General features: G+C 46.0%; 1 protein-coding gene across 4 annotated transcripts; it reads right to left on the bottom strand.

Moving 5' to 3' along the window:
- Positions 1-255: 255 nt before the first annotated feature.
- MTDH (metadherin) lies at positions 256-26,150 on the bottom strand. 4 transcript variants are annotated; one of them, XR_014474805.1, is made up of 14 exons: positions 25,566-26,138; positions 18,034-18,138; positions 15,534-15,618; positions 14,888-15,040; positions 14,440-14,658; positions 12,871-12,960; positions 12,308-12,406; positions 12,134-12,190; positions 9,689-9,813; positions 8,469-8,588; positions 7,539-7,649; positions 4,540-4,693; positions 552-2,174; positions 256-513 (listed from the first exon to the last, which is right to left on the bottom strand). XR_014474805.1 is itself a non-coding variant. In XM_083187010.1 (13 exons), exons 1-13 carry the CDS (start codon positions 25,923-25,925, stop codon positions 2,104-2,106), a joined length of 1,749 nt encoding a protein of 582 aa, XP_083043136.1. In that variant the 5' UTR covers positions 25,926-26,138; the 3' UTR covers positions 256-2,103. The 4 variants fall into 4 exon arrangements, 1 of the variants encoding a protein (XP_083043136.1); XR_014474807.1 differs by lacking the exon at positions 7,539-7,649 and having other exon boundaries at positions 25,566-26,150; XR_014474806.1 differs by lacking the exon at positions 12,134-12,190 and having other exon boundaries at positions 25,566-26,137.
- Positions 26,151-60,948: the final 34,798 nt, after the last annotated feature.

Genomic DNA, 60,948 nt, shown 5'->3' with positions numbered 1-60,948 from the left:
TGGCGAGCGCAGCGAGCCCCGCGAGGGGATGCGGTCTCATAAGAAAAACGGGAGCCCAGATATTACATAAGTACCGCTTCTTTTTGCGGGGCGCTGCGCCCTGCCCGTTGCATCAGACAACTTGAACATGTGTATGGCCACCTTAACACGTGAAATCATTTCATCCAGATATAAACCAATAGAAACAAAACAAGTGTATTTGTACTTTTTTTAAACTATAAAACCCACATGTGCGGCATAAACAAGGACGCTTGCTGAATTTGCAAGATTTATTTAAACAAAATCAACTTAGAAATATCACTGAATTAAACAAAAGGTTTTCAACATGTAAACTTAACACATGTTTCTGAAACTGGGTTTTTAGCTCAATTGCATTTTTTTTTAAATACATCTGTGTAAAAAATAAAAAAACCTGCTAATAGTTTATCATAATCATCCCCAGCCAACAAAAAGAAAAAAAACTTTACGTTGTCAACACTGAATGTAGATGGGCTATTCAATTCCCCACTGAGCCTGTAAGCTGCATTCTAATGAATGCTGGGTCACTGAGCCTGTAAGCTGCATTCTAATGAATGCTGGGTCATTAGTCAAAGTGGCCTCCTGTGTGTGTCAGTACTAGGTCCGCCTTAGAAAACGCCCTTTCTTGCACACTCCATGTTTGAGCGTATAAGCCATTCAGAAAACCAACCATTATATTAAAACAGCCCCTCTCATAAGTGATGCAGGTTTACTTTTAAATTAGGCCGACCAAGCTGTTGAATCGGTACCAATGGAAACTGTTCTAAAGTTTTTACTTCTACAATGTATTCCCAGGTCTTAAAAGGAACGTTCAATTACAGTTCAGTTATTGAACAGTTTTCTAGTTTACCTTGTCCGAGAACATTTGGTAAGGCTATTTACAAAGTCCAACTTACCATGCACAATGTATAGATACAAAGTTAGCTGTATAAGTTTAATAAAATGTCATAACATTGCCTGTAAAATGTTGATAAAACCCACACATCTTCTGAAAATCAATATTATGAAGCTGGCAAAATTTTTGTTTTAATTTTTTTTTTTTTTTTTTTTAGAGCTACAGATGTATTTGTTTGTTTAATTTTTATTACTTTTTATTATAAAAACACTAATTCCGCTCATGAAATCTAAACACTACAGGTTAAGGCAGTAAAAAACATTCCTGATTACTGGAGGTCTTGACAACGTCAATTAAAGCTGTCTGGAGCCACCATGCCCACCCAAATAATCCAGAAGAGTTCACGTTGGCAGATCTAAAAAAAAAAAAAGTCTGCCTTGCTTACTAATGGTCGATCTGAACAGAGGCCATTTTGTTTCCCACAGCCACATCGCGAATCATGATTGTTAACCAGACTGGTTAGAGTGCAAGAATTATGTGTTTTTTTTTTAGGACATGATAGAATAGCGAACGTTAACAAATTTACACATTAAAATACTACCACTAATGGGGGGGAGGGAATGAAGAGGACAAGGCTAGTTAAGCAAAACAAAAATATATAGGGTAGATAACAATGGTTCATACATTCATCAGATCACAATTCAGTCTCCAAGTCAGTGCATAAAGGCTAACACTCATCGATTTATACTTTTTGCACTTTTCATGACACTGGGGGGGGGGGGGGGGGGGGGGGGGGGAATAGGACGATTTTACCATATAACAATAGCCATGGATTCTAAAAAGGACAGTAAGATAGGAGGCATCAATGAGATGGCAGAACTATTGTTTCACAGAATCACCCTTGCATGTTCCATTCTCTCGTCGCTCAGGTAGGGCACAATATGAATGTAAACAGGTTACCATTTTTTTTTGTAAAATCAGGAATTAGTCTTTTCTATAGCAAATTACAGTTCTCAGTTGGCAAACACATGTTGTTCAGCTTCTTCTCCGCCGCTGCATCTTCTACTCTATGAATCTCGAGTTCCTATTTGTTTCTCCCTCCGGTTTTGGGGGGGGGGGGTCATGTTGGCAGCAGTTGTATTAAAAACGCAGACTTCTCTTTATAAAATTCTGTACATGTTCACAAATTATTGCATAAACAGCATAATCTTAAAGAGTGCCTGAACATGTGTTCCAGTGATGAAAGGAAATCACGTTTCCCGTCTGGCCTTTTTCTTCTTTTTGACTTGTTTTGGGGATTCCCAGCTCTCTTCGGACTTAGCTGAAAGACAATTTAGCTTTGTTAAAAGAAGTACTTTTAGAAAGTAAAGAGGATATCAATTTATGACAAATAGAATAAATCAACCGGACCTCCACAACACGGTTGCAAATCTCTATGAGAGGTGACTATCACACTTCAAAGACCAATATTGAACAAAAAAGTATAGAGAAAACTGCGCCATAAATCTTCTCACAAATAAACCTGTGAATCAGTCCCAAAAAATGTCCTTTACATGTAGGATTATGGATGGTGATTTCTGTACGCTTATTTTCTCAGTCTCTCTCTCTCCATACATGAAAAGAAAAACAGCGAGAAGGAAAAAATATGGAGATAAAGGTACATGAAAATATAAAAAACACTTGGGGTATAAGGCGACTCCCAAAAATCCAAATGGAATGGCTTACATGAATACGTGTGGGTAAACTCCTAGCTGGGTATCTTTTAAAGGGTCACCACCGTGCTCCAAAAGTGATGGGATATTGGGGCAGATGTATGATGTGTCGTTATGGGGGAGAAGGGGTATCAGCGCACGTTATGTGCACTGATACCGCTTCTCCCCCATGTATGACGGCGCCAGGATGCGGTAATGGACAGGGGCGCTATGCGCCCCTGTCCATATCGGCGCTGCTATCAAAATGATAGCAGGCCGAATGTATGAACGGTCAGCATCGCTGACCGTTCCGCACGAAGCCTGCTTTGGCTTCGCCAGCATCAGGCTGGCGAAGCCCTATCTAAACAGCAGGGACAGCGCTGTCCCTGCTGTCAGCTGTGGGCTGCGCTGGGGATCTCGCGTGAGCAGCAAGATCCCGCGCATGCCCAGTGCGGCCGGCCGGGGGACAGGAGATAGCGCATCATGCGCTATCTCCAGAAAGGGACATCGCCGGAGGGGGGAGTTAACGCTCCCCCGCTTCGGCAGACAAGATGTTAATACATCTTGTCGATGTCCCTTCCTGCTTCGCCTCGCTATTGAGGCGAAGCAGGAAGTATCATAGCGGCGCTTATCGCGCAGCTATGATACATCTGCCCCATTGGCCCTTATATCAAAAGACTCAAGATAAAACTTGTAGCAGTTACTTTAGTAATGCTCACACTGGCTGACTTGAACTGTGTAGAAACAAGCCCATAAAAGGTATCTTTTCAGGAATCAAAATGGTGTACCATAAAAAATGATAAGAAAACTCCTCATGGTGCAAGTAAGCAATGACATGTCTTTAATGAAATACAAAAACACAAAACAAGGGCAGCCTCGTACCATAAATCAGGGATGTACCAAATGGCCCAACGCGTTTCGCTGCCCCTGCAGCTTTTTCAAGGCCAAAAAAAGCTGCAGCTTGAAAAAACTGCAGGGGCAGCAAAACGCGTTGACCATTTGGTACACCCATCCAGCTGCTTTTCTACATTTACCATCCTCCTCAGTTTGTGCTTGCAAGCAGTGCTTCCAAAACCGAATTTCCCATTGGGACCACATACACCCTCTGGAGTGCGGGACCCTAATACGGGCAATACCATCTTTGTGGAGGAACGCCGCCTCTGTAATACTGCCGAACCAGGACCCCACATCCACAACCATCTTTGGGGTGACTCCGACATAAAATAACAACGGAGGTAACACAGTGGTACATCCATCCCATTCCACTGTTCACCCATTACCAGGGAGCATTTTCCTTTTGGGCCCAAAAGAGGACAGGACACAGCTGAACTGAGGTGACCTTTTTGGGACTATTATCCCCCACATACAGAATGCTGCAGCACTCATTTCTTGTATACCTACATTGTATATATTATTTTATTATCAATTCTCTTTTTTCTTAAAGCCATAGGGCTTAAAATGTGCACTGATATTATCTTTTGAATATTTTTAATCAAAATAAATATCCATGTTTTAATCCATGTATGATTGAGTAGCACTGTATAGCGCAACCAACCCATTTTGCTTTTTTTATTTGTGAGAAGATTTATGGCGCAGTTTTCTCTATAAGGGTGGGATGTATTAATATACATCGCCGCCTAGCCGCCGCGCTGCTACAGCATATGTACTAAGATATGCGGCTAGCACCATGTGCTTATATCCATACCACAGAAGTATACCGGCATATATAGTACCAGCAAATATAGTCTAATGGTCTGAACCATACGGGGTGAGCCGTAAGTTAAAAGAAACAAATAATCAGGGTCCTACAATGACGTTCACACCAACAGATTTTGGACATTTGCAGCAATACTCTATGTACCCATATTATTACCAACTGAACTTGGTTTTAAATTCAGTTTTTCAACTCTTAACAACCCAGTTTAATCCAATCAAAAACCATTGCCGCCATTAAAAATGTCCAACTGTACACACACAAAGATAAGAGCACATTACCTTGCGATGGTGGAGGCACGCTGTTCTGCTTGGGGACAGAAGTACTGGCCTCCTTTGGCTGCTGCACTTGGGAAGGTCCCTTCTCAGAGATGTTATGCATCACAGATACCGGGGACTCGATAAATACAGTATGTTGAGGCGTTTCCTGCACAGCCTGTATCCAGGAGAGGAGAAGAGAGACTGTCAGTCCCCTGCTAAGCTGCCAGAACACAATGCTATGGATTTAAAGTCAAAACAAATGCAAGCTAGAGAATGGAGAACATCTATAATATTCAGAGAGTATATATATATATATTAGTGCAGCATCTGGGTGACCAAGTTTCCACTTTTGTATAAAGCATATGAACACAATTGTATTAGGTATGTAACATGCATACAGGCACACCTACCATCCTACCATTTCATACATCAGAAATTGGCTGAGGAATCTAATTCAGGGCTATCACCTACATTTACATGGCCCGGCAGTGCTATAGGATAACTGCCTCTATTCACATGTTAGTATTTTTTTGGTTTTAAAAAAGGTGTCATATTAGAAGTCCAATAGTTTCCTTGAGGAGAATTGAAACCCTTCCAAAAAGGACCAATACCATGCCAAAAAGGGTACATTTGCATAGGTCTTGTATTTATTTTTCCCTGTACCCATATATTAAGGAATGAAAGCACTGAAGGCAGAGTTACACCACCACTGGTACACACACACACACACACACACACACACACACACACACACACACACACACACACACCAAAGCCAGCAACTTTCATACCACTTTCACACTGCCTAAACGTTTTAAAAAAACGGTATTTAAGACGGGTCTGAGCCTTCACATTGCAGTAGATTACCATTTTAAATACCGTTTAAGTACCATTCACATCAGTCAACCCGTTTAATCCCCTGAACACGTTTCAAGGCAGAATGCAGGGGACAGCCTATCGCAGGTCTGTAATCTGTTGTTTTTACTTAATACCGTTTCAGAGCCATTCTCACTGCATAAAAACCGTCTCTGAAACGTGTAGGACTCTGGCGCTTTCCCACTGCAGCCTTAAACGTTTTAAAAATGAAAAAAAAAAAAGGGCAATATACAGTTTAACAAGTGCGGGGTGAAAGGGGTATCCGTTATACACCAACCAACAATATACTGCATTTTTCTTCTACAAAGCTAGTAAAATGACAAATAGCCACATGCAAGGTGTGTGATTTTATTTACAGACAATCACTGAGAAACGCCTTTTGTTTTCTGAAAACAGCCTGTAATCTTTAACTATCATACAGTGCAATGGAAAATATCCAAACTATTGTTGGGAGGAAAAATACTTGTTGATTTTCCCGGACGGCTGCTGGCGATGATGTGGAAGTGCACATCAGCACTCATCGCTGCCTCGCACACGCTGGGCGGCTTTTGAGCTGAAAACGGAGCTGCTTCCAGCTCAAAATGGCACAGTGTGCCTGGGCCTTAAGTGATGTTTGTGAATAGCTATAAAAAAAAGCAGCCAGCGTTCATACAGGTGTTCTCTATAGGATACCGTACCTACCCCACAACTCAGCTCTGTAATTCACAATCTACACTATGCAAATAAAACCAAAATGTAATAAAGTGGTAAGGAATAGGGATTGCTTTGATCCTGCGCACAGCAATGAAAACAATGAATTGCGCTCAAATACTACAACAAAATCACTTGTGTTGTGATTTCACTGGGCAATCACAGTTTAAGAGGGGGATAATAATAATAAAAGGCTTTTGCAGCCGCACTCTCCACCTTTAAACAAACCAGCATTCGATAGATAGCCCAGGTGGGAAAGCTCTTGTGATTCGCTCTCCAGGCTATACTCCACGTCCCCTTGGTGATTTGATTGGCTGGCGGTCATTTTGAAATGTACACACTAGGGAAACCAGTTTTTATTTACTTTAGATGTTGGACTTGTAAAACTGGACCAACAAAGAGTTTATGGGGCGAGATAAGGGACTGTTTCCATTATCTCTAGAGGTCCAGTCACAACTACTTTGTAAAGAAAATACGGTACTTGTGTACAATCACGGCTCCCATCGCATGCCATATGTAGTGGCATGCGATGCGATTTTACCGTGTTTTTATGCATTTTTGTTAAAAATCGCATGCGATCGCATCGCATGCAATCGCATCGCATGCAATGTCATTTTTCACTGAAATTATGGACGAGTTGAAATCATGTAAAATGCACCCCAAATGTCATTTTTCACACTGTACCACCCCCACTATCAACGCCAACCCGAAGCGTGGCGAGCGCAGCGAGCGGCGGCGGTACGCGTCCTACGACCTTTTCATACCCCCACTATCCACGTCGGCGTGGAGTTGAGAATAGAAAGTGTGGCGAGCGCAGCGAGCCACGCGAGGGGACGCAGATACCTTTACAGGTATCCGTGTCCCCTCGCGGGCTTCACAGGTATCCGGGTGCGCTCGCCACACTTCGGGCTCGGTGGCTCGCCACACTTTTTCTCAACTCCACGCCGACGTGGATAGTGGGGGTATTAAAAAGTAGTAGGACGCGTACTGCCGCCGCTCGCCACGCTTCGGGTTGGCATTGATAGTGGGGGTGGTACAGTGTGAAAAATGACATTTGGGGTGCATTTTACATGATTTCAACTCATGCCCATAATTTCAGTGAAAAATGACATCGTATCGCATGCGATGCGATTTTTCCGTATACGATGCCCATCGTGGGAGCCGTGATTGTACACAAGTACCAAAAATACTTAAGTAACTGTCCAGCGGGTGTCATTTACCCAATCAATTCGCTATTCTCTAGCCCTAAAAATGCCAGCCAGAACCTTAGGAAGCTCAATAGCTTACCCAAAAGCCAAGAAACATCTACCGCCAAGCATCTGCCTAGGACAGTCATTTTTTTACACTTCTGGTCAAAGTGGGAACTTTGCATTTATTCGGATACCAGTATAATTCACTGATGAAGAATGTAAACTCAATACAGATTATTGCTTTGGTCAGTAAAAGTAACATACCTCTTTCAATTCATTACTTTTTCCAAACACTTTGTTAATTACTGGAGGTGGAGGAGCTGCAGCAAAGTCCTCTTTATAATTATCCACAGCGTTCCTAGTGCCTTCTGCTTCCTGAGAGAGAAAAACCCAACTAATTGGCAATCATAATTGAAGTTTGCCCACAACATAATAGACTGATTAGGCCACTCATACAGAGCCATCGTTAGAACTCTCAAATACCACACTGATGAGCTAAACCTTCAACAAACAGATTGCACAGGCTCGGCTCATCATTTTTATTAATATATATATATATATATATATATATATATATATATATATATATATATATATATATATATATATATATATATATATATATATATATATATATATATATATATATACACACACACACACATATAGCTTAATAAAAAAATAAAAAAACAACAAAAAACACAACACACATCTAATTGAAAAGGAGGAAAAGTATGGAAAAAAAATAAATAAATAAAAATCTTGTATGTCCCATTAATGAACCACAGGAGCAGTGCGGCCAATATACAGGACACATTAACCACGGTGGTCCATAGCGAGACTACAAGAACTAGCGTAAGCATTAAATATTACAGTACGAGTACATTACCAAAGATTCCATTCAGTGTACAGATTTCATTACTACTTTAGACCACAGGTTCTCAAACTCGTTTCCTCAGAACCCCACACAGAGCAGGTTTTGCAGGTCTCCTCACAGACGCACAAGTGAAGTAATTAGCTCCACCTTTGGATCTTTTCAAATGTGTCAGTCAGTAATGAGTGCACCTGTCGGGTGACCTGGAAAATGTGAACCGTGTGGGGTCCCGAGCACAGAGTTTGAGAACCCCTGCTTTAGACCCAAATAAGCAGGGCCTGAAAGATGCAGAAAAGATAATGTAGCATGGTGGCACGTACCTGTGTGGGAGATCCAGATTCTTCTCCCTGCTTCTTCTTCTTTTTCTTCTTCTTCTTGGTTTTGCTGCCAGCGGAACCTTGCCCAGCACTTTCGTCCCTCTCTTTTTCATCGTCAGAGACCTGGAAAGCATTTAGAAAATGATGAGTGCTTTAGTTTAATAATAACTAAGGATCTCAAAATACTACAGCCATCCAAAAAGGAGTTTGCAATAGGTTTCTGGGTGGGCAGTGCATAGTGTAGCATTGACACTATGTGTCTGGCATAGAACTGAATATAAGCAGCATTGTACACTAGGAGTGAGGTGGATGACCGGTGACCTGCATCTCATCTGATTAATGCAACTTTGCATCGACTCCTCAAATAATGTTCACTCCGTTTGTAAATACAATACTATTTGTGACTCCAGAAACTTATTGCACATCCCTCGTATAATTAATAATTAAAAGTACATAAAGAAGTGATAAGGTGCAGTTGTGACAGAGGGCCCTGGAGGAAAGCCAACAATCAATACATTGTGTTTAGGGATTCCAATGTCGGGGCATTTTTTTCAATACCGCAATTGATATCCCAAATAAAAAGAAATGAAAATACACCCCCTCCTCCAAACTGGCCTCCCCGCACACTTACATGGTCATGCGGCCGGTAGCGGGCCAGCAGACAGAAGTAGTTTATTTATAAGGTGCCACAGAACTGTGCTGCCACCTGCCCGCTCCCAGGGACACCCTGGGAGCGAGCGGGCAGGTGGCAGCACAGTGGCCCACACGGTGTTGCAGCCCGCACAACAGGACCTCTGACCATCCTGCTGCGCAGTGCTGCACGCCGGGAACAGCCGGGCACGTGCTAAGACACTTCCCAGAGCATGTGAAGTCTAATCCCAAAATTGGATACTCCAACCCCAGGGATTGAAATCCCAGCAATTTGGGGGCAGAAACCTGAAACTCTGCCGATCCTGGGATTGCCCATCCAAATTGTATCTAACAGGTATCAAGAGAAGCATTAATATAAAACACTTTTGTATTGACACTATGGAAATAAACAATAGCATCAGTTGGTTGTGGGGAATATGTCGGTGTATAAAAAATAAAAGGCCATGAGAAAGTGTGTTTTGCTCGCCTGTAACAATAACGATGTGGAGAACTGAGGCCCTGATCATTTGCCTCGTTAAAGATTACTGTACAGGTTTTTCAACATAACCACCGGCAATGGCTTATCTGGTTACCTTTGGTACTTCTTGTTCAGGTTCCTCGATCTGTGGAGCAGACTCCAGTTCCTCTTCCCCATAGTTTCCCCACTCCTCTGCTGGTGCATTCCAGTCAGAACTGAGGTCACCTGTATTGAGGCCATCTGCAGACATAAAGGACACGTTAGTTATTCGAATCAATGGAAATATGAAGTTTAACCCCTAGTTATCCACACTCCCTTTCACACGTGTTTCATGTTAAAAATTATGAGATCTCTAATTAGATAGATAGAACAGGCCTATACCCAATTTCCATGATGGTGGTAAGGTGGTCTGTAATGCTCAACACTATTCTCCTTAATATGCTCATCCTGTCAGTGCTACAGATGAAGAATTCTACATTACCCCCAAGATTTGTAGGGAGGGGGCGCTACCACAGATTACTTATACTTGTAAGAAAGCAGCAGCAGAAGTTTGAAATGTTATATTTAAAAAACGGATCTAGTAACATAACTGTTTATACATTAAACTTAAAAAAAACAACAACAAAAAAAAACACCAAAATTATTTAAAATGAACATTGTGTTGCAGTGTCTATGTAGAAGTCTGTTCATGTTTTAGTTTAGTTCTTTGCAATTTACTTAATACAGAATGATACAACATTTAATGGCTTTAACAGGTTATTACTTGGATCTTGTTTCTGCACAATCTTTTCCGCTTTTTCTAAGAACATTTTTGTTTATGGGGGTGTCACACTCCAGACTTAACCCCTTCACTGGCAATCCTGAGAATTTTCCAGGCTGTGCCTTAATGCCCAGGCTGGCAAGCCTGGAAAATTCTTGGGATTGCCAGTAGTTAGCACCGGGCAGCGCTGCCTCCCCTCAGCCACGCCCCCGGTTCACCTCCCGCCCGTTACATTACAGCCTGCGGCGCTGGCTTATGACAAGCCGAGTCGCAGCGTAGAGACGGGGAGCAGGGCCGGGCAGCGGCTGATTGATGGTTCAGCGTCGCTGCCCGGACCCAGGGGAGACAGTGGTGTTTTTTTTATGGAGCTCTCCCCATAAAAACTCACCCAGTGGGGAGAGCTCCCTAAAAGAAAACCCACCACTGAAGGGGTTAATCCCATGAGGATTTAAGGGATTTACACAACAAGGTTACCTGAATGTGTTGGGTAAACCCATAACCCTGACCAAGATTATAAAAAAAAAAAGCCTCTTCATTATGAAATGTATTCCTATTCTAATTAGTTATGTTTGAATAGTGCGCCTGCACCTCTTTTCTCGTTCAGTGTGTCACTTAAGGTGCCCATACACGTTACAATTATTGTATACAAGATCGCATCTCGGTTTTGCCATGAGATGAGATCTGGTACAAAAATACTTTTTGTACCAGATCTCATCGCAAAACAGAGATGCAATATTGTATACAATAATTTTAACATGTATGGGCACATTTATTAGTCTATGTAGCCCTCCTTACATAGGGTGTACAAAGGAAAGGCCAGTAATAATTGATCATTTAGATCTTAAAATGTATTTTTCTCTAGTGTTATCACCATATTGCAGGGATTGCCAACTCTGCCTAAAAACTGACATTAGCGCCTCAGTCGGTTTGTTTTAACCATCTGTGATTAAACAGATGGTTAAAAAGACCACACACACACACTGGGCGATTTTGAGCTGAAAGCAACCCAGTTTTGTCATTTGAGCAGTTTTTAGCTCAAACGCCTCCCAGTGTCTATGGCCCATTGATTAGTGCTGATGCGCGCTCCGGCATCACCACCAGCCGCCGCTCGTCTGCTGGTATTACCAGGATGAGCGATGGTGTGGACTGCTTTCCATAGCTTCCGGCTACGGAATTCCATTCACCCCAGGGGTGAATAATACCAGCAGACGAGTGTCGGAGTGCCGGGATTGAAGACCCGTGAAGACCCTTTCACACCACCCAAAAACCCGGTTTATCCGGCAAATTACCGGTTTGAAAAGCTTTAACCTGGTAATTTGCTTTGTGGTGTGAAAGGGGTATTATAGGCAAAAGGCTTAGGCATGATAGTTTAATCAACCACCTCCCATTTTATACAATCTAACAGTATATATATACTTTTTGCATTACGGTCACCAATTCAGCCCCATCTGAAGTAGCTATGCAATTGATGAAACGCACCAACAATAACTGCAAGGAATTTGACTGTTGCTTGTAATGACCATGCTAGGATCATCGGGTTCCCGGTGACGTCACTGAACGATATTGGCGGCCGATATAGTTCAGTGTGTACGCACAATATCGGATTAACTATATCGGACGCAGCCAGGTCAGCTTGTGTATATGAGGCTTAAGTTTATGCTGTGCCTCTGTGCAGGCAAAAGTTCCCACAGACAATTAAGGAAGGTTTTGAAATTTGTCTATTCTGTTCTTAATCCACAGTTACAAACACATCCCTTGAGACAATTTGTTCTGGCGCTGATAAAAATGTTTAACACGTACTTCTGTTAGATTTATGCATATATTTGTCCTGGTTGGAGCCTGGAGTTTCTACATATACTAAATCAAAGAAAACAGAAAATCAGGTTCAGAGAAAAAGGAAGGTAGGGAAGACACAAAGAGAAACAAAAGTTTAATATTAGTTAAAATTAGGGTCAATAAAGTCAATGTACATACTTAGACCAGACCACTCATCATCAACGCTGGGCTCGGTCGGCGCTGCTTCCCACTGGCTATCCGACGCACTTGGCTGAGGAACGGGATCACTGGTGGCAGCTGGAGAAAAGAAAGGCGCATGTTACACAATAGCAGCCTATAAATTACGTGTTACATAGCCCGTTCTTTAAAACGGGCAACTGAGTAAATCTATCGTCACATAGGTGCATATAAAACTAAAAAAAGACTTAAAATTGGTTAAAAGCTGAAATTTTTTCCACAGCTACATTTTACGTGATTGGATCCAGCCATGACAGATCCACATTTCCTGAAGAACAGGGTACGGTTTTCAGGCTGCTGGATGTACCGATGGAGACATTCTCATTCATCCCAACAACGATCCGTTTATTCCTTTCTCGGTATGACAAGGATGCACGCAGAGCACGTCTCGCCAGAGCCCCGAGAAAGGAATACACAGCGCGCTGTCAGAATGAATGAGAATGGCTACATCATTACTGCGTATTGTTATAGATGTAACATGGTCTTTGCTAGAAGAAACCCAAGTACAAGATCATCACACCTACCAGACACAGCGTTGTTCAATCCAATGGTGGAGTAAGCTGGAGACCTCTGTTCTGATGCGTTTATCCTGGCTTCTACTGGTGACCATGGCGCTAAAATAGAAGACCATTCAGAATGATCATATACTCCCAATTGTAAAGTACAACAGAACATGCAGGTGCTAAATAACTTAAAAAAGGCATGTCCAAAGTCAGGCCCGGGGGCCAATTGCGGCCTGCGCTGTTGTTTCAAGTGGCCCGCAACCTCCAGCCGGAAGCAGGTGGAGCATCAGATGCGGGACACACAGCATCTAAAGGTGGGGCCCCGGCGTGCATGCCTTTACCTTGCTGTCTGCAGCAGTGAGGAGGTGCCGGCCGCCACAGTGAGATGTGTTTGGCGTCTTTGGGGTGAGTATGCGTCCAACCCCTGCTGCTACAATTGTATATCCCCCTTCTCCGCAATCAGTGACAGCAGTGTGTGGGGAGGGTGCAGCAAGGGGGAAGCTTGCTCCCGTAACATGCAGAGTGGTGGAGGGCGGCAGCGGGAGTCCAAGCATCTCCTGTCCTTGCAGTTCCTGCTTTGCCTCTCCTTCCTCTGGCTCACACAAGGGGCTGGGAAACATACAGAGAACGGAGGGGGCAGGCAGGGGGACATACAGTGAAGGAGGGTCAGGCTGTTGGACATACAGTGAATAGAAACAGTGATGGGCATTCAGAGAAGGGGGGGCTGGCTGTGGGACAGAGTGAATGGGGGCAGAGTAGGGGACATAGTGAATGGGAGTCATACAGTGAATGGGGGCAGATTGGGGGACATACAGTGAAGGAGGGTCAGGCTTCGGGACATACAGTGAATGGAGGGTCAGGCTTTGGGACATACAGTGAATGGAGGGTCAGGCTTTGGGACACAGTGAATGGACATTCAGAGAAGGGGGGACAGGCTGGGTGACAGAGTGAATGGGTGCAGAGTGGGGAACATACAGTGAATGGTGGACATACAGTGAAGGAGGAGCAGGCTGGGGGCCATACAGAGAAGGATGGTCAGGCAGGGGAATATACAGTGAATGGGGGCAAGCTGGAGGAAATACAGAGAATTGGGGGGCAGTCTAGGGAATATACAGTGAAGGGGCAGTCTGGGGGACATAAAGTGAATGGGGGCAGAGTGGGGGACCATTCTGATGTGATTAATGATTCAAAGAATGTCAGGCTGAATGGTCGGCCCCCCACATTTTCACCTCATCATAACTGGCCCTCGTCGCAAAAAAAATTTGGACATCCCTGACTTAAAACAACGTAAATAAGCGTAAGCAATGACATATCTGAGAAAACCAAAAGAGGAAATGGGTCAGAAAAGACACAGAGGCTGGTATATTACAGTTATTACAATTCTAGCTAAGGGTATAAGTATTCATGGGCTGATGCAATTCCATTGTCTGGCTGTGCACATATCTACCTATTACACCAGACTGACAGTCCTCTGCTACTCTACAGGGTACAAGGAAAAACTCGCAGTGTCGCTGGTCACTATGGGCTCCTCCCACTACACCTAATTCCACTTACAGACTTTGTTTTCTTTTCAGATTTGCAGTTTATTACCTATTCCAGGGAAGATAGAGCGCTCGCTCCACGGTGCGCTCCAGACCTTTCCATTGGTGTCCACAGAACCCTGATTCCAAGTGGATGGAGGTTCGGCTTTCTTCTTTCCTGCCGAGGAGGTAGCGGACCCCCACTTTTCTTCTATCAGCTGGGAAGAAACTGCTTTTGCAGGCTTCTCAATCCAACCACTTCCATTCACAGCAGAAACTTCACTTGGACCTGGAGAATTGACATCAGCAATAACAGATCAACCTCATTCTCTGCAACAATTGAAGACACAGATGTGCCAAATGTATTACACAACGGGCAGAGGAGAGCCAGCTCTGCAGACTCCTACTAATATATTGCACAAGTGTGCCGCTACAATCTCTTCCATCTGCCTGATAAAAGTTGCCGTAAACGACTTATTTTTTGACGTTTAATATAAAGTCGTTTTGGAGTAATATACCTTTCGATTTTCGGACATTTGCAGAATGGGATGACACCAGGGTGAATGCGTCACCCAGCGACAGGGTAGAGTCTGGGACGTCAGAGTCGTTTCCTTTGTCACGCCTGCGTTGTTGTCGCTTTTCCTTGTTACTGATTTTAGTTTCCCAATTTCCTGCCAAATAAAGCTGAATGTAAATGTCATGCTACTGTATACACATTTAAGTGGAGTACCTGAACTTGTACTATTATTATTATAATTTTATTTATAAGGCGCCACAAGTGTTTCGCAGCGCCGTACAAAGGAACAATACAGGGAGACAAAACTTGGCATAACATTGAATAAATAACAAAAATACAGTACAAATAAAGAGCACCACAGTTCAATACACATTACAGCTTAAATGTAAGTAGTGAGGACCCAATCAACATACAACTAGAGGCTTGAGGCCAATGATGGAGATGAGTATGAAGATGGTCGCTGAGTGTTGGAGTAAAGGAGAGCTGTGAGTGAAATGTGAAGAGAAGAGGGCTTTGACAACAGGAGGGAAGAGGGCCCTACTCGGAGGAGCTTACAATCTAGTAGGAAGGGGAGTACTAGTACTACAGTACTAGTAATCTAGTACTACAGTGCAATAGATAGAACATTCACGATCATTATGGCTTACCTTCTTCGGCTTCCTTCTTATCTTGGCTGGGTGACTGTTGTGTTTGTTTCCCATCAGACTTTGGTTTCTTTTTAGTCTTCTTTATCTTTATTAAAATAAAAAAACACACAACCTTTAGAAATTGCCACCAATCCTGGGAGACAAGAGTGTTGTGGTACGTGTGGCATAAGCTCATGTTCTTGGAGGAATCTGCATCAATTACACTAAATCCTCCAGTTCATGAACCCAGACACCTCCCCCAACAGACTGCCAGTATACAGATACTGTACTCCAACTGGCTGTAATGGGAGAACGGCAGGAGTTCGGCTTTTCCATTATACTTTGCACTGTCTACTAGCGGCACAAGAACTCCTGTTCATTCTATGGCTGAAGCTGCAATGGAGAACCATTGGTAGGTACAGATGGGTCTGTCTGGTAACCAAGCATTGCATTTTACCCCAATATAGGAGAGGCACTCTGTGCCCTACCATCATCGCCTCAATAAATCCTCTTACACACATCTTCATCCGTTGAATGCTTGTCACTATTAAGTTTATCTGTATCCAGATATTTGTCGTGAAATCCTGTTAGAATTTCCTTCACCCCACATCCTGTCTTTCTGCAAGTACAGTCTTCTCACCATTGAATCTTCACTAAAATATTACTACAAGCTAGCTAGCCACCCCCATCTTATGCTGGCCACACATCAGACCAACTTTCCTCCAACCATCCAACTAGTTGCCTGGATGGAATAAAAATATGGTACTGGATGGGAGCAAAGGACAATCAGAAATGTGCTCACAAACCCAGGAAAATGGACAAAAACCATTCAGTCAAATTGTTTAAATCAAACAGGTTCAACTACAGTACTGTGTCTGAGCGAAAGTTTTTTCAGATTTTGGGAGCAAATTTCTGAAGTAAATATTACATTTGCTCCCATCCAGTACCATATTTTTATTCCATCCAAGCAACTAGTTGGATGGTTGGAGGGAAGTTGGTCTGATGTGTGGCCAGCATTACTCTCACGGAAAGACTCATCCACTGTCTGCCTCATGTATTCCCTATCTCGGGTTATGCTGAATCGGTTCTGCATGAAGTTTCATCAAGCTGCATCCTTTCGTTTTACTCCATTACTGCGCTCAGTTCTTCCACGTGTTAGGCTGAACTCTTCCTTCCGAGATGTGATTTAGTTAATACTGCATCCATACAAGAGGATCCTACCAACCTGTCATTTATATTTGTATCATTTTGCAGACTTGGACACTCTAGAACGTGGGTCTTCAAACTGTGGCCCTCCAGATGTTGTGAAACTACAAATCCCAGCATGCCTTGCCACAGTTTTGCTATAAGGGAGTGTTAAAACTGTGGCAAGGCATGCTGGGATTTGTAGTTTCACAACATCTGGAAGGCCACAGTTTGAAGACCCATGCTCTAGAACAGTGGTAGTCAACCCTAGCCCTCGAGAGCTACCAACAGTGCACATTTTCCAGACAACCTAGCTGCTGCACAGCTGCACTCATTGATCACTGACACATTTTAAAAGATCCACAGATGGAGCTAATTAGCTCACTTGTGATTCTGTGAGGAGACCTGCAAAGCATGCCCTGTTGGTAGCTCTCGAGGACTAGGGTTGGCTACCCCAGCTCTAGAATCTCACCTACCACTTGACATTACTGTAATGTAGATCTGTTTTGTACTTCTGATAGAAGTACAGTATATAACAGTAACCCTATTATGTATATGTATCACATGAACAGTGATGGGGCAACTTTTCAATTTATAAATAGGAGATTATAGTGAGGACACTGTCCATGATGCACCTAGTTTGTGCTGCGTTAATCTACTAGCTCAGCAAAGGATGCTGATTCACACTGATGGTCAATGGAGTAGTACCCACAGGTGGCAGTTACTGCGTCCCATCAGCACATATCTGGTTTCCTCACACAATCCAAAAATATATCGGTAGGTTAACTGGCTCCAAATAAAATTAACCCCAGTGTGTCTGTAGTAGGCAGTATAGGTCGTAATATCCACTGGGGCAGGCACAGATGTGAATGGCTGAAATATTCTCTTCAAAGCATTATGGAATTTGTAAATGCTAAAACAGATCGTGTAAGCATATATTATACTTATTAGTTACTTTCTTTCAAGTTTCTAGGTGTAAACAGTAAAACCCCATTGCACAAGGATGCAGCTGCCAAATTGCAACCCCCCCCACCCCCGAATAAAAAGTAGAGGAGCCGAAAAATAAAAACTAATTACATTTAGAAGTTCATGGTCAAATGTAGAACACAGCTAGTTTCTAACAGCAGAGACTGCCAAGCCAGCTATATGGATATGCAAATAAATGCTAATGTTATTTACACCAGAGTGTGCGACGCAGCAAGCATACAGAATGCACACATTCGCTCATTTAGAGACCTTAAAGGAACCTTATGCAGCAATATTTGGAGCATAATAAAGTGAAGGAAACCTGCAGTAATTCAAATGATTCAGTCTGAAGCTCATCTACATAAGTCACCTTCTCATTCTTCTTCTCAGCGTCCAGCTGCAGCGGCTTTGGACTGTCCTTCTTAACCGTAGTCGACGGTTCTTCCTCGGACACCTTCACGGGGCGACCATTAGGCTAGAACAGAAAAGAAATATTAGGGGACCAGATTTTAATAAAACTGCTGTTTAAACTTCAAGGTTATAAAGTACACTTGGAACAGCATACTGATAAAACAAACTAAATCTTGGTTTTCTAAGAACTAGAACCGGACACCAATATTTCTAAGTGGTATTTTTTATGAATCAAGTGATCATACCTATGGAACTGCTGGTTATTGGTGGATGCATGGCATCAAAAAGGCTTATGGTATAGCAGATCGAACCAGTCTAGTTAGACACCTAAAGATAGTCGACAGCATCTAGATGGACAGTAATGAATGGTCAACGTGAGGTTTTTCACGCTTTTTTTTTTTTGGTGGCTATGTGGACATAGGTCAACATGGACACCAAATAAGCGTAATGCCCCCTCGCTCAGCTCACCATGCTTTCGGCATACTATTATAATCTAACTCTATGCCCTCTTGGATGGTAATGTATGAACCAAGTTGGTCTAAATAAAGCTAAACAAAAGTTAAAAACATGTCGATCGCGTTCCCGTCGACCTAACGCTTGTGTCTAACTTTCGTTACTGTCTAGCTAGACGCTGTGGACTATTTTTAAGCGTCTGACTAGATGCATGTGACTAAGCGTGGTTGGCCATAACATGGTCTATCTAGACACAGTCAATTGGTTACGATCAAAAGAAGTTCCCTCTGAAAGCCCCCATTTATTCCAGAATTTCTTATTGCTCTATTTCATGGACTGTAACCTTCATGAAACCAGATCTTCGTACAAGCCTCACTGCTCCTAATTGCCAATATATAAAAGACGTCATAGGCGTCTAATGGTTCACAACGTACAACAAAAACACGTTACAGCAAAGCTTCAGCTTATGGTTCCATATCACCTAACACATGAAGTGAAGAAGTGAATGTCTTCCATGTGTGTAATTGAGACGGATAACTAGCATCAGACGAGAAGGATCTTGTGCATCATTTAAGCCAATTTTAAATTGTAACGTGTGTGTTTTGAATGCGTGAAGAGTGAATATAATAACGCAAAGAACCACTTTAGGGTTTGGAAAATGACTAGCACAAATCTGCTATCTGCAGCAATAGAGGGCTGAAATGAGCTGTCAATCACATCATGCTGGAGGCCTCTCAGAATGAGAGAGGTTTTTTAATCTCATTCACTGCCTAACGTGGCTTTAAAAAAAAAACATACATATAAGCGGATTATGTATTTATATATAATATATATTTAAAATAATGGCCAAATAATTTCATCAACGCTGATCAATTTAATTTCGCTTTAATTTTTTTTTTTAAAGACCCCAAAGTACGAGGTATCTTTTCAAACACGGTCAACAGGAAGCTTTGCTAATGCTGCTTTCCCACTGCCTACACGGGTAAAGACCCGTTTTTTTTAAACGGGTCTTTAAACGGGTAAGAGCCATAAAGACTCTTTCCCACTGCAGCTTTTAAACGGTAAATTACCGTTTAAAAGCTGTTTTTGTCACATTCACACTTACCCGTTTAAAAACCCGTTTAAGCAGTGTAAAGATAGGGGGGGGGGGGGGAGAATTTAAAAAAAAAAAAACGGCGTGGGGTCCCCCCCACTGCCGTAACCAGCACCAGGCTGAAAGAGCCGGGGCTGGTAATAAAAAAATCAGGAAACCCGACAAATAGGGGTTCCCTGATTTTTTACAACCAGCCCCAGGCTCCAGGTCCGGGGCTGGTTCCCAAAATACGGGGGACAAAATGACTAGGGGTCCCCCGTATTTTAAGAACCAGCCCCAGGCACAACCAGCCAGCAGGGTAATGCCACAGCCGGGGGACACTTATGATATAAGTTCCCGCGGCCAAAGCATTAACCCTACCGACCAGTCAGCCTGGCCAGGGGCCCTGGGGGAGTGGGGACCCCCCCAATAAAGGGGTCCCCCCCCTCCAGGACTTACCTGACCAGGCTGAAGCCTGGTGCTGTCCCCGGTGACCCTGGAGCGGTGGTCACCGGGCTGATGGTATTGTGTAAAAAATAGAATAAAAACCATTGTCTTTTACTGGTGAACTATGAGTCCCAGCAAGCCTCCCCCGCAAGCTGGGACTTGGAGAACCACAAGTCCCAGCCTGCGGGGCATTAAAGGGCCCGCTGGGTCTTGTAGTTCCACAGTAAAAGAAAGAGTTAAATAAACACACTGACACACGTGAAAAATAAAAGTTTAATACATACATAACACATACATACTGATACTTACCTATCTTGAGCCCGTAGGTAGCCCTGGTCCTGATGTCCTGTTCCGTGTCGGCGTCTGTATCCAGTCGGCATCCCTGTCGGCGACGGCGTCGGCGGTCCGGAGTCCGAAGAAATCCATTTGGGAAGCTGTGGAAGGAAACCATACTCACCTGTCCCAGCGCGACGTAGTCCAGGTAAGGTCTTTGCAAAAAAAACAAACCGACACCCGAACCAAGCGGACACAGCTGAGAGCCGCACGGTGTTTACATCGTGCGGCTCCGCCCCCGAATGCCGCTATTGGCCGCCTTGCGGCCTAGCGGCCAATCAGGAGCCGCTAGGCCGCAAGGCGGCCAATAGCGGCATTCGGGAGGCGGAGCCGCACGATGTAAACAAACACACCGTGCGTCTCCGTCAGTCCGCTTGGTTCGGGTGTCGGTTTGTTTTTTTTGCAAAGACCTTACCTGGACTACGTCGCGCTGGGACAGGTGAGTAGGATTTCCTTCCACAGCTTCCCAAATGGATTTCTTCGGACTCCGGACCGCCGACGCCGTCGCCGACAGGGATGCCGACTGGATACAGACGCCGACACGGACCAGGACATCAGGACCAGGGCTACCTACGGGCTCAAGATAGGTAAGTATCAGTATGTATGTGTTATGTATGTATTAAACTTTTATTTTTCACGTGTGTCAGTGTGTTTATTTAACTCTTTCTTTTACTGTGGAACTACAAGACCCAGCGGGCCCTTTAATGCCCCGCAGGCTGGGACTTGTGGTTCTCCAAGTCCCAGCTTGCGGGGGAGGCTTGCTGGGACTCATAGTTCACCAGTAAAAGACAATGGTTTTTATTCTATTTTTTACACAATACCATCAGCCCGGTGACCACCGCTCCAGGGTCACCGGGGACAGCACCAGGCTTCAGCCTGGTCAGGTAAGTCCTGGAGGGGGGGGGACCCCTTTATTGGGGGGGTCCCCACTCCCCCAGGGCCCCTGGCCAGGCTGACTGGTCGGTAGGGTTAATGCTTTGGCCGCGGGAACTTATATCATAAGTGTCCCCCGGCTGTGGCATTACCCTGCTGGCTGGTTGTGCCTGGGGCTGGTTCTTAAAATACGGGGGACCCCTAGTCATTTTGTCCCCCGTATTTTGGGAACCAGCCCCGGACCTGGAGCCTGGGGCTGGTTGTAAAAAATCAGGGAACCCCTATTTGTCGGGTTTCCTGATTTTTTATTACCAGCCCCGGCTCCTTCAGCCTGGTGCTGGTTTCGGCAGTGGGGGGGGACCCCATGCCGTTTTTTTTTTTAATGGGTAAAGGGCTACCCCTTTCCCACTGCCGAAAAAACGGCTATTACACGTTAAAAACACTGCTTTTTACACGGGTAACAAAAACCGGTATTTGTTACCCGTGTAAAGCAACCTGGAGCTTTCCCACTGCAGCTCTAGCCGTTTAAAAAGGCTAAAAAAACGGCATTTACACGTGTAAAGCCTGCAGTGGGAAAGGGGTATAACATTCACATTGTCACATATGAAGATGTTTTACAGATCAAAGTGAACGCTACAATAATATAAAGGCTTTGTTTTTGGGTTCTGTTTGTTTTGTGACTTGTACACGTGTAATAGAGGAAGACTCCTGTTGCAGAATATCATATGCAGGATGGACGCACTTAGTTAGTAAGCAGTAGGAAGGTTTACTCAGTAAATAGGGCAATAGGTAGAGTCAGACTGTACAGGTCTCACTCCCCTGGCGTAAGCGAACGTTCGGTTTCTGTGTAAATCTGCCAGAGACTTTGATCAAGTCTAATTTTTTGTGTTTATAACATTTATCTTTAATACACAAGAAAAGAAGGTAAGAAGTGCCAGCTTCTGCTTAGGACAGAACATGGGGTACAAGAAGTAATGTACTGTACTGTAAACACCACTATTGTGTAATGAGAACATTTTAGGCCATTTATTTATTTATTAACAGCTTCTTATATAGTGCATACATTTTACGCAGCGCTTTACAGAGAATATTTGAACATTCACATCACATTTAATTTTGCCAGGTGCAGGTTTCAGACACGGACTTGCCCCAAGTTAGCCCTTCCGATATCAGTTGCTGAGCGGGGGAAGGACTTTGCCAGGGGTAAGGTGGGACAGCATATATAGGTCTGTCCTCTGAGCCCTTCCGCCGCAGCCAGTCAGAGCAGTGACAGATTCAGGACCTCTTACCGTCACTGAACTTCTGGTGTCATAGGCAGCAGGATGTGTCCAGATCGCAGGGGGAAAGCCAACCAACAGGACTAGAGGATGCCTCTGATGTGTGATCTCACACCTGCAGCCCTCCTCTGTTTCACACGGATTCATCCAGCTGTCAGCCCTGTTGTGACCATTGTAGCAGCACAGCAAAGTAGTGTTCATCTAGCACCCTGCACCTGTCAAAACCCATTCAGTTCCTCTTTCCTGCCTGGGAATTTGCTTTGGTACTTCTAGCACAGTCTGGTGTGTATCTCAGCACTGAGATACACACCAGACTGTGCTAGAAGTGACACCCCAAATAGGAAGGAGGAACTGCAAGGATTTTACAAGGTGCAGGGTGCTACAATGAACACAAGCAAAGGTAAATGCATGGGATTCAGAGGACGTCTATCTGCAGGTCACACCCCATGAGTCTGCCTGAAGGTCAGTGTCTAATAACTACATTGCCTGAGTACTTGGCTCATACAGCTGGCACTTAAGCTGGGTACACACTAAACAATGGGTACTTATGTATTATCTGGGCGCCCGATTTTTTCATTGCATGCCACTACTTAAGGCATGCGATGATATTTTTCATTGTAAAGACCCGATTTTTAATTGTATGGTCAACCCATGGGTGATTTCATACCCCCACTATCCAACTACGCATGGAGCGTGGCGAGCGCAGCGAGGGGACGCGGATTACTTTACATGTATTCTGCGTCCCCACCCTGCGCTCACCACACTATATAAAATCATCTCCATGCGTAGTTGGATAGTGGAGATATGAAATCACCCATGGGTGACTATACAATTAAAAATCGGGTCTTTACAATGAAAAATTGCATTGCATGAATTGTATGCCACTATATTGCATGCGATGAAAAAAAAAAAAAATCGGGCGCCCAGATATTACATAAGTAGCAAACAATGTGTGTATTGAGTGACATCGGCAGCATAGCCATCGCTAGGTCTTCTGTCGGTCCTGCATGTAGGGTGAACCAGAAGAGGTCGCTGATGACACGCAGGAGTGAGCAACATCAGCAAAATAGTGGGTGCCCAATATGTCCGTCCAATCGCCTGGATCGGATTACTTTATTCTATTGTATACCCACCTTTAGAGGACCCATTGAGTTGACCCTAATGTGTGTTCTGTAGGGGATGCACAGTTTTGCAGTGGGCCCCTAACATTGCAATCCCCTGGTGGGCCCTTCATATCCCAGTCCAGCACTGGCCGGTTCTAACATTTGCTTATGGCTAAGATTGCAATATTACTGGTTTGCAGTACTTTTTAATGAAAGCTTTCCAGAAGTCTTATTGTGCAGTTCCCTTATAAAGTTTTTTTTTTTACACCATTTTCAAAACCCCAAATGACAACTCGACGTCAGAGACAAGTATCAAGCACTGGATGGTGCCAAATACTTCACTAGGCTGGGAGCAAGATTCACGATTGCAGGAATGTCAACTCTGCATCTGTGGTATATTTAAGGCAGGGAATCTAGGGGTGAAGGAGCAGAGGGCACGTATGTACCATTTTTCTACTTTAAGCCATCTTAAAAGGAGTCCTCTGCAAAAGGTCAGATAGACCAGCAACCAGAGTCTCGTTAGGCAGGCAGCAATTGTACAGCAGGGCGATATTAGAAGTTGTGTGCTCCCGGAACCAGCCCTGTACTGGATCAATGTGATTGAGACATTTCAGTGCTGACTTGTCAAAATCGCTCAGCAACCATATTGCACCGGGTGTACACACCTTAAGCCTGTTACCAATGTAACAATTTCCTTGAATCCAGTAACCAGGTATCTTAAAAAGAAACACACCATTGTTTGTGGCCAATATTTTAAGGCAGGCATGTCCAAACTGTGACCCTGAAACGACACATCCCAGCATGCCTTGCCATACTTTTAAAACTCCCTATTAGCAAACGGTGACAAGGGATGATGGGGCTTGTCGTTTCACAACAGCTGGAGGGCCATGGTTTGGACATGCCTGTGTTAAAGGAACAATGTGGTGTCAGTGGCACTGACCTCTGAGTCATCATACCCCCTCCTATGAACACTACCAGTCATTAACCTTTCTGGACCTTATGACCAATGAAAATCTATGAATATTGATAAAATATTAGGTTGCAGCTGAATCAATGACAATGATCACCTGTGCAGAATTGGATGAATGAGATATAGATATAAATAACATACATACTATACCATTACAATCCATAGACCTATCAATTGCATAAATGGCCATCAAAAGCCGCTTTTGGCCACATCACCTCATGATAACTTACTGACTCAGCTATCATTACAATGAAATTGATGATACCTAGGTTTCTATTTCCTAACCCTTGTTGAGAGATACCAGTTGTACGGGTAGGGTAAGTCGTGCTGTTGCATTTCAACACCTGCAGCGACACCTAATCGTGTACCCTTCGTGGTAGCCTTTTGTGAGGGTAGTGTGGCTCCTGTCGCGATGACTCGCACTTTGAAAGAGAAGCAGCAGCCAATCAGCTCCCTTCATTTTTTTTTTAAACACAGCCTGTAACATGACAGGCGCGATTGACTGGTACTTTATCGCTCTCACCACGGCTTAGTACAGTGACGGCTAACCTTGACACACTAGCTGTTGAAATACAGATCCCAGCCTGCCCTGCATCAGTTTTAGCATGGCCAAATAGTAAAATTGTAGCAGGGCATGCTGGGATGTGTAGTTCAACAACAGCTGGAGTGTCAAGGTTAGCCATCACTGGCTTAGTACATACTAGATCCCTGATTCTCTGACATCACTGTCACCATAGGGATATTCCACCCTAGCCTGACACAGAATTCCCTCTGCACACAACGAGCCCAGCACCACCCTTGTACCTAGCTACAAGTCCCCAATGCTAGAAGCACCTAGTATATGGGTCTGCCATCACCTGCTATATAGGAGGCTAAGGATGGCCAGATAGATATATATATATAGCACCCATAGGCAGACACGGGAAATGGGCAGCACCAGGCCTGTCACTGCATCACCCTCACCTTGGCCTTCTCAGGAGGCTTCTTCTTGCTCTTCTTCTTGGCCTCCTCTACCTTAGCAGGAGCCTTGCCGGGCACCGGGGCCTTGGTGTGGGCGTCGGCCGGCTCCCTTTCCGCCTGCGCCGGCCGCTTCTTGCTGGGGGAGCCCCGGCACGCGGCACAGACCAGCAGCAGCAGGAGGAGAACACCTAGGGAGGCTGGGATAGCCAGGAACACCCAGGACGGATACGTCTGCGGCTGCAGGCCCAGCTCTAGGCCCAGTTCCGTACGGAGGAGGCCCAGCCCCGTGGTCAGCAGCTGCCTCAGCCGGGCAGACACCTCCTCGGCCTGCTGGGCCGCCGCCTCCTGCCAGCTGGAGACCATGGTGACTGGGAGCAGGCCTCCTTCCCTGCCGGGAGCGCCGGGCAACAACACTGCGAGTCAGCGGCAGAGAGTGAGAGAGGAGGGACGGGGCTGGAGAGCAGCACTAAGCGGCGTCCCGGCTCCGCCCAGGCCTAGCATGGCAACGTCATCACTCCGGCCGGGGAGGGGGACGGGGACACGCCATTTTGCGGCGTCACGTGACCCCCCCGGGCCAGCTGCTGACGTGGCGTGTCCCTGGTCCCTCCGGCCACTGAGGCCTCGACAGAGCCCATGGTGACCGCGCATCAGGAAGAAGCGCGCCCCCCTTCCAGTGTTAGTACATCAGCGGCACCTGACGCTGACTTTCCAGAGCAGGGCTCCTCAGGCGCTGTGCCAGTACTCAATATGGCTACCTCGACACGCTCGGCAGGCATTTTAGAACACTGGGTTCTGCGCATGCACCATTGCTTACTTTTTTTTTTAAATAAACTTTAATAAAACCAACAGCAACAGCGGCGAACACAGTGGGGCAGCTACAACTGAACAGACTGCAGATCAGTCCAGGTCACCCTTTGGTTTGATCACTGTGCAGTGCAGCTCAAAGGTCTTTAGACAGATCCGTTTAGGTGCTTAACCCTTTAAGTGCCAAGTGACATTTTTAAAATAGGTGTAAAAATTGGCAAGCAAATGGGAAGTACTAAAAGGAATGACAGTGGAATGCCAGTCTGGTGTGCTGAAATGGAATGCCAATTGACTATAATGGGAGAAGATTTCACTTATATGAATATTTCAGAAATTATTAGACCTATGAACTATATTTTTAGTACACATCTTGCTAAGACCATAACGCATATGTGACATGCAGAATGACGTGGAATGACAGCTGCCTCCTATGGAATGATGGCCATTTAATTCGCCATCCCACATTTGTATTCATCATAATGACCTGTAATGTTTACCTTAGATAGGAATTTTTTTTACACAATATTTTTATATGAATTTATATACCAAAAATGAGACATTTCTAGTGGATATTTTGAACATCTGCATACCTCCCAACTGTCCTGCTGTTTGTGTGTGTGTGTGTGTGTGGGGGGGCTGGAGTTGGCAGTCCCACCTGTCACCTGGAATAGACGCTGAGCCCAGCGTCTATTCCTGCACCCAGAGGGGCTTGGGGCATGGCCAGTAGCTCACAGAGCCACTGGCTGTGCCCCCACAGCAGTGGAAACGGGGGCGTGACCGCACGAGAGTGTCATGAGTATAGCATGCTTGCCTACCTGACCATCTCCATGCGGGAGAAAATGCTCTGCTCCTGGACTTCCCTGGTAATGTATGATTGCCATCACCTGTGGTGAGCTAGGTAAAGGTGTCACCACAGGTGATGGCAATCCTACATTACCAGGGAAGTCCAGGAACAGAGACTTTTCTCCCGCATGGAGAGGGTCAGGTAGGCAAGTATGGAGTATAGGCCATACCCCTTGCCAATAGGCCATGCCCCCAGACTATCGGGCCTGCGCTGTAGTGTCCCGCTTCTGTTTAGGCCAATGTTGGGAGTATGCACCTCTCAAAGGGTCGAACATCAGTCAGTGTGAATGCTCAATATCCTTATCAATGCGCTCTCCCATTTATTGTTAACAACTCCATTCATTGTCGGTACATGCCATCTGACAATATTGTAAGCGGCTACATGTACGGAGCGAGGGTCCGGGTGATGTCACTACCGATATCGTTAAAGATATCGGTCAGTGTGTATGCACTATGCGATTCTCCTGCGGCACCAATATAGTGATCATTTTGGGGGTGCCCGGAATTGCCGGGTGTGTACCCAGCAGGGCCGGACTGGGACCAGAAATCGGCCCTGGCATTTTGAGCACACAGGCCCACCTGTAGCATGCGGGACCCTTGCGTGCTAAAGCCACGTGGTGAAAAGGGGGCGTGGTCACATGGAAAGGAGGTGTGGCATCACAAAAAATGAGCCATTACACTGACCATTACATATTAAGGAACTCCACATTATGCCGCTCACCGTAATGCCCATTCCACATTATGCAGCACACCGTGATACCCATTACACATTAAGCGCACACCGTAATGCCCATTACACAAAATGCTACATACCATAATGCCCATTACACAAAATGCGGCACACTGTGATGCCTATTACACAAAATGCTGCACATCATATTGCCGATTACACAAAATGCTGCACACCGTGATGCTTATTACACAAAATGCTGCACATCATATTGCCCATTACACAAAATGCTGCACACCGTGATGCCTATTACACAAAATGCTGCACACCATAATGCCCATTACACAATATGCTGCACACAGTTATGCCCATTACACAATATGCTGCACATATGGGGTGGGGGTTGTGCGGGTGCGGGTGGCAGCAGGGGGTTCGGGGTGTGCATTTATTGACAAGTGGGAGGGGGCGTGTCAGTGAGGATATAGATGGGTATGGGGTAGGGGATGTAAGCAGATGCTGACAACAGGTTGTGCTGACTGAAGTGTGACACCAGGGTGCACCCCCATACTGAAATCACTGCCCCTATATTAACCACAGTAAGTGTCCCCTGCCCCCATATTAACCACAGTGACCTTTAGCAGCCTGAGGGTCCCCGCATAGAAGAGCTTGTCCTCACCTTCTCCTCCTCCCCAGCTCTCTGCTCACTGCCTGCAAATGTGTTGAGGCCGGGGTCCTTCTCCTGTCGGCGGCGTGGGTAGGTATGCGCGGACTGCACGGTGCAGGAAGTGTGTGGGGGAAGCGAGTGCAGACTTCACCAGCTGGAGGAAGGGTTTGGTCAGCGGTAGTTGGAGGGGGGGTGTGGGAGCTTACATCGCCGGGGTGGAGGGTGTAGACGCAGCTGGCGGCATTTGAGATCTTTCACATCGCAAATGCTGGGTCGCACCTGGGATTCGGACATGGGTCCGTCCAGGGAGCAACCTGGCATTTGCGGTGTTTAGCTGCTCACAGCAACCTGGCTTATTGCCGAATCGCTGATGCATACCTCCCAACATGACCCATTCAAGGGGGTACACAATGCTGTTTCTGGACTTCCCTCTTAATTTTTGACTGCCATCACCTTTTTTAAACAGGTTAATGGATAGTCATAAATTAAGAGGAAAATCCAGGAATAGAACATTTTGTCCCTTCTGGAGAGGGTCATGTTGGGAGGTATGCTGATGTCAATAGGGGGAGAAGCGTCAGCACATCAGGCAGGGGAGGAGGCAGCACTGAGGTGATGCTGCTGCCTCCTCCATAGAAGTGAACAGGAATTGGGTTGCTCGACCCAATTTACCCATTCACACTACCCAGCAACCTAGGTCTGACCCGGGAATAAATCTTCTTTTATCACGGGTTGGATTGCCGGGTTGCTGGACCCAGGATATTCGAAATAGCCCTTTCACACCGCACACCGACCCGGCAACAACCCGGGATTGACCCGAGTTATTTGTGCAGTGTGAAAGGGGTATTAGAGTCTCCGACAGGCAATGTCTATGGCATCTGTTTAAAAAAACACAATACATTTTGTATTGTCCCGGAAATACTCCATAAAGCTTCACATGCTATAGCTCCAGGAAACTAATAGCCCATGCTAAAACTCAGGGGGTTATTCGGACCTGACCGCTGCTCTGTTAAATTACAGATCAGGTATATGATATATTTGTTAGTGACATTGCAAATGGTATTGAAGGGAAAGTATGCCTTTTTGCAGATGACACAGCGGCGTAAATATAGCACCGCAGCCCCCGCCACTGCGGGGGGGCGCTGTGCATGTGGGGGCGCCGGGGGCTGCTGTGCTATATATACACCCCCCCCCCCAATCCCCCGCAGACTTACCTATCTCGCTCGTCCCGGCGGCTCCGTTCTTCTGCTGAGGACCACCACAAAATGGCCGCCCCCATATAGCACACAGTTCTCTGAAACTGTCTGCTGTATGGGGGCGGCCATTTTGTGGTGGTCCTCAGCAGAAGAAGAACGGAGCCGCCGGGACCAGCGCGATAGGTAAGGCTGCAGGGGATTGGAGGGGTTTTGCATGGGCGGCGGGGGATTGGGGGTGCTTGGCGGGGCGGCGGGGGGGGGCGCCCCCCCCCTAACGGCGGGGGGGGGGGCACCCAAAACTTAGTTACGCCACTGAGATGACACAAATATATGCAACAGAGTAGACACACCAGGAGGGGTAAATCAAATGACTGATGATCTAGGTAAACTTGAGAATTGGTCAAGAGCATGGCAACTACAGTTTAATGCTAAAAAATGCTAAATTATGCACTTGGGACTCAAAAACCCAAAGGCTCAATATAGTATCAAGGGTACTATTATGGAAACTACAAATGACTTAAAGGCAGGAAAGCAATGTAACAAAGCAATGAGGAAGGCTAGCCAGATGCTTGGTTGCATAGGGAGAGGAATCAGTAGCAGAAAAAAAGACATAATAATGCCATTTTATAGGTCATTGGTACGGCCTCATCTGGAATACCGTGTCCAGTTCTGGAGGCCATATCTTCAGAAGGATATAAATACATTGGAGAGTGAACAAAGAAGGGCAACTAAAATGGTGCATGGCCTACATCACAAAACATACCAGGAAAGACTAAAAGATCTTAACATGTATAGTTTGGAGCAGAGAAGGGAAAGGGAGGACATTATAGAAACCTTCAAATATATCAAGGGTGTCACGACCACCATGGCGGCCACCCTGGCTCCCTATGCTGTGCCTGGCTCTGGGCCCTGCAGCAGCGTGTCTCATACTCTAGCGCTCACCTCCGCTCTGGTGCCTTGTGCTGGTGGGGTGCAGGTGTCCACATTGTCACCGCGTGGTGACCATGGTACGCTGTGCTCCGGTGCCGCGCGGGACGTGGGTGGTGTGTGTGAGGCACCATGTGTGTCTGTTCCTGGATAGGCCCTGGCTGGGTTCTATCGCCTCTGCTGGCGGCCACCATCTTTTTGGTTTCTCCAACCTGTGCTGTGCGGCTCCACCCCCGCCTGTTAAGTAGCTGTCCAATAGCCGCACAGCTCACCTCTTAAATACTGACTGGCCGGACAGACCGGCAGTCAGTACAATGATGTCCATGCCTTGAAAAGCATTGCTCTCTCCTGGCTCTCTGTAGTGTTTACTACAGTTCCTGATCTCCGGTGAATGTCTTCTCTTCTCCTGCCGATCGTCTACTGCCTACCTGTGGACCTTGGAACCTGCTGCCGCCAATAAGGACCGGACAAGGTTAGCCCCCCAAAGGGGTATTATCTTTATCCTGTATCCTGACGGTTATTCTCCTCGGTTACTCCTGGTTCAGCAGCCACGATCATAATCAGCAAGGACTCCCAGACTTCATCATGCAATCCTTCATCCAATCATCCAATCCTTCATCCAATCCTTCATCCAATCATCCAATCCTCATTCAGTCATTCAACTTATTATTCAATCATCCAAGTCTTCATCCAATCATCCAACCTTGAAACCAATCATCCAATTCTTCGACCAATCCTGCAATACTTCTTCAATTATCAAGCATCTTCACCTTCTTCAATAGAGACTTATATTATTGACTTTTATCATTTCAAAAACCTACAGTATATTATCGTGCCATCAATTACCACCTGTATTACAGTACCTTTAATAAATAAGGTTTATTTTACTCCATTGATTCTTCACTTCTGTCGTTAATGCAACATCCCTATATTAAAGCACCTAGCCTCCGTTATACTTCAGCTGGTGCTTCACGGAACAAAGGGTTTTAACATAGTACAGGAGGGAAATTTTCTTCAAAGGAAAATAAGTAATAGAACACGAGGACATGCACTGAAACTGGAGGGAGGTAGGTTCAGGGGAAATGTTAGAAAGAATTACTTCACAGAAAGGGTAGTGGATAAGTAGAATAGCCAACCATCAGAGGTGGTAGAGGCTAAGACAGTAGAACAATTTAAACATGCTTGGGATAGGCATATGAATATCCTTACAAAGAAATAAGGATTAAAAAGGGTTGAGATTACCTGAAGGATAAAAAAAAGGGGGCAGACTAGATGGGCCAAATGGTTTCTATGCTTCTATATGCACATTTCTTAGCCCGGCTAAGCTGAATCAGCGATTAGCTGCAAATCCATTCGCAAGCAGCTCACCATCTAAAGATTGTTCTAGTGTGAGCAGTCGGTGCATAGCCCAGGACTTACTTGCCGGCTGCAATAGTAACAGGCTGTTCGGGGCCAGAGCTGACGTCACACGACTTCCCTTCAAATGTCTGGGCACGCCTGCACTGCTGACTGATGTATCAACATCGGGCAGCATCACAGTGGGTCCCTAGGCTGCCGCCATTCTGAGATGGAGGTAGCACATTGTAGCCTATGGGTTACAGTGTGGTCAGCCAGTGTCAGCTGACCGTGCTTAAGCAGACCCCTGGCATCTGGCAAATCAGAGCACAGGGGCAGGCTCCTTTTGGAGCCTGTGTCCCTGCGTCTGAAGAATGATAGATTCGTCTGAAAGGATCGCATATTGCATTGCGATCCTGAGCGGTTAATGTCATCCAGATCGCATTGCATATGCAATTCAATAATAAATGGGCCCCTAAATAACTACCAAACACCAACATGTTGTGGTTGTATCCAAGTACCGCAGTTATTCACAGTTGTCTCCAAAGTACTACAGTTGTTCACAGTTGTATCCAAGAGCCGCAGATATTCACAGTTGTATCCAAGTACCGCAGTTAATCACAGTTGTCTCCAAAGTACTACAGTTGATCACAGTTGTGTCCAAGTTCCGCAGTTGATCACAGTTGTGTCCAAGTGCTACAGTGGTTCACAGTTGTGTCCAAGTGCTGCAGTTAATCACAGTTGTCTCCAAAGTACCATAGTTGTTCACTATTGTCTCCAAAGTACAACAGTCATCCACAGCCGTCACCAAGTCTTCACAGTCATCCACCGCCGCCACCAAGTCTTTAGTTATCCACAGTCATCTCCAAGCTTTCACAGTTATCCAGTCGTCTTCAAGTCTTCACAGTTACCCAGTTATCTCCAAGTCTTCACATTCATCCACAGTTGTCTCCAAGTTAATCAGTCATTTCGAAGTCTTTACAGTTTTCTCCAAGGTTCTCACAATCATCTACAACTTCTTACAATGGACTCCAAATCCTTTAGTCATCTCCAACCCCTTTTACAGTTGTTCATCCTAGTTTTATGCAACAGTCCATCAATTGATATACAGTATGAACTGCTACTCTTATTACTGCTGCCTTATTCTTTACGTTATCAGTTTATTCAGTGACTGTACTGCAAGACCTTATCATTAAATCTTTTAAACCTCACTCAACTTTCCTCCATTTATCCTGTACTTTGGGTACATGAGCAAGCACTACATCCATCCACTCACTTCCTCAGCTGCCTCCTCTCGGCCAGTCCCACAAAAACCCCAAAGTGTGCCAAAAAGTTTGTGAGTTATCATTCATATTCTCTGACAAATGGCTATAAAATCACAAATTCTGCTAGGGTATGTAAACTTATTAGCACAACTCTATATCGGTATGATAGCATGTTATGTAAGAAAAATTTCACAATAAAAACTGTAAAACCTTTGAATAATCAATTTATGTAGGATACCTCTTGGAGATCCCAGATCAGTCCTGATACTGATCACTTGATGGAAGAGCAGGAGCAGCAACCAAGTACTAGTGCAGTGGTTGCTGCCAGTCATGTTAGTACTACAACAACTACTAATGGTGGTCCAGGGGGCAGAAAGTTAAAGTAAGGGCACAAGAAATAAAATTACATATTTGACAATGTTGAAAAAAGAGACAGAGGTTTTATATTTAAAATTGACAAATCAGTGTCCCAAAACACTTAGGGGTAAGCTTCTAAAAATAAAAAATAAATAAAAAATCTGATTGGTTGTTATGGGCAACATCGCTTATATTCATTTTTTAGAAGCTTTAGAGGTTGAGGAACAAATTGTGTGTTCACACATCCCCGAGGAGAGTCTAGAGGACTTCGCATAAGCTGTGAGTCTGACATGCCTCACATTGTACTCGTGAAGAAACCTCCTTCCGCCATTTCTGCACCCTCTGCAAATGTGGGGGTGAACAGTAGAAGTAAAGATGGTCATGATTAAATAATAAAAATTGAGATAGAATAGCTGCAGTAGTGTGGAAGGGCAAAAGTGTAAGGTGGATATTTGTTATTATCTGTCTCTAATGAAGATATTGATGAGAATGTTGATTGTGTCATCAGTGGCAGCAGTTCTTGTCTATGATAAAAAGAGACAGCCATTGTGATGTCTGAGCATAGGACCAAAAGAAACGACCTCTTGTGTGTGGGATTATTTTTACCCAAATCCTGACAATATTTGTGAAGGCATCTGCTCCATTTGTGAGGCGTTAGTAGAGGTAGGGAAATTGGGCCCGATTCAGAGCTGATCATAGACAGACTCATAATAGACAGTCATGTGGTCAACCACTAATGGTCGACAGGTAATAGGTCGACATGCATTTTTTTTACAAAATTTTCAGCCAACACGTGCCAACGGGCGGTATTTCATGCCCTACCATCCACTAGGGCGTGGAGGGAGAATAAAATAGTGTGCCCAAGCCCGAAGCATGGCGAGCGCAGCGGTACACTTAGACAGCGTCCATGTCAACTTATGTCGACATAGACACCCTAAAAACATTTAAAAAATCATGTTGACCCTTTGACCATGTCGACCTTCTAACCATGCCAACCTTTTACCTGTCCACCCTTTGACCCTGTCGACCTTTGGACCCTGTCGACCTTTTCAATGTTGACCTTTAGACCCTGTCAACCTTTTGACCCTGTCGACCATATGATTGTAGACCTAGACACTGTAGATATTTTATACCGTAACCCACAGTACATACGCGCAAGGCTCAACAGTCACAAAAACACAGATTACTCTAATTGCAACTCCCTCGCAATTTGACTGACCGGAAGTTGGCATTTGGGGGTGGTAACTCACTGTTTTCTGGGAATGTCTGAAAAATGCAGGTGTGCCCAGGTGCTTTCAGGGAATGTGTGTGACGTCATTACCGACCTGGATCAACCTGCGTCTGTTGCAGAGTTGTGGAAGGGTCAGAGTTATGAACACTTGCACAGCCTGAAAACATCATTCAATGGTGCGTAAGATGGCCAATAGTTGGCAGAGGGGTTGCCATTAGCGATCCAATCGCAAGTCATTCTCAGACTTGCACAGTGCAGGATTTCACTCTGTTTGGGCAGTCTTCTGCAAAATTGCACAATAGCAATCAGGTCTGAATCAGGCACATACACCATCTATGCACCTCTCTATTGCTACAGAATTTTCGGCAAGTTCATGAGTTAATAACAAGCAGTCCAGTATCAGCCACCAACAGTTTGGACTTGCTCATGAAATCTACACCATCAAAGCCCTCATAATCATGAATGAACAGAGGAAAAATTGGTTTGTGTGGGCCCAAACAAACTAAGCACTTCAGCCACAAAAGTGTCAGTACCTGTCACTGAAGTGTTTGCTTTGTTAAACTGTGCATGTCCTTTTTAATTACACAACATGGGGAGTGGGCACACTACTTTTCTTTTCATAATGTGCTGTATTTCGGGGTGGGGGCATCAGGGAAGGTTGTTTTTGCACAGACACATTTTTTAAGGTCGACCTTTAAATCCTGTCAACCTTTTCCATGTCGACCTTTAGACCCTGTCTACCTATTGTGTGTCGACCTTTAAACCCTGTTGACCTTTTGACTGTCGACCTTTTGACTGGCGGGGATCCAGTTGCAGCGGCCTGTGTAGTTTGGTTTCTGGTTGGCACTGGGAGGTTGGTGTATATAGCCTAGTGTATAGAGCTGTCAGCCCAAAGTGTCTCTTCACCTGTGCTCTACCTGAAGCCTGCAGATTTCCCTGGGCCAATGCTGTTCCCTCTGCTCAGCCTGCCACAGTTTCTTTCCTGAGGTCCAATTCTGGCAAGCCTGCTGATAACATCTTTTACTCTTGCCTGTGTTAGTACCCATCTGCACAAGTGGACGACCCAGTGCTATCTCTGTCCTTTTTGGCTCCTCCCCCTGCATCATTCTTCAAGTCATCTGGATTCAGCTAAGTCCAGATTGTCGTTATTTCTTCTAAGTCCAAATTTTCACTGTTATCGCAAAGTCCAAGTATTTCAGAGACTGTTGTTATTTCTAATGGCCAATCAGGAGTCGCTAGGCCGCTAGGCAGCCAAAAGCTTTATATGGGGGTGGAGCCATAGAATGTAAACAAAGCTTTCTGCGGCTCTACTCAGTTCATAAAAGGACTTGCCGGTTCTTTATTTTGCCAAGTACTAGGGATACCTACATGGATTGAAGAGGATGTGATCTACGTGGGAGGATCTAGGTAATTATGGTTTCCTTCCACAGGTACCCCATATGGATTTCTAGAGGACCAGTGGACAGACGGATACCTACCTACATGTCAAGGTAGGTAAGTATCAGTATGCATGGGCTCTGTATGCAGTGCTGGTGCATGGCACCGGAGCACCCCAGGGGCGCTCCATCGGGGAGGGGATGCGGCGCGGCAGGGGGGTGTTAGAGATGCAGCAAAGGCCTCCAGGAGGGTCTGCAGAGGGACACAGACAATGACCAGCACAGGGGGGGGGGGGGGGGCATGCTCCAGGGGGGGCGGCTCACTTACCTGCTCCCAGCTCCTTCCTGCTGCACTTCTCAGCCGGAGCTCCAGGCCCTGTCTGTATGTAATAACGTTGCACGGTACTTGTGTATTTTAATGTACTTTACAATTAAATGACATATAATGTCATTTATTAAGGCCCCCCCCCCCAGTATCATCGTGATCCTGAAGCGTGGCGAGCGCAGCGAGCCCTGCGAGGGGCGGCGGTACGCGTCCGTCCGACCTTTTCATACCCCCTCTATCCACGTCGGCGTGGAGTTGATTTGTATAGTGTGGAGAGCGGCCGCGTATTATGTTACATGTATTACGCGTCCGTTCGCCACGCTTCGGGCTCGGTGGCTCGCTGCGCTCGCCACACTATATAAGATCACCTCCACGCCGACGTGGATAGTGAGGGTATGAAAAGGTTGGTCAGGCGCGTACCGCCGCCGCTTGCTACGCTTCGGGATGATGTGGATAGTGGGGGGGTGGGGGGCCAAAATAAATTACATGATATGTCATTTAATGGTATGGGACATTAAGGGGGAAATTTACTAAAGGAAATTTGTAAAAAATTAGGTGTATTTGTATCCAGAAATACACTTATTTTTGACATTTACTATCCCGAAAATACGGCAATTCGTATTCGTATTGATGTGCTATCAATACGAATACAAATTTCCCTATTTTCGGGATGCTGGTTCTTCAAATACGGAGGACCCCTTCTCATTTTGTCCCCCATATTTTGGGAAACAGTACCAGCCCTTGAGTCTGGTGCTGGTTTTAAAAAATCCAGGGGACTTCTATTTAGTTTGCCTCGTGATTTTTTGAAACCAAGGCCGACTTTATTATTTATTTATTGTTCTGATTTTTTTTTTACACTGCAGCCTGCACGCAGTAAATACGGCAAATTAGTAAATCTGCCCTATTTACGATTCGTATTTCGTGAAAATACGACTGAGTCCTAATTCATATTAAGAATACAAATACGACTGAGTCCTATTCTTAGTAAATTCCTCCCATTATCATGTTCCAAAAAAATCGCATACATGTGTAACAAATCTGTGACTAAAATTTGCACATTACCATGACCAAAAATTGCCATAAATTGCATGCGAAAATAATTTCCACCAGAAAAAACGCATTCTATTACATTAGCAATTTGGACAAAAAAATTAGTGATTTTCAAACATGCGATTTGGTGCGATTTTGGAACCTTACCAAAAATCTCATCCTATTACACGTCACCTAATATATTTTACAACGTTTAGCAAGTTTTGATAATAACAGTGCTGCCTTCTTACGCAATTATCCTCCTGAACAGGAGGTGGCAGTCAAGTACTGTCCTATTATTCTGGTGTCTGCAGTAAAACAGTACATTTGCACAAGCCAAATATCATTGCAGTTTTTGTTTATGAAGTGTTCGTTATCTATGATATAGAAAGTAACAGTTCTGCATAATAAAGAACATGATTACACAAGCTGTGAGGACAAATACATTAAATGTGAACTGATTTCAGAAACATATTTATCAGTTTATTCGGAAGCTCTACTTATATAAATCACTAAGGGCCTGATTCAGTCCTGTTCGCTAGGCTGCGTGAACAGGACAATGCCACTCGGCCAAAGGCTCGCCCCCCTCCTAGCGAATCCCCTTGGCAACACATCCCCTCGCAGGTGGCCGCAAAGGGAAGACTATTGAATGTGGTCACTTACTATCCTTGATGTTTCCAGCCTGCGGTCTGAAAAGTGAGTCAAGTTCAAGGTGGCCGCTTTACTCTGAATTCGGGGAGGGCGCTGATGTCATGTGATGTCAGCCCCCAACGCCATGTAGGCATCGCCATGCCTGTGTGGGGTAGGGGGGTGTTTGGAGCTGTGAGGCCATTGGCGCTGTGGGAGGGAGGGAAGAGAGAAGAACACTGATACCCACAACCCTGCGGTGCTTGGCCAATCCTATTCTACATATGCATATCCTGCTCCGCCCCAGTCACCTCCAGAAGGAGGCTCACTGCTATGTGATGCGGGTCTCCCAGCAGAATGCCGGATCCAGCGCTCTCAGACTGTGCTGGCGATGGCTCCCCAATGCTGCCGCAGGGTCTGCGGACCCATCGTTACGCCACTGGTTCTGATGTATGTAATATATATATATATATATATATATATAATGGCTGGTTCCCCCGAGGATTGGCAGTGATGCATGTATCAGGCACCTTGCGGCCGATAGGACTCAGTCTTAGGTCTTCTGTTTTTCTCTATGGGCACATTTTGCTTTCCACCACTCTCCACATGCACATCGTTGGCCACAATTTGGCAATGGATAGTTCTTGCGGTAAGAGCTGTTCTTTGCAATGATAGGACTTCCAGCTTTAGAGTCCCATGGGATTCAGTATGAAATCCCGGCGGTCGGGATCCCGGCGTTCAAAATCCCGACACCGGGATCCCGACCGCCGAAATCCCGACAAGGGGGGGACGTGGATCGCCCCCCCTTGCGGGCTCGCTGTGCCCGCCACGCAGCGGGCCCGGTGCCTCGCTACTCTCGGCGCGCTAATTTATTCTCCCTCCAGAGGTGTCGTGGACACCCACGGAGGGAGAAAGTGTCGGGATTTCGTCGGTCGGGATTCTGAACGCCGGGATCCCGACCGCCGGGATTTAAACTGCATCCCGTCCCATGTGCACATGCATCGAATGGCGTACATGCCGTGGAAAGAGGCTGGAAGGAATCTGATTGGATCCCTCACAGCAATGAGGCATGATAGAAGCCCATATGGGTCTATAGGGCAACACCAATCTTAAGATCAAAGCAACAAAATCTATCACATTTGTGGGCAATGCAAAACCTCCGCAAATGGCATTTTCTGTGGTTTGCCCACATTTTACACTTGCTCACCCTATATCATGCCTTGGGAAATTTATCAGCTCTTTTGAGTTCAGTATCATCTATATGTGGATGATGCACAATCCTCCCCAAATGTATCACCATCTTTATAGGTCCATGTTACTGATTCTCTGCTATTTAATCTCGGATTTTCATCTCACCACCTCAAACTTGGGGGTCTATGTACTAAGACATGGGGTGGGATGCCTCATCATGAAAACTGTGACCAAACCTCAGAAAATGCAGCTTATCTCATATGCACCATGCCCTAGAATGCGGTTCTGTGGCCCTATAAGAGCCCATGTGCTCCTGTTACATGCTCAAATAGGACTCTGGGTCATAACCCGAAATTCTCCATCCCATAAGGCTGCTATATGTGGCCCCAGCCTTAGAGACTTCGATTAATTTTACATCTAAGGCATTGTGGGCCAGATGCATCAAGCTTCAAAAAGTGATGTGAAAAGAAGAGTGATAAACAAACAGCCAATCAGCTCCTACGTGTCATTTTTTGAACCCAGCCTGTAACATGGCAGTTAACAGCTGATTGGCTGATTGTTTATCACTTTCCATTTTATCATTTTTTGAAGCTTGATCAGGGCCAGTGCAAGGCACCGGAGCGCCCCAGGTCAGTCGGGGTGGGCGCGCCCCGGTGCCGGGGGTGGGGGCGGGTGGTACCTGTTGCGCCGTCTGGGGAGCGGGCAGGGGGGTCCATGCTGGTGTCTGATAGGAGCCTGCAGTGGTGTCCTTGCCGCGCGGGTACCTGCGGCGCTGTGTATAAAGCTGGCGGGGGTCCCTGCAGTGAATAAGAAATAACTAGCGCTAGTGATCTCAGCCAATCAGCGTGCGGCCAGCCCGGTGGATAGCGCTAGCGCTCCCCAGACGGTGCAGCAGGTACCCCCTTTGCATGGGGGAGAGGGGCGAACTGCCGCCCTCCAGTGGTGGTGCCTAGTGGTGGCGCCTGCCCTGAGCTTGATACATCTGGCCCCCACCAGTGTGTTACAAATGTTTCAAGGATCCTGCTTCTCTCTCACCAGTCAGTAGAGCAGCATAGCTTATAGGTTTATAAGGTGCGTTGTACTCATTCTTTCCTTTAACTAGATTTTACCCAAGAGAGCTTAAGAAATAGTGAAAGGCTGAGGATAATGTCAGAATAAAATGGAAAGTTTCTGACTGGTTTATATGGTCAGCTGATGGCGATGGAGATGCTTAATAAGACCTCTTCACTCTTCACTACCGGCTCAGAAAATGCACAGAATAATATTACTAGAATCAGGGAGGGAGGTGCATGGAGAATGCTGGGGATGGATCAGAAGATCCCTGTCCATAAATGCTCTCTCATAGAACAACTAATGCCATCTGAAGATGAGATTAGCTATCGGTGCCAACTAATAATTTTCGAGCTTGACAACCACAGTCCTCATTGAGAATAATCAGGACTGCAGTCAGCAGAGAAGTTATCTCTGACATTTCTTGAATTAAGTATTTTGTAAATTACTCAGATTTCAATTTTTTAGTACAAGGCGATCTCATTTGGAATTTATTTGTGTATAATAGATAACATTTATTGCATTCCCTGACAGACAAACATGCAGATAATTGGAATAACATTATTAATGGAATGGGAACTCCCTATGAAATACTAATTTAACTAACTGAAATACTAATTTAATTAACTAATGAGTGCAGTGATAGATTAACTTGAAAATTAGTTGCACTGTACCTACAGTAAAACTTTTTCACAGTTTTGTCAAAATGATGCATTGTCTAAGAGTCAATTGCTCCTTATAAGGAAGTAATAAAGTTTATATACACCAGGGGTGAAATGTACAGTAATGGGGTTAGCGAATCAGAGAGTGAGAGAATTGGTAAGAAATCTCCAGGTTTTTTTAAAGCGGCAATCATAACTAGCGGGACCTGCTCATTACATATGCACAGGGCGGGGACCTGCTCATTCAATACGCACTGCACTGGGTCCTCGCTCATTAGATATGTACAGGGCGGGACCAGCTCAGCGATCACTGCTGCCTGGGTCTCCTGTCAGTTCAGGCAGCGGTGCCCACCGCAGACCCCGCTGGCGCTGCTCTCCCAGACTCCGCGGAGCCTGCCACATACGGAGCTACGCCACTGTTTTTAAGAGTTTCTGTCAATCGTGCTTAAAATTCCATTCAGACTGGTACTGCCGCTTCCCCTGGCTGGTCTGCACCTGCGCAGACTCCAGAACTCTCAGACACACCCAGCCTCCAGATAGAATAGAATCAACTTTATTGGCCATGTATGCTTGCGCACAATAGGAATTTTTTGTGGATTACAGTGCAGCATCAAGCAGGGATGAAAAGGGGGGGGGGGGGACATTACATATATTACATAAAGACATTACAAGCATTTCATTTATAGCTATATGGTGGTCAGGTCGCCAAGTAGGGACACGTTGTTTGGCTGTTGATATTGGGATTGCATTCGCTTTGATTGGATTGTTCAGGTGATGGACGGCCAACGGAAAGAAGCATTCTTGCGGATCTGGACGTTTTGGCAGGGATGGACCTGAACCGTCTTCCGGATGGTAGGATGTCAAACAGGTTGTGACCAGGATGCAGCTTGTCCTTTGCGATCTTCTCAGCGCGTTTCCTTACCCTGGATGAGAACAGATCCCTTATCGGGGGGAGGTCGGTCCCTATGATCCTTTCCGCAGTCTTCACTACAGTTTTTGTTTGTTGTTCTCGGTTGCGCCACCGTACCAGATTGTGATCGAGGAACATAAGACAGACTCCACGATGGTGGTGTAGAATACGCCAGATACAAGTTATAGTTACGCCACTGTCAATATTATACTAAAATCTCCTATAATTATCATCTCACCTGTCACCTGACATCTCAATAAACAAACAAAAATTCCAAAATTAATTCTTTTACTGAAATTTTCATTAAAATACTGAAGCAGGGTCTTTTAATAACTCTTCAATTTGCAGAAAGAATGCTGCCCATCGGTTTTGGGACAGGGAACAGTGTGCGCACTAAGCAAATGCTGTAAAACAACCAGGGGAAGTATATTTTTAATTGTGATTAAGATTTATTTGAAGTTCAACTTATTTTGTTTTACTGACTTCAAAGGCATGCTATATACTGTTTGATAAAGACTTATCTGTTAACTTTCATATCACATGCGCTGTGAACAGTCTGATAATTATAAAGTTGTCAATTAAAATTAAAGTATTTTCATTTGGAGAGAATTCACCTCTTCTAACAGTTTTTTTTTTATTCTGATACAGATATGAAGTAAGGATTTCCATGGTAACAGTCTTTTGAAAGAACTGGGATGATAGATGATTCTACAAGAAAGATTGACAAAGACTAAAAATAAAAGAAAGTAAATTGTTCTGTTGGCTCTTGTTCAACTGTAACAGCTTTGATTTGGATTTGTAGCTGAAACATTGTCAAAGTACTGTATACCTACTTGTCACTCTATAGGAACAAAAGATAAACTGCAACAAATGTATTATTATTATCGTTTAGATGGCACACATTAATGCTGATTAAAATCATTATCGCTGGTAATGCAGGGGGGAGCACAGCGGCGGGGGAGAGGCGTTGAGGAGGCGCAGAGTCTCTGACAGTATTACAGAGACCCTGTGCCCTCCAAAAATGGCCACCACCATTGAGAAGACACGCTAGAAGTACTCCTGCACCTCTGGCAGCAAGCATGTACAGTTTCCCCCCCCCCTCCTGGCAATGAGCATTTATCATCCTATGGCAGCAAGCATGTATTCCCCCCTGGCAACAAGCATATAACCCCTATGGCAGCAAACATATATTCCCCCTTGGCAACGAGCCCCCCCCCCCCCCCTCCCAAATGAGCATGAAACCCCTAGCAATGACCATGGAACCCCTTACGGCAATGAGGATGCAATCCCCCTTGGCAACAAGCATGTAATCCTCCTGGCAATGAGCATTGAACCGTTGGCAAAGGGATTGTAGGTAAGTGGCACTTACAGTATGTGCCTTGCAATGTGATTAATAGCAGTTAATCGCAAAAATGTAATGCAACATTTTAATCATTACCCACCACTAAAATATATATATGTGTGTGTGTGTGTGTGTGTGTATGTGTATGTTCATTCATATGTGTGTTTTCTTCCACAGGACTTGTTTATTTAAATACTAGGCGATTCATCGCGCCCTACGGGCGCTCTTCACACCGTCGTAAGGGGCTGCGCCCCCTTAATTTGTGAACGTTTGTATATGAGAAACATGGTTAGAATTGTATGAAAGATGCCCTGTATTGCAACTTAGGTGTCCGCGAATCGCGGGAGGGGGGGTCGCGGAGGGTGCCGCGAATTGCAGGAGGGGGGGTCGCGGGGGGTGCCGCGAATTGCAGGAGGGGGGGTTGTGGGGGGGTGGATGCTGCGAATCGCGGGAGGGGAGGGATTGCAGAGAATCGCGGGAGGGGGGTCACGGGGTGGGTTGCCGCAAATCGTGGGAGGGGGGTTACGGGGGCGGGGGGTTGCGGCGAATCATGGTAGGGGGGGTCGCGGGGGGTGTGCCGTGAATCACGGGAGGGGGGGTCACGGGGTGGGGTGCCGAGAATAGCGGGGGGGTGTGTGTGTGCTGTGAATCGTGGGAGTGGGGGTTGCGGGGGGGGGTGGGGGGGGGTGTGACGCGAATCGCCACAAGAAAAAATCAACACAGAAAGGTCAACACATGTAAATGTTGACATAAGTGTGGCACTTCATTGGTGTCCATGTCGACACATGAGAATGAATATGAAAATATTCAAAAAATGAAGAAAAAAAAACTTCAAAAACTCATGTCAACCTTTTTCATTGTCGACCATAGCCATGTCAGTGTTTTCCATGTGCAATTGAATTCTGGAGCTGCCGCGAATCAGGGGGGGTGCCGCGAATTGCGGGAGGGGGGGGTCGCGGGGTTGGGTGCCGCGAATCGCGGGAGGGCGGGGTTCACAGGGGTTCCGGTGAGGTGTTGCCGCGAATTGCGGGAGGTGGGGGGTCACGGGGGGTGCCGCGAATCGCGGGAGGGGGGGTTGCGGGGGGGTGTGACGCGAATCGCCTCAAGAAAAAATCTACACAGAAAGGTCAACACATGTAAATGTTGACATAAGTGTGCCACTTCATTGGTGTCCATGTTGACACATGACAATGAATATGAAAACATTCAAAAAATGAAATAAATCTTCAAAAACTCATGTCAACCTTTTTCATTGTCGACCATAGCCATGCCAGTGTTTTGCATGTGCCATTTAATCCTGGGTCTGCCGCGAATCGCGGGGGGTGCCGCGATTTGCGGGAGGGGGGGGTTGCGGGGGGTAGGTGCCGCGAATCGCGGGAGAGCGGGGTTCATGGGAGTTCCGGTGGGGGGTTGCCGCGAATTGCGGGAGGGGGGTCGCGGGGGGGAGCCGGGGTGCTGCGAATCGCCGGAGGGGGGGTTGCGGGGGGTGTGACGCGAATCGCCACAAGAAAAAAATCAACACAGAAAGGTCAACACATGTAAATGTTGACATAAGTGTGGCACTTCATTGGTGTCCATGTCGACACATGAGAATGAATATGAAAATATTCAAAAAATGACAAAAAAACTTCAAAAACTCATGTCAACCTTTTTCATTGTCGACCATAGCCATGTCAGTGTTTTCCATGTGCAATTTAATTCTGGAGCTGCCGCGAATCACGGGGGGGGGGTGCCGCGAGTTGCGGGAGGGGGGCTCGCGGGGGTGGGTGCCGCGAATCGCGGGAGGGCGGGGTTCACAGGGGTTCCGGTGGGGGGTTGCCGCGAATTGCGGGAGGTGGGGGGTCACGGGGGGTGCCGCGAATCGCGGGAGGGAGGGTTGCGGGGGGGTGTGACGTGAATCGCCACAAGAAAAAATCAACACAGAAAGGTCAACACATGTAAATGTTGACATAAGTGTGCCCCTTCATTGGTGTCCATGTCAACACATGACAATGAATATGAAAAAATTAAAAAAATTAAAAATAAATCTTCAAAAACTCATGTCAACCTTTTTCATTGTCGACCATAGCCATGTCAGTGTTTTGCATGTGCCATTTAATCCTGGGGCTGCTGCGAATTGCGGGGGGGGGGTGCCGCGAATCGCGGGAGGGGGGGTCGCAGGGGGGGTGCCGCCAATCGTGCAAGGGGGGGTCGCGGGGGGGTTCTTTTTGCCGCGAATCGCGGGAGGGGGGGGGTCGCGGGGTGGTGGTTATGCCGCGAATTGCGGGAGGGGTCGTGGGGGGGTTCTTTTTGCAGCGAATCGCGGGAGGGGGGGTCGCGGGGGTGTTTTTGCTGCGAATTGCGGTAGGGGGGGTCGCGGGGGAGCGGGTGTTTTTGCCGCGAATCACGGGAGGGGGGGGCGCGCGGGGGGGGTTTTGCCGCAAATCGCGCGAGGGGGGCGCTCACCTGGTGGCTGTGGAGTAGCAGTGCTGGGCAACATGGGAAGGCAGTGGGTGTCTGGCACTGTCTGTGGGCTCACTGGGCTGGTTCTCTGTCACATACCTCCCAACATGACCCTCTCCAGGAGGGACACAATGCTCTGTTTCTAGACTTCCCCTTAATGTATGATTGCCATCACCTGTTTTAAACAGGTTAATTTCTCAGAAAGGTGTTCAGCACAGATGAAGGCAATCACACATTAAGAGGAAAGTCCAGGAACAGAGCGTTATAGACACAGACACCCACTTTGAGTGACAGATGTAGCCAAATATATAGGAGATGCTCACCATTTTCAGGTTAAACTCACTTCATCAGTATGTATATCTGAATTGCTGCCTCTTTCTTTTATAGCACTGATATGATTATACAAAGATAGATTGCCTTAGAATAGTCATTTTTAATGTCATTGTGATCCTTGTTAAAGTATATAAATGAAGTAGTGATTTATATTATGATAGCTTGTTTAGTTTAACGTTATAGATAGAATTTCTATCTTTTAAGTTATAGGAAAGTGCATTCATGCATTAATTTGGGTGGGCCTGTATGATCAATGTGGACAAAGGAGCAGACTGTCATCCAATCAGCAGCCAGCTACCCACAATGCCTTGTGAAGACTGACCAATGGAAGAACCTGAAGATGTGACCTCATCACCTTTTGCTATCTGTAAATATAACCAATTACTTGGGACCTGAAGCCCCAAGCTGTGTCTGGATTTCTGTGTGATAAATATCACTGTGAGGCTGGATCTTACGGCTGTACTTTTTGGGCTACACCTTTCCATGCTACACTGGAGTAAAAACCTTTAGCTCTGAACACATTTGTACTTGGATTTACTTTCCTTTATCTATTGAAGCAACTACTATTTTTAAACTAAACAAAACTAAAAAAGTTTCTGGTGCCCCCCTCCCATAAAATGCCCCTTACGCATTATACCTTACACCCTTATACCTTAATACGCTATACACCATTATGTCACTTACACTATATGCCACAAACAATAATGCCACAATATACACCACACTTTAATGCTATATAGCCCCCACGCACAGTATACACCACCCCATTATATACCCCCTATACACACACTGTACACCACCTTTATTATATACCCCCCCACACACACACACACACACACACACACGGTGTGATAACCCCATAAGTGAGATCCCCAATTCCCTAGTCAGCAGACATATGTGGGTGGGGACGCTAGGACCCAGCGGCTTAAGACTGCACTGGATGGGTCACATACTGGGACCCCTTGAGAAGTGATAAAGGGTTAGATACATTAAACTGCAAAAGTGATAAAATGGAGAGTGATAAACAGCCAGCCAATCAGCTCCTGCCTGACATTTTTCAAACACAGCCTGTGACATAGCAGGTAGAAGCTGATTGGTTGGCTGTTTATCACTCTCCATTTTATCACTTTTGAAGCTTAGTGCATTTGGCCCAAATAGAAAAACCCCTGGACCATTAGGAGCTAGGCTGAGGTGGAGCAGCACTGAAAGGAGACGGCACGCATTGCACGGAGTCCGACTGTGAGGACTCGCTGTGCTGACAGGCTCCATAGTGTGTTGATCCTACTGTACTTGAACTATCGGCAGCAGGTCTCTGACAGCTGTGGAGCCTGAAGAGGTGCCTGACAGTAGCGGTGGTCCCCAGCAGCAGTTGCGGAGGCTGACTTTTAGTGGTGGGGATCTCCGGGGGATGGCAGTGATGAAGGAGGCAGACACTCCCCTCTCTTGAGGAAGTGATCGGCCAGCAGCCTCTATAGAAACAGGTCAGCCCAGGGGTGTGGCTTGCAGGGAGGACAGATGCTTCACTGGTGCAGCAGGAGGAGCAATAAGCTGAGGCCCCCGTGTCAGCCATCCATTAAGGCAGGCCATCTGAGAGGAGAACTCAGTGAGGAGTGACGGGGATGGGCCCAGCAGTGCAATTTAGATCCCAGCTAACAGGTCACACATATTTTAGACCTCCAGCAGTGGCAGGACTGCAAACCAGGTGCGGCCTCCAGCCATACTCATGGGCACCACACTTCTTGCGCTCCCTGCAGACCCCACCGGTGCTGGCTCCCCTAAGCCAGCGCGGGGTCTGCGGTATCATTGTTATGCCACTGTATATGGGGACAAATGTAGTAAGGTGTGATTTTTTTAGGCTGCTAAAAATCCGCACAAAATCGCACATGTGAAATGTGCTATTTTTTTGCCAATCTAGCAAATTTACTATAGTTTGATTTTTTTTTCAACAAAGTCAATAATCACTTGAAAATTTTTAGTAATGGAAATGTTATTATTAATGAAAGTGCACAGGTTTTTGCTATAATTGAAAAAATAAAAAAAGCTTCTGGTATAACCAGCATAACCAGCCCTGGGCTCAATGAGCTGGTCCTGGTTCCCCAAATACAAGGAAAAAATAGTGGAGATCCCCCCTATTAAAAAAAACAGCAACGGGCTTTTTCACCGGTCCTGGTTCCAAAAACATGATGGACAAAAATAATGGGGGTCCCCTTTATTTTAGAACCAGCACCGGGCTTCAACAGCCAGCAATATGATGCTACAGCCAGGGGACACTTGGTACACAAGATCTCCTGGCCAAAACATGACTACCGTGGCTGGTCAACCTTGGACGGGGTACCTGGGGGAGTGGGGACCCCCCCAATAAAGGCCTGCCTCCCAGACTTCACCAATCAAGGCCTGAAGCCCGGGGCTGTCCCCACTACCCCATGGCAATGGGTGGCGGGCTGATGTTTTTGGTGTCAAAAAAAGTTTAAAAACTACATTTGTTTTCACAGTAGAACTATGAATCCCAGACCTCCCCCACATGCTGGGACTTGGAGAACCACAAGTCCCAGCATGCAGGGCAGTAATTAGCCTGCATAGATTTGTAGTTCCACTGTGAAACCAGTGTAAAAAAAGAGAGAGACACACAGAAAAGTATAACTTTAACACACACACATACTAACACACACACACGCACACACACTAACACACATACTTACCCTATGCACGTTCCTCCTTCCAGAGCTGCTCCTCTCCCGGTGCGATTGTACATTGCAGCATTATTAGCTTAAAGTTGCAAATGCAACTGCAGCAAAAAACGCAAGGAAGCCGCAACTGCGTCCAACTCAAAATCGGGCACTATAAGGAGAGATCCCGCCATCCCAGTCCTCAACAGACCCCACTCCCAGTAGGGAGACTTCCATAAATTTCCTGTGCTGGTTTTCGATCTCCATCCAGACCTGGTCCACATGTTCCGTAACAACAGCTAGCGGCGTGTTTCGCCTTATGCACAGTGACCAACTGACTCTGAAGAAGGTTGTCAGTCTAAAATGCACCTGCTGCTCTAGTTACTCCCAGAGGTTCCCAATGGGCGTAAGATCTGAGCTGGGCAGTCCATTCGGTTACCTACTGAAACAGCCCCACAGCATAACGCCACCACCTCCATGATCTACCCAGCCGGGTGGTGGGCAGCGTTGAGTCGCTCCAAAGTATATATACCGTACCACCTAGGTGGAACGGTATATACAGGCGCTTTAAGGTGGGTTGTTTGGCAAGCTGCTCACACCGTGGGGAGGTCAGCCCCCAGAAAATAGAGAAGAAGAAAAACAGACAGGTGGTGGAGCGCTAACACAAAATTATAAATGACCAATTGGGTATCACAAATATTTTATTTACTAAAAAAGAGGAATATATTAAAATGGTGTATAGGTTTTAAAAAGCAATTGCATTTTCCAAATGACAAATAAAAGGTATACAGCCTAATCTGGGACATATAATATATATAAGTACACAGTTGGGGGTATCTCACTTGTTCCTAGATATGCTCTCCTGGGATAGAGTGTAGCAATCTCCCACAGTCAGTGAAAACTGGGATGGCGGGTGTCCATAAACCTGCTGGAGTTTTCTTGGGACCTGATCCAGATTTTGTTGGATCCTGGGGTTCAGTCCTTGGTGCAGTATCTCCAGATGTAGTGGCAGGTGGTGGTTTCCCTTAGAATGTCCAGTGAATGTCCAAACAGTGGGAAAAGTGGGGAAATGGAGAGCTGGTCCAAGTGAGAGTTCTTTTTGTAATCCCAAATTAGTAGGCTGTAAACGCTTGGCCTGACGCGTTTCGTCGTCCACAGACAACTTTTTCAAAGGTCGATCAGCGAACGACTTCTGCTTAGCGAGAGGTACAGAATCAGGCACCTTAATCTATCTCCACATTATCTCACTCCAAGACTTAGCTCATCTGCCCCTATTTTATATGACGTTGTTTGGCTGCGTAAGGGTTACACATGAAATGTAGTATAATTGTGCATCCATTTACTGCATGAACTGATGTATGTAAGCATGGTTTAATGATGGATGATAATGAATATGACATTAGAATATGATATATGTTTGGAACCTAATTAAGGTTTTTGCGCATCTCTTTGAACGTCCACAATTCCGAGAAGCAAGTGCAAACAATGTAAAGTGAACTCCTAATTGATTAACTATTAGGGAGTGACTGTCTCTGTTATTTCCAGCCCATTTACCTTCACGTCAGAGCTTCTCCCAGTGTTCTAGGGTATGAATCAGTGTTCATTTGAAATGACCCAGGGAAATTAGCCATAGAAAAACCAGGCTCATTTAACACTGTAATATGCAAATAGCAAATGACACTTGGAACGCAGCCTAATAATGATGGGTAATAGAGCGTTCTGCTTAAGACGCATTTACATGGTCCAGTGAATGGACTTCACTTCCAGGCCCAAAAATCTTCATCCCTGGCTGAATTCCCTTTTAAAATAATGATTTGTCTTTAACAACAATTGTTTGGAACAATGTAGCAAATAAAAAGAATTTGCTTTCCCGGGAAACAGCTGATTTTGCAGTATATTAATGGAGATCTTCATCCTATTCTGAGTCGGAGGGATCCGTCCTGTTTGAAGATGGGCATTTCAGGTCGGACACTGGCCCTTATTCAGATCTGATCCCAATACAAATTTGTTCTCAAAATGGGCAAAACCACTTGCACTGCAGGTGGGGCTGATGTAACATGTATAGAGAGAGTTAGGATTGTGTGAGTTGTTTTTTTTCTGTGCAAGGTAAATACTGGCTGCAATATTTTTACACTGCAATTTAGATTTCAGTTTCAACCCAAATCTAACTCTCTCTGCACATGTTACATCTGCCCCACCTGCAGTGCACATGGTTTTGCCCATTTTGAGAACAAATTTGTACTGCGATCAGATCTGAATAAGGGCCACTGTGCAGTGACGATTCTATCACACAGAACTGTTCTGTCTTGTGGGACTGTCATGGAAATGCAACTAGAGGTTGCTGTGGACACTCCAAATGGAATAAGGATTGTAACATAGACAGAGGAAATGGTGTACCAATCTAGACTCAAGAAGACCTCTGACGCATTTCGTCTCGATGGAGTCCCTACTGCCACGTCTAACACATACAGTGACCACTGGCCTTGGATATTTATTAACAGTTTATTTTATAGCGCTTACATATTCCGCAGCGCTTTACAGAGTATAGGTGAACACTCACATCAGTCCCTGCCCCAGTGGAGCTTACAATCTATATTCCCTACCACATGTACACGCACACACAGACATTCTAGGGTTAATTTTTGTTGGGAGCCAATTAGCCTGCCACTATATTTTGTGGGAGGAAACCAGAGTACTCGGAGGAAACCCACGCAAGTACAGGGAGAATATACAAACTCCGCACAGTTAGGGCCATGGTGGGAATAGAACCCATGACCTCAGTGCTGTGAGGCAGTAATGCTAACCATTACACCATCTGTACTGCCCCAATATATATATAAAGATAGATATAGGTAGTGGGCAGGATGCAATGACCTCAGAGTTTGGTGACAGTGCAGGTTGCCAGTTGAAAGTAGACTTTTTTTTCCAAAGGGAAAATGATTGCCCATTTAAGAAAATGTCCGAGTCCAACAGGCATTGCGCACAGCCGCCAAACCCAGACTTCATCACATCCAGCCGAGAGAGAGTTGTGCCGATCTAAAAAAAAAAATTGTTTGGGGAACCCCCCCTGGGTGCACCACTGTTCATGGACTGGCCACACCCACCCTAAAATCATGCATTCGGAGACCCACCTTTAGAAATGCCATACTTGCCACTGAGGGTGACTGGCTGATTTGTGTTGTCTGTGTTTCTTGATTTTCCTGTTCTTATTCCCAATTGGCATAAATACCTTACACTGGGGACATGGTCACTAGGTCGACCCTATTAAGGTCGACAGTATTAGGTCGACAATTGAAGGTCAACAGGGCTTAGTCGACTCATGAAATAGGTTGACATAGCTAATGTTGAAAGGTTGGAAATTCCAAACAAGTATTATGTCGACAATGGGAAGGTTGACAGTCAAAAGGTTGATGAGTTTTTCATGTTTTTTTGAGCCGGCATGTGCAACAGGCGGTATTTCATGCCCTACCGGCCACTACGGCATGGTGGGAGAATAAAATAGTGTGCCGAGCGCAGTGAGGCACCGTGCCGAAGCACGGGGGTGCGGTACATTTTGACGGAGTCCATGATGACTATTTCAACATTCAGGACAAAAAAAAGTGTTGACCTTCCCATTGTCAACCTAATGCCAAGAACCTAAGCCCTGTTGAGCTTCAGTGGTCAACTCAATGAATGTCAACCTAAATGGGTCTACCCAATGTCCCACACCCCATACAATGCACTTACTGGTGTATAGGGTGACCAATCCTGGGATCGGGATTGGCGGGATCCCGGGATTTGGCCTCAAAAAGTCCGGGTTTTCAATCCCTGGATTGGAGTATCCAATCCCGGGATTTCGGGATTAGACTGCGCATGCGCAGTCTAATGCCGGGCAGCGTCTGAGTATGCGCTCAGACGCTGCCCGGCTGTTCCCAAATCCCGACCCCGGCGTGCGACCTGTGTAGCATGACAGTAGAGGTCACGCTGTGCAGGCCACACCGTCACCGCCCACTGTGATGCAGCCTCTCCGCCCGCCCGCCTGCCTCTTCTCCTCCGCCCGCCTGCCTCTTCTCCTCCGCCCGCCCGCCGGCTTCTTCTCCTCCGCCTGAGGCACAGTGTACCTCCAAACCCACACCCAGCCGCCCGCCCGCTAATGTAAGTAAATGTCGGCCGGTGTGGGGATGTGTATGGGACATGCTGCATGTTAATAGTAGGGATGCCAATCCCGGGATCCCGGGAATCCCGGCATTGAGCATTTTTCAATCCCGGGATTGGAAAAATGCCCCGGGATTGGCATCCCTACTGGTGTGCTTCAATAATAGTAATTCAGTATCTTATGTATTGTTGGGGACACTCACATTATTACAGTCATTCTTGTCTGGAGCTCCGAGCACACAGAACAAGTTAGCAGCTTCCTACCAGACTGTTCCTTTCTAAAGGTTCACTTCACAGGCTGACAGAAGGCAAAACTTAAGCACTGAGGCATGGCAATTAAGTAGATTGTGCTGGACAGCGGGTCATTGATAAATCTGCCCCATTGCACATCACCAGTTTTACTAGATAAGTTTAATTAACAATGAGGTTTCCCAGACAGATGACTGCCGCTAGACAGTTGGAGGTGTTCAGCGCCCTTCTAGAATGTTAAACTGTTTATCCGGATGCCGCAGAATTTCTCTCACTGTGCTCAGTATTGTTACTCTGACTTCTCTCTGTAATTGGTTATCAGAGAATATTGTGATTCAATGAGAAATTATAATTTGCCGTCTGCCCCAAAAATTGATAATCCTTTTTCAATTTTTTATAGTGGAAATAAGGGTTCCCTTTGTTGGAATAGGGGGTGTTCCATGTGCTACCCTCCGGCTGCTTTCCTATGAAGCATTGACCACTCTTTTACTACTACTACAGGATTAAGCATTTGCCACATCATCTCTTCACTGTGTTAGACCACCATTGTGGGACCCTACAAAATCCTGCTGCCAAGTCCCAATATACATGTCCGCTGGTCAGGGCCGGCGCCACCACTAGGCAGTGTTAGGCATTTGCCTAGGGCGCCGGCCACTGGGGGGCGGTAGTTGGGAGCAGGGCAGGAGGGAGAGCTGGAGGTCGGGCTTAGCGGGCAGGAGGGAGGGCTCGCTGCGCTGTAGTTCAGTCCCGGTGCATGTTAACTGACATCTTCCTCCACCTGCACCGCGTACAGCCGCTCAGCCGGGCAGCGTCTGAGGGTGAGCCAAGTGCTCAGCGCTGCCCGGCTGAGCGGCTGTACACGGTGCGGGTGGAGGAAGATGTCAGTCACACTGAGCCGGGACTGAACTGCGAGGCCTCCCTCCTGCCCGCTAAGCCAGACCTCCAGCTCTCCCTCCCTCCAGCCCGATGAGCTAGACCCGGGTGAGTAATTATATATGCATTGGAGGGAACAGCACGGCGGCCGTATCCCTCCCCCCCCCCCCAGATCAGCGCGCCGGCCGTTTTCCTCCCCACCCCCCCACCCGTGGAACGGGTGAGCGCCGGGGTGCCCCCCCTCCTGGGGCGCTCTGGCGCCTTGCACCGGCACTGCCGCTGGTCCACTGCCCTAAGTGTGTCTGGGCGGGATGCGTTATTATTATTGTTAACAGTTTCTTATACAGCGCAGCAAGTTCCGCTGCGCTTTAACCAGAAACATGGGGGAAACCCTGTTTTCTGGGTTTTTACTGCATTTCCAAATATACTTAAACCCCAATGCTAGGGCTCCAATGGAGAGGGTTGTGGAGATATATATATATATATATATATATATATACAGTATGTACACACTATATCCGTAGAGTTAATACTTAACTACATGGGCCAAATGTGATAGGGTGAGAGTTTCAGAAAGTGAGAGATTTTGGGAGAGTTTTCCCATGTTTTTTTAAAGCAGCAATCAATTACACTGCAAAATCAACCTGGTTTTGCAGTGTAATTGATTACTCCTTTAAAAAAAAGGGGGAAAACTCTCCCAAAATCTCTCACTTTCTGAAACTCTCACCCTATTACATTTGGCCCCATATGTCTATCACTTTGACATTGCAGCAGAAAGAGTCTCACTTCTACTTGAGCCAGCAAAGTGTGAGTGAGAGGCTTGCAGACTTGCTTAGAAGGTGCGGAGCATTCTTGGCCGAATCCATGACTGTATTGATTTGCACAGCTGCAAGGATGCAGATGTGCACTTCTACATAAGTACAATTGTATTGCAGCAGGAGGTGTCTGTAGGAGAAAGACGCCTCCTGTTACCACTTGTGAGATGCAAGTGCAATGTCTGACGGCATAGGATCTCCATCGTGAGCACCGATCTCTACTCTCAATGATTTTGGTCACCAGTCAGCCTGTTACTAAGATCCAAGTGCAGTGTCTGAGGGCATAGGATCTCCATCGTGAGCACCGATCTCTACTCTCAATGATTTTGGTCACCAGTCAGCCTGTTACTAAGATCCAAGTGCAGTGTCTGAGGGCATAGGATCTCCATCGTGAGCACCGATCTCTACTCTCAATGATTTTGGTCACCAGTCAGCCTGTTACTAAGATCCAAGTGCAGTGTCTGAGGGCATAGGATCTCCATCGTGAGCACCGATCTCTACTCTCAATGATTTTGGTCACCAGTCAGCCTGTTACTAAGATCCAAGTGCAGTGTCTGAGGGCATAGGATCTCCATCGTGAGCACCGATCTCTACTCTCAATGATTTTGGTCACCAGTCAGCCTGTTACTAAGATCCAAGTGCAGTGTCTGAGGGCATAGGATCTCCATCGCGAGCACCGATCTCTACTCTCAATGATTTTGGTCACCAGTTAGCCTGTTACTTGATCTGGCCGTCGGATCTGGACACCCAGGTCCAGTAAGCCTGGGACGGATGTTGCAGACCCTTGACCTGCCATGCCTTCAAAAGGGGGGCAACCCAATCAAAGAACAGTGCTGGGTGACACTTTGGTACTTGTGTACTTTCACGGCTCCCATCGCATGCCATCGCATGCCAAATGTAGTGGCATGCGATGGGATGCGATTTTTACAGTTTTAAGCATTTTTATGCGATTTTTAACAGAAATGCATCCAAATGCATTGAAATTAGTATCAAACATGTTCAATGGCCCCCAAATGTCATTTTGAGGCTGTACCATCCCCACTATCAACGCGAACCCGAAGCGTGGCGAGCGCAGCGAGCCCACGAGGGGCAGCGGTATGCATCCTACGACCTTTTCATACCCCCACTATCCACGTCGGCGTGGAGTTGAGAATAGAAAGTGTGGCGAGCGCAGCGCGCCACCGAGCCCGAAGCGTGGCGAGCCCAGCGTGCCCCGCGAGGGGACGCGGACACTTGTGAAGCCCGCAAGGGGACGCGTATACCTGTGAAGGTATCCGTGTCCCCACGCGGGGCTCGCTGCGCTCGCCACGCTTCGGGCTCGGTGGCTCGATGCGCTCGCCACACTTTCTATTCTCAACTCCACGCCGACGTGGATAGTGGGGGTATTAAAAGGTCGTAGGACGCATACCGCCGCCCCTCGCGGGCTCGCTGCGCTCGCCACGCTTCGGGTTCGCGTTGATAGTGGGGGCGGTACAGCCTCAAAAATGACATTTGGGGGCCATTGAACATGTTTGATACTAATTTCAATGCATTTCCGTTAAAAATCGATGCGATCGCATGCGATTTTTTACTATGTGATGGACATCGTGGGAGCCGTGATTGTACACAAGTACCGACACTTTTGCTCTACCCCCCCCCCCCACCCCAAAGCCACAGCATGTCAAACACGCTGCAGCTGACAGGGGATATGAGTGATTTCGGATTATGGGCCCCGATTCAGACCTGTTTGCTGGGCTGTGAGTATTCGGGAACCCAGTGAGCAGGTAAATACTCACCATCTAATGATTTTCCCGCTGCTCCCAACACTCAGTAAGTCTAGACTCACTCTGCGCTGTAAAAGCCGTGGGTAGAAGACGGCCACTGCTCATGTCAGCCCTCCCTCCTGATAATTACTTTATAACCCTTAAATATAACGGCAACGCTGAAATGATTGCACACCAACACAAACTTGTAAAAAAATGTATGACAATGCTTTACTTGAAAGATAGCTTGATTACAGGGATCCGATACGATTTCCCGGCGGTCGGGATCCCGGCGGTCGGAATCCCGACACTGGAATCCCGACCGCCGAAATCCCGACAAGGGGGGGACATGGATCGCCCCCCCTTGCGGGCTCGCTGCGCTCGCCACGCAGCGGGCCCGGTGCCTCGCTACGCTCGGCACGCTATTTTATTCTCCCTCTATGGGTGTCGTGGACACCCACGGAGGGAGAAAGTTTCGGGATTTCGGCGGTCGGGATTCCAGTGTCGGGATTCCGACCGCCGGGATCCCGACCGCTGGGAAATCAACTGCATCCCGATTACAGGTATATACACAATGTGTATAACACAATAAACATAAAATCGATTAGTTTATACTTAAACAATAATTCTAGATCAAATCAAAATGGAAACCTATCAAGGACAGTGATTAACCGTTGAACCTAATTCATAGTTACCTCCAGCCCCTGTGCTTGCCTGTTCTTCCTCAACTGCCTGCCCCTTCCTTCTCTAGCTTGGATACTTAAACCTTGCTCACATTAATTAATTAATCATAAGCATTGAGTCTTATTGGCAAGTTTTGCTTTCAATCAGACTAAAATAATTCACCCATCATCCATCTTCCTTGTTACTAGGGAAAGATTCCAAGGCCTTGAGGTCTACGCATGCGTGACCTTCTTATCAGGTGGTTTCTCATATTGTAGAGACTAGCGGGCTGTCCTCACACTCTGTACTGTCAACATTGCATTCTTAAACTTATAAAATCAAAACAATTCTCCATAAGATATCACTTTTCCTGCACTGTTCTAAATCTTCAGCCATTTTGTAATGTCTTTTATGCAAGTCATAGTTGACAAAATGGTTGCTGTTTCTGACAAACACCTTCTGCTTAGCGCAAAGGGTAGGCCTCATACGCTGTGGGCTATTACCTTGTGCAATAAGCTAATGTTATCTGCAGCAATAATAACAGTATTATAAAAGCATAGAATTATTGATTTACATATGGTCTATAAAAGAAACAAATTTATTTACATTGTCCCAAAATTATAAAATTTATTTGGAATTTGAGAACATAATTAAAATATGGTACAAGCATCACAAATACTAAACTGATGGTGATATTAAAAGGAAAGTTGAATGAAATTATTGGGGTAAAAAATTAGTTTACTAAACAGTGAGTGATGTGATTCCCTACAGTTGGTTTACTTGGTTGAACCCCAATAACTGGTTTTGATTGATTGTTAATTTCTGTTTTAACAGTTCCATCGTCTGAAAAATAAAAGTTCATATCTCTCACAAAATGCATCATTTGTCTCCTTCTTAATACATCAGAAAACCTTCTTGATGCCCTTCAGTAGTATACGGAAAAATCAATGATATTATCTTGGCAAAAAAAAACACATTAAACTTCTCAAAGCATATGTAGCGTTGACTATGCAAACCAGTTATTGGGGATCAACCAAGGAAACCAACTGTAGGGAATCACATCACTCACCTCTGTTTAGTAAAATAATTTTTAACCCAAATAATTTCATTCAACTTTCCTTTTATTATCACCCTCAGTTTAGTATTTGTGATGCTTGTACCATATTTTAATTATGTTCTCAATTTCCAAATAAATTTTATAATCTTGGGACAATGTAAATAAATTTGTTTCTTTTATAGACCATATGTTACTTTCAAATCTTCATGTTGGATTAATACTGTATTAATTAATATAGTTCCTCTAAAACTTTGTAACCATTTAGAAACTTAAGTTTTGCAAATATACTATGATTCTAGTGATTATGTCCATGGCTTTTGAGACAGTATGTTTGAGAAAACATCATAAGAAACAATTCAATGAGTACCCTTTTATTTAGAATTTCTTCTAGCTCACCCAACTCTGTCACATGATAACTACATGTTTTGTAGCTGTGTGCATATTAGTTTTGAAGTGCATAATTTTTAAAGTGCGGCATAATTTAAATATAACTGCAGCGTTATACTGGCGTTCTAGACATATCTTCAGCTGAATGAACTGACTTCTCTTCTCATCTCTTCTCATCAAGGTAACCAACATCCCACATACTTGGTCTGGGCTGCAGATTATTCCACCCCCTGTCCTAGATTGGAGAAGTATTGAAAAAAATTTGGTTGGGCGCCTGCTTGAAAGAAACCTTTATTAGGAAAACCCAGGAGGACTTCATCAGGCTGCAGTTAAGGGTCGCATTTCCCCACCTTCACCCCTTTTTTCAAGACATAGAACATGAAATGCCATCAACGTCATCTGCCAAGGCCAATGCCCATTGTCATAATAGAGGGCATGTCATATCCAAAATGGCAAAGTACGTTGAAGAAAAAAATAAATGTAAATCCTTGGAGGAGAAACGTAAGCTTGCCAATATGCCATTTACCACATGGAGTGGCAAGGAACAGCTAAGGCCCTGGCCTATGTTCTTGACTAGTGGTTCGGCTTCACACGATGATCACAGCCCTCCTCATCATCCTCGTCCCCCTTCCCTAGAAATGTAAAGAGAATTAAGCTGTCAATAAAAACATATCAAACATTTCTGCTTTCTAAAGACATGGAATCATAAATCCCCAAGGAGAGTCCAAGCAGTGGCGTAACTATAGCACCGCAGCCCCCGCCACCGCGGGGGAGGGGCGCTGTGCATATTGGAGCGCCGGGGGCTGCGGTGCTATAGTTACACCTCCCCCCAATCCCCCGCAGGCTTACCTATTTCGCTGGTCCCGGCGGCTCCGTTCTTCTGCTGAGGACCACCACAAAATGGCCGCCCCCATATAGCACACAGTTCTCTGAAACTGTCTGCTGTATGGGGACGGCCATTTTGAGGTGGTCCTCAGCAGAAGAACGGAGCCGCCGGGACCAGCGCGAAAGGTAAGGCTGCGGCGGATTGGGGGGGTTTGAATGGGCGGCAGGGGCGCCCCCCCCTAACGGCGGGGGGGGCGCCCAAAACGTAGCTACGCCGCTGAGTCCAAGGGTGTTGGTGGTTGCAATGCCTGACCTTTCCATCACTGTATGGGAAGAGGGGGCTCCTTTTACCATTTGCAGCATGCCCTCTGCATTTGCTGGAAGCATCACCCACAGTCCAGTTCCTGATTTTGAAGAAGGAGGAAATTTATGTAGCTGGTGCTGAGGAGGAAGTTAATGAGGAGAATGCTGCTGATGGTGATGTGGTTTGCTTAAATGAGGCCCCGGGTGAGACAGTTGTTGTCCGTGGGATGCAAAAGGCCATCACCATGCCTGGGCAGAAGACCAAAAAATCCACTTCTTTGGTCTGGCATTATTTTTATCCAGATACGGACAACAATCGTCTCACCATATCTAGCTTATGTAAAGCTGAAATAAGCAGGGGTAAGACTGTTGGCCACCCAGAGACATCCTCGCGTATGAGTCACCTGAAGTTAGTTCATAAGTCACTGTTTTGTTCAGAAACTGTGGCTAGGACTGTAAGCAGTCCAGGGACACCTGAATCCCTTGATCCTGTTGTATCCAAGTGCCTGAAAACCACACAAGCAAGTCACTCATAATCAATTTCCTCCTCCATCCGGATCGGAGGTAGTCCTACAGGCCGTATCACTGGCATGACTGACTCCTCTTCCATCCAGGATTCCTCCAGAGGATCCTGGAGCAGTACGCCTACTACCGCTGCTGCTGTTGCTGCTGGGAGTCGGTCATCATCCCAGAGGGGAAGTTATAAGACCGATACGTCTATCACTAAGCAATTGACCATCTAACAGTTGTTCACCATGAGGACAAAGTACAACAGCAGTCATCCGTTGGCAAAGTGTATATCTGCGGCCTTGACAGCTATGTTGGTGTTAGATGTGCATCCAGTGTCCACCATCAGTGGAGTGGGATTTAGACAGCTGATGGAGGGGTTGTGTCCCCGGTACCAAATCCTGTCTATATTCCACTTCACTAGGCAGGTGATACCGAGGATGTACAGAGACGTCTGAAAAATGCGGTTGTACCCACTGTCCACTTAACCACGGACATGTGGACAAGTAGTTCAGGGCAGACTAAGGACTATACGACTGTGACAGCCCATTGGGTAGATGCATTACCTTCCGCAGCATCATCTCTGAAA

The sequence above is a fragment of the Crinia signifera genome, chromosome 5 (genome assembly GCF_055691185.1).
Source record: "Crinia signifera chromosome 5, ASM5569118v1, whole genome shotgun sequence".
In the NCBI taxonomy this organism is placed as follows: domain Eukaryota; kingdom Metazoa; phylum Chordata; class Amphibia; order Anura; family Myobatrachidae; genus Crinia; species Crinia signifera.
Note: the sequence above shows the minus strand (reverse complement) of the source record. Positions and strands in the feature narration are given on the sequence as shown.

Bases quoted from the DNA above. Each gene is read 5' to 3' on its own strand.
- MTDH (XM_083187010.1), bottom strand. From the start codon at position 25,925: ATGGTCTCCAGCTGGCAGGAGGCGGCGGCCCAGCAGGCCGAGGAGGTG. The intron at 9,814-12,133 runs GTACGTGTTAAA...TTATGTCTGCAG, and splicing joins TATGCATAAATCTAACAGAA to ATGGCCTCAATACAGGTGAC. The intron at 4,694-7,538 runs GTATGTTACTTT...TCCTGGATACAG, and splicing joins AAAGTAATGAATTGAAAGAG to GCTGTGCAGGAAACGCCTCA.